Here is a 72,089-nt window from a genome sequence, read left to right as displayed (position 1 = left end):
TCAGGAAGGAAGTGCTACAAGTCTTTGAGTAAAACACTTTCAGGTCAAAAGCCAGGAACATAAGGTTCAATTACAGAAGAGAATTGGCCAATAGACCTCAAAAAGGAGCTAAATTCATTTTGTTTTAACAAAGAGACAAAGGGCACAGAAGTCCCAATTATTACTACCATTTTCTTAAGCACCTGTGAAACCAGAGATTGGAGCAATTCTGACTCAGGTGACTCAAGTCACCATTAAACAGATGCTGTGTCAATGTTACCCAGCATTACTGCATTATTTATCATATTCTTTCCAACGAAATGAGTAATCAATGCCAGTTTCTTATACATTGCCTTGTATGCTGTGAGTGAGATGCCAGTTTTATTTGGCATGAGTTCTGTCCAATTATAACTGGCATGCTTACACTTCTATACCCTTGGTTCATTTCCTTTATTCCACTCTGTATTAATTAATTGGTTTTTGTTTCCTAGCTTGTTGGTTATTTTTACTGAACATCTTCCTATGAGTATCATTCCCATGGCTGTACAGCCTGAGTCTGTGCCTTCATTACTCTTGATTAACATAAAGTATCACAGATTTGCTTACAGATGATTGCGTGATTACTTGCATATTTGTAGAATAGTTTTATTGGCAACTCTCTGTTTCCAGAAACATGGGATCATGTTGTCCATCTGAAAAACAATGGCCTGATGTGCACCTAACAGTCACTCTCATCTAATGAATAGTCAATAGTGAGGAGTGAGCAAGACACCACTAACATTTTTCAGGAGCAAACAAGAAAATTAACTCACATAGTCAGTGTGAGGAGGCAGAGGTATAGACCGACCCATCTCTTTCTGCTATGTTCCTACACTATTTTTAACTCTCTTGTTAATTTTTCAAATTAGATGCTACAGAAGGGGCAGTGTACCAAAACAAAATGTATGACAGAACTATGATTGTGGTCTATTGTCTTAACTGGGTTCTGTACTTACTTTTCACTACTACCAATGTACTTCATGCAAGCCAGCAACAGATGATCATAAAACCAATACTTTTACTCTGAAAATGGTGATTGTCTATTAAATTTTCACAAACTCAGTATGTATATGTATACACATCATGCTGGGAGTCTTTCTTTATTTCCATGTAATGTGGCTAACAGAGAACATTTGCTTAACCCGTGGGTTCCAATATATGAGGGGAAAATCATGTAACTGAATGTAAGAGTTGTAAATAGTTTGGCAACAATAAAAGGTTTCTGGACATGTCATGACAAAAAATAATTCAAAACCAAATGTATAATAAATCTGAGGTGTTTCTGGAGCCTTCATCCATGTTACAGCCTGAGAATTCACTTAAGTCTTGGTGCTGAGCTTATAGTGTACACTTTGTATTTTGAGTGCCATCACACTGTAGCTGCATAATGCCAATGAACACTGGAATATCTTTGTTCAGAGTCAAGACTATGCATATTGTGAGTGGCAGAGACTTCATTGTATGCATAGGGTATTATAGAAACATAATGATTTAATTACAAAGAGCACAGACTTTTTAATAACTTCTTATGGTCATTCCTTAGCATGTAGAAATCAAATCAATGTATCATTGAACTCTACTGTGTTAGAATGCTCAGTTTTGAAAATTGCTCTTTGAATCTTTGACCTGAGTTTCATGAAAATCTTGTATCCAATTTTGGCTTAGGATTGGGATTGAAATGGCTCTAAATATATGTGTCCTGTTTTGTGAGACATGCTTATACAAAGCTACATTCTCAGAGTTGATGGTTATAAAGTAAAAATATTGATCAATTTAGGAAAACAGCAAAAGCACGTTATGCCTTGCAATATCAAATATTTAGCAAAGGTTTAACTCTTTATGTTGAAATACACATAATTAATATACTAGTTTGCTTTCATCTTGAATAAATGGTAAAATTACAAGGATCCAAAGAATTGTTTCTAAATAAATTATCTCATTATTTATTATCAACAAATGTTTGTTTTGTATACTAAATTTATAAGCCTATATATCTAGGGTGGCATAAACATTTCTCAGGCAAAATGCAGTAAGGAGTGGAAAAAGTCCAAGAAGCTGTGTGTTGTAGAAGCAGAGGGAGGATGCAGACTGTGATGTTTTCTTCTCACCTTAAGCTTCATTTATATCCTGACCTCCCTTGCCAGACCCCCTCTCTGTATGTCTGCCCTTTGCTTCTTATTTGCATCTTATTTGGTCCTTAGCACAAGATAACCTGATTTCCTTTATCATTGGCAATGCAAAGGAACAAAGCCCATCCTGTCCTACCTAATGGAAGGTAGTGTGTGCAGCTGGAGCCCACATGTCACAGTATTCATGAGACTCAGTGCTCAGTAAATATCTTCCCCTTTTGATGATGATGACAGTAATGATGACAATAATGCTAGGTGCAACATCAATGGCTCCCTCACCATTATGTCCACAGTTTCCCCTGACATATTCGATTTGGTTGGATAACATCACTAGGGCTATTCATGCTGGGCACACCACACACTCTACAGCTCAGAATTTATGCCTGTAAGAACAAGGGACATAGAATGTTTCTACTTCTGTACAAGTTTTGAACAACAAATAGTACAGAACCATAAAAGGTACAGACAGACTTATTTTTATTTCTACTATGTGGAATTGAGTTATGGTGACTTTCTGGCACATCTTTGCAGAGGTGCAGTTTTTTTCCAGACATGTACACAATATTTGGATCTGTTCAGAGGTTCCTTCCCTGAACTTTGGTCTAGGCTCTGGGCCCTTCGTCTTTTCTCCTATAACTTAGAGCCTATATTTTTCTTTGGGCAAAGAACCATGTGTATGTAACGTAACATCTCAGACTCCTTAACTTCTAGAAGTATTTTCATTGCATGAATGAATAAATGAATGAACAATGAGATAATCAATCTGCTTCTGACAGTCCTTTCTCTTGCTTATAACAGAATGGCTATATCCAGCCTGAAAGAGATCTGTAAAGAAAACACAATTCATTTGATCCAAAGTATTAGCCCCACTTCTGGTAAATGTCTTACCTAGAGTATCTCTGCATTAGTTATTTATCTTCTTACTGTGACAAAAAACCTGACAAAAAGCAATTTAAGGAAAGAAGAGTTTATTTGGTTCGCAGTACACAATGGCAGGGAAGTCTTACCAGCAGGAGTCTGAGGTGGCTTGTCATATTGCATGTATAGTCTGAGGTGGCTGGTCATATTACATGCATAGTCTGAGGTGGCTGGTCATATTGTATGCACAGTCTGAAGTGGCTGGTCATATTGCATGTACAGTTACAAGAAGAGAATGAGAAAAAACGGTATTTGGCTCACTTTCTCATTTTTGTTTAGTCCAGAACCCCAGACCATGGAGTGTATAACCCACATTTAAAGTGAGCACTTCAACCTCAGCCATCACAATATGTACAATGACTCACAAGCATACCTAGGGGCTTGCCTTTTCAGTGACTTTTTTATCCTCTCAAGTTGACAATCAGTGCTTAGCCACCACAGGCTTCAGGAGACTAATCCCTCTTTGGGGGTCTTACATTCTTCCTCCCCCCCCTTTCAACCTTGATAAGAAGGTTATTCGGGAATAGGTAGCTAAAGATCAGAGGAAAATGATCAGGTGGACCCACAGAGCTGTCCCTTTGGCTCTGATTTACAGCGTTAATAAGAATCGTCTCCATCAGGCGATGTCACCTACACGAGCTCTCTCTGCTTCAGCTGTGTATTAATTAAAAGGACTTATCCTCCAGACCAGGAACTCACTTGGGACATGGGAAGAGCACCATGCTTATGGAAGGAGCTACTTAGGGAAATGGAAGCAAAACCTTATTAAAGCAGGTTCTGCTTGTCATTAAAATTTAAATCACCCAGTGTTTTGATGTCATCTAGTCTACACCTAATGCCAACCCTTTTAAATTCCAGATATGGTTCTTCCCCACATGAGGAATAAATCAACTTCTCCCAGATGACTAGTCAAATGTCAACAAATCACAACTGCTGTTTTCACAAACTGCTGCCTTTTCCTGCTTTTCATCTGTAAGTCACTTGATGTCGTTCTTACTGTTAGAACAGAAAAGTCACCCGTTTTCTTCCTTTCTGTCTTTCATTTTCTTTAACCTGGGTCATTTGGATGATTAAGCTGTCATTCCTTATCATATATCCTTTTAATTCAAAGCATTGCAAAGTACATGTGGTCTTTTTCCAGTGAATGGTCACGTGATATTGTGAGTTGTTTGAGCTGGAAAAACAGTTCAATTTCCTTCTTAGATATGCATGTCCCTGGGCAGGTTTGGAAGCTCTGCATCTGCTTATGTGTGATGGAATCTGCTCAGGGGTTTGTTCTATGAATTAAGTGGGAAAACCGGTGTACGGGCACCTGTAGGTTCTCAGGTCATGATACCCGGAGAACATGTCCACCCTCCATCTTCACTTCTTTCTGTGTTCCTTTGGTAATGTTCACATATGCTTCATTCCTTCTGGTGATCCTTTTCTACTCCATCAAACTTTGTGACTGATCACAGGGAATTATCTGCTTAAGGAAATCTCAGCTCATGTGCTGGAGACTGAGGGCCTGAGCTGTATACAACACTATAACTTGAACTACATCAAATGACTATCATAATTGATATGTTTTTGTGAATCAGGAAACATTTTTAAAGAACCTTTTAGATTTGGTACATGAATCCAGAGGTGCTTTGTTGGCTAAACTACCTGCAATCCTCCACATCCCAGCTAGCAACCCTGAAAAATGATGGACTCACTTCAATGCTTGCAACTCACTTCAAAAATACCTGTTTGCTTTCAGTCTCCTATGATATAGATTCTTCTGTTGTACACATACATCATAGAGATGATCTTCACCCCCCTATATGATTCATCAGTCATAGTTTTTATGATCAGCCCACTCCTGCGGTTCTTTTCTTATAGTGGAGGTAGGCATTTATGGCAGAGTAGAACTTAGCTATGATAATTATATCACTAAACACTAGCTGATTTTTAGTGGCAGCCACCCTGTTTGACTGCTTACTTATTGTTCTAGAATTCAGCAGAAAAACATGTATTAAATGTTACCTTTCTGTTGCTAAAACATTATGACCAAATATGACATTAAAAAAAATATTATTTTGGACTATGTTTCCACAGGGACAAGAGGCCATAGTGGAAGGGAAGCATAGCCTTAAGTAGCAAGCATGGTAGCCAGAACAGGGAGTTGAGAGCTCACACCCTCAATTACAATCATAAAGCAGAGATGTGAGCTGGAGGAGGGGTGAGGATTTCACACTTCCTCCAGCAAGGGTGCATCTCCTAAATGGCCCAGACAACATGTGACCAACTGGGCACCAAGTATTCAAATTCTGGAGCCTATAAGGGGCATTTCTAATTTAAACTATTATCACAATTGCCATATTCTGAGTTGCCATTCTGAAAGATAGACTTCTCTGGGGTTGAGGTGTGGAACAAACTTTGGATGACAGATGCCTTTAGGTCCTATAACAAAGGAAAAGGCACCTAGAAGACACCATCATACTTGGGCCTTGCTGAAGCACTGAAAGCAATGGCTACAAAGCAAACACGGAAATGGTTCTTGCTGGGCTCAGGTCACATCTGCACATACACACAAACAGGACAAATGTGGGCTTGGTGAAATTTCCCCTTTGCTTCTAAACTTTTCTTTCTGTGTCCACTACAGCATAGTGCCTTGGTAGCAGCTGCCCTCTCCTTACTGGTTTTATGATTACAGGATAACATTTACAGCAACAAAGACTCACGTGCAAGGGTTTGGGGGATGGGCTCCAGAAAGGCTAGTGCAGGTGTTTAGTAGAAAGATGGATGTCTTAGAAGCAGACAGTTCTGTATTCTAATGCCACTTCCAAAAGCTTCTAACCATAAGAATATACATTTCTAACCAAAAAATATACATTTTTTTTGAAAATGTATTTTCCCTGTGTGTGTGTATGTGGAGACACGTTTGCCTTCTACATTGTTAAGCCATGGTCCCTGCACTTGTGCAGTGTTTTCCAGGCTAGTTGATACACCCAACCCCAAGTTCCTAGGAGATTCTCCTGTTTCTGCCTACCAGCTCATTAATAGGAGTACTGGGATTAAAGATGCCCTCTACCATATCTGGTTATTAACATGCCAGGATCAAAATGCCATAACTGGGCTTGCAAGACTAAATTTACCTGCTGAACCATCTCCCCTGTTTCCGCTAACCCTCCCTTTTTTTGAAGCAAGGTCTTTATGTAGATTAGGCTGAGCTTGAACTCCCTGGCACAACCTCCTAAGGTCTGTAATTGTAGGCATGTACCACTATACTCACTTCTGTGAGAATTTTTGAAGTCACTTTTTCTATGGGAGCTTGAGCCTCCTTCTCCCTGAATTGAAGACTAGGATTCCACCTCTTAGGTTTATATGATGGGATATATGAGATGTCACACTTGATCCTCAAAACCATGAGGCCACTGCATTGAATTTTAAAGCTCAGCATACATTTGATACAAGAAAATACTCTCTTGACAAGAGCACAACACCTAGTGAATAAAAAATTCTCCTTCACTCTCCAGTTCAATCCTAAGTATTGATATCACATAGACAGGGACCTGAGGCTGTTTAGGTATTATACATAATGCCTATAAAACTGAGACCCACAGAAATATTCACTTGGAATACATTGCTTTCTGTTGTTGCACCAGTTTTAGCAGAGATTCTCGTCTCTTTTATTTCCCATGTACCTGAACTATGAGTGTTACTTAATCTTATGTAATAAGACTAATTTTAGTGTCAAAGCTGAGACATAAATGCAGGCTTTTTGGTTCCTTGTTGTGATTGCATTCTATGGAATCCTTTCCGTCACAGCTTCTGTGACCTTGGAAGCATCATGTAAGTCGTATGTGGGAAGTGAATAATCAACATCCATAATGTAAACTCTCACTTTATCTTCTAGAATTTGCAAACACCATGGTTTCTCTTTGTTTTTCATACTCTTATTTCCACATATCTTTGTATATTGGGTAATCCCAAAGACCAGCTACCATGGCCACTATACTACTGATGATGTATACGTGTCAGTGTTGCCTGTGAGCACCAAAGAATTCTTTGCTATGTTAATACATTTTGTCCTTTGTCATAGAACACTAATGGACCTCAAAAAGGATGGATATGCAAATGTTACAGATTTGCTTGAATCTTTTAGCTGGACATATACTATTGTTTTCTTTGCATCTTCAGGTGTTGGAGTATACTTGGAAAGAATAAGGGAAGATGTTGTTACTTCTTAAGTTGCTTTTTCTATTTCAGGGTGATTATGAGCATACACATACACTGAATATAGAATTCAGGGCTTCACACACATTGAGTAAATGCTAGACCCTTTATGTTAAGAGTTTCAGAATCTGCTGCAGAGCCTCTTCTAACCAAACATCTCTGTTGTCAGAACTAACTTCTAAGCCATTGAGGGCTTCCATAAACCAGGGTCACACTGCTTGTGATAGCACAGAGAATAGTCATTATGACTTTCCTTGAGGTTATCTACAGAATGTGGTCTACTGAAAATGTTGTTATGCACCTCACACTTGAAAGGCTCTGAGTCACTGTGTCTTATCTCTGTGTAGGACAGCAGTTTTCTTATTTTACTTAGAGTGCTTACCCCAACATGCATCACTCAAACTGACCCACCATGCTACAAAGCTTCACCATGGTATATTGATTACGCACTTTCATTCATTTCAGACACTGAGCAAACTGGCTTGGGGAGGTAGCTCAATTGGCAGAATGCTCACCTAGAATAAATGAAGCCCTGGGTTGGGTGCAACTGGGCATGGTGGTCCATGCCTGTCACTCAATAGGTAGAGAAAAAAAGGTAAGAGAGAAATTTAGAATCTTCCTCAGTTACAAAAGGAGTCCAAGGCCAGCCTAGGAAACACCAGACCTTGTCTCATAACTTCAATGGCAACAATAACAGATAATGGCAACCTGGATCAGAACCTGAGCAAACAATAAATGGTTTGGGGTGAATTAATTAAGTATTGTTATTTAGCTAAAGTCTAAAAAACATAGGTGAAGATCCTGTCTGCTTGTTTCTGTTCAACAAATTTAAGGGTTATTCCTAATCTCCATGTGTTTCTGTAAATTTGGCTAATATTTATTGAGCTTGTGCCATCAATTCCTAGCAGAGATTACTAACAGTGAGTAGAGGAGATGCTAGGAAGATTTTGCATAGTGGGGGGGGGTAATAAGTCATTTGTAGCATTTCAACAACAAAAGAAATCAGAGCTGAAAGACATAAGACGATAGCATAAAAAATATCATTCTTTTTCAGCAAGCTGTGAGAAAAGCCCCAGAAGTTCATGATTCTTTGTCATTTTATTACAATGACCATATACTCTATTGTTGAGTGGAATTGCATTTTACTCCTTGCCATAACCTGGGAAGATAAGGGTTTTTGATCACACTTTAGACTGAATTCTCTCATATTTGAATAGTCCAATTCTCCTGAATTATATTTCACACTGTAATTCTATAACTCAGATCTTTCCATCGCTGCTATTTCCATGACCTTGCTGAAACGCAGAATACCTGGGGGGGGGTCTCAAAGTGTCTCTCCAAGAGTAAACACTGTTCCTAGACCTGCTTCCCAAGCCAGGGAGTCCAGTCTATAGAGAATGATGGAAGAAAAATATGGTGATTCATTTCATCTCAAACCCTATCCTGTTCTATGAGTCAGAAGAAGGGTACTTGGGTGTGACTATCAAGTGAGCATGCTCATTATTCCTGCTCTGGGAAAATCAGTGAAGCTCTAGCAATGGCAGCTTGATGGGATTCCCCAGGATTTAACCTCCCAGGTATGTGTACAAGAAGACACCACACTCTCCACCTTCCTGAAAAAAGGAAGGACCCTGCTCACAAGGGTAATCAAAATAGAAGGCATGTCTTTCCAAATATTTATTGTTGGGCAATGTTATTCTCATAGGAGGTAGTATGGATGAACAGAGTGATGTGGGAATGTAGAGTTGTGTTCTAATTGGTGTGACACCAGCCACTCTTGACCTATCTATGTTGTTAGTGCAATATGTAAGTATAGAAAAATTCTTTCTTCCTAAAACACTTTTGGGATTATAAGATACATGAACTCAGCAAGTATCAATTCCCTCTTCTTTAATGTACACAGAATATAATTGTTCTAGAAGCAAAAAAAGATTTATTCAGGGAGAAGAATGTTATGGATAGTTGTAACTAGATAGGGGCAAATATTACTGGAAAGTGTCACTTACTGCCCTTCTGTTGCAGGTTCAGTTTAGCGTGTTGTAATTTTGAGCCCAGTGAGTTACAAACACAGAAGTCACACCTCTATTGTGTTAGCTATGCAGATTAATTTATTTCTGGAATAATTTGTATGGGAGGTAGTTCAATATTGGTGCTTGTTGTTTTCACAAATGTTATTTCATCTCATAGTTAATTCAACTCAGGAGCTTTTAGTGTTTCCATTTCCCAGAGAATTTGTGACTTGCTCAAATATTCTCAGGCCCAATCTTTCCTACTGCTCTGCCTGCTTCTGCTAAGACAAGAACAAGCTTGCCTTCCAATGACCTCCAATCAAAAGCAATCAAATCTGCAAAGTTAATTGTAGTATTGCCTAAACACTCAGAGGCCCAATAAATAATGAATGCTTATTAAAACATATTGACATGACAAATATTTTACATGATGTGTTTATAACCCTGCAAGCTGGGGCTTGGAAGTTTCTCCTCATTTGTAGTGTCCCAACTTGCTGTGTTCTTAATGGAGAGAAAAACAAATGAATAAACAAAATCTTGACACAAGGAAGAGGAGGTTGGTGGGAGGATCATATGCAAATTACAGTCTTAAACTCTGTTATTGGTTCACAAGATGTTTATGCTGAAGGACAGTATCAGACTCCAGGGATCCCACAGTCACTCTTAGCTTTCCAGGGACAATAGAAAGCTAGTAGTGATCAGCCTCTTTTTCAAAATACAGAAATCCCTATGTGACTGAGCCAGTGTTTTTGCAGAAAGGCTAAAAATGGAAAGATGAATGTCTAGGGAGTTGCAAAAAATGTTACCTGCACATACATCCACGTTTTCTGTCAGTATTGATTTGACAGGTTTAGGATAAGGGTTCCGAAATAAAAGGCTCAGTCACCTGAAATAGGGAATTTGCATGGATGGGCTGACTTGAAACTCTGTTGTTCTTTCCAGGTAGTCTTCAATTTCTAATAACTTTGTCAATTTTTTATTATTTATTCGTGTGTGTGTGTGTGCGCATACATATGCTATAATGCACATGTGAAGGGCACAGGATAACTTTTGGGAATTGATTCTCAGGAGCTTCAGGGTGTCTTTTCTGTCTATCTTTCATCTCTCTGTAACAGTATCGGGATTACAGATATATTCCACTTCACCTGTGCTTTTATGTGGATCCCAGGGATCTAACTCAAGTGGTTAAGCTTCTGCAGCATGCACTTTTACCTACTGAGCCATCTCCCTGGCCCTCAAATTTATTTATTTATTGTTTAGAATTCCTTTTAACAAAAACACTGTTAAAATTTTATCTACCTACTTCTGAGGAAAATCCCAAAATATCTTATTTAAAATGGCTGGGTTTGAGCTTTTAATTTTATTCTTTAAAACACACAAGAAATCATATGTGGTTCTTTATTTCTGTAATTCCAGCACTTGAGAGCATGAAGATTGTCATGAGTTCAAATTCACTATATTACACTGTGAGTTTTAGGCTAGTTTGGCCTACATAGCAAGACCGTGTGTCAAACTGTCAAACACCCAACTGCTGTGTGTGTGTGTGTGTGATATGAATTCCAGGGGTAATCATGAGCCAAGTAGAAACATTTTATGTCAGGTAAACAGTCCCCCAGATGAGACTTTTGAGTGGATAAATACTTTCACACGGTGCATTCCATGCAAAGCTGGGGAACATGGAGTAGTTGCCATTTTATTGCTCTTGGAGTGAATTTTAAATCAAGAGGCAGAAACCAAGATGACTCAAGAGCTCTTGGTGGGGCGGGGGGGGGGGGGGAGAAAAAACAGTGTCTTAGAGAACTGCATGTTTTTCTATGGCCTGAGTGGAGGGAAAGCTATGATTAAGGATCTGTGAATTTTATTTGCAGACTTTCAGTTCTGCCCTAATTTGGTTGAAACCATGGGTTCCGTCTTTCATTTCCTGTAAGAAGTTTATTGCTGAGATGAGCTTCTGAGCATTTCTATGCAGCTCCAATGACTGAAGGCTGCATCATGAACAGGAGTGTCTTCCAGCAGGGAGATTGCTGGGACAACCAAGTCTTGACAGGGGTCTCCTGATCATTTGGAGGCTCTTCTAGCGGAAGAAATAAGAGGAGATTTTTGTGTTAATGGCATGAGCACTCTCTCCCACAACCTCATGCACAACCAGAGGTCTGAGACCAAATGCAGAAGTCGTGAATGGAAGATGCCACTTGAACTGCACAAGGAGCTGTGGCTGGAACGCAAGCTGACTAAAGAAGGCCCAGGGGAAGTCAAAAGTGGTCAGATGTGAGTAGTTCAGATAGAAAGTTGGAGGGAAATGAAAACAGAGAGAGAGAGAGAGAGAGAGAGAGAGAGAGAGAGAGAGAGAGAGAGAGAGAGGAAGAGAGAGATAGAGAGGGAGAGATGAGAGATGGGAAGAAGGGAGGGAGAGAATAGGAAGAATGAAGGGAAATGGAGATAGGGAAAGGGGAAGGAAGGAGCAAGGAAGGAAAGGCAGAAGGGTGTGTGCTTCTCTGTTTTTTTAGACAGAAGGAATTGGCAGTCACTAGCCTTTGGTGTTCTGCTTAATAATGACCACAGGGTTGGTTCAAGAAACAATACTTCCTTGAGGCCCAAACTTTTTAGTGAAGTGTGATGTTTGCCTAGTATGGAAATCTTGAAAGATACTACACTTCTCTTTGTTTCCTACAGCTTTTGACACCAATTTCCCAGGATCTTTAACAGGCTTAAAAAACCTGCTAAAATCACTCAGAATTGTCTGGAACATATTTGGGGATCAAAATAAAATGCCATTTTAAAATTACTATGATCTCAATTAAATAAGCTTGGAGAGCAACCAAGAATGCAATCTCTCTGATGCTCAGCCCATGTCTTGCTTGTTGTTGGCATATGAAGCGGGTGTGTGGCTGCATCTTGAGTTCCAGGTCTCCTCTCAAGGAAAGTAACTGATCGAAAAACGGAAGAGGCAGGAAGTGTCTGGAAAGATGTTGGTTCTGGCTCTCAGTGGGCTCCAGGGAAGGCCTGTACTCAACTTTGCATATTTTCAGATGATGTGTAGTATGATGTGTACAAACTTCTCAGCTCCAGAAACAGTAGAGAATTTGGACACTATAAATAAGTGTTTCTTTTTCCTTCTAAATCATACTTGTGCCTAACATTTCTGTCAACAGCAGCCAGTTCACGGGCCCTCCAAAAAAAACGTCTTTGACCGTGTTCCTTAAACAGCCTACTACACACTTTCACCACTTTCCCTTTACCCTCTAGCATCTTAGTCCCACCCCCTGTCAAAACTCTCTCCTGCATTCTTCCACATGCAGGCTTGAAATGCAGCCTAAATATTTAGGTTCCCTTTAGAGCATTAGCTACTCCTTTGAAAAAGTACTCTTAACTCTGCCATCAGAGGGTTAAGAGAGAAAGCTTTGGGGGCACGGTTTATATCTGTGGAACAGATATCCAGATGTTGTTTTGTGTTGGGCATTTAACTCAGGAGGTAGAGTGCTGAGTTAGCATACCACAGGCCCAGGGTTTGATTCCCAGTGTCACCTTAAAAATCTAGGTCATTCATGGTGCACAAGTCTGAAGACCCAGGATTAGAGGGGTAAAAGCAAAAGGATAAGGAGTCCCAGGTCACCATAGCCCTCAGCCTTGGCCAGTTTCTGGCAAAGCTGGACTACATGAGACCTTGTCTCTAAATAACATTGGCTTTGCTAAATAAGCTATCTTCTGTATTCCCTTTCTCCTCCTTTATGTTTTTTTCCCCACATCTCCCCTCCCCTCCCCTCTCTCCGTTCTACCTTGTTTCCCTCTCTCTGGTCTTCTTCATTCCTCCCTTTATCCTCCTCCTTCTGTATCAGAAATTGCAGATTGCTGGAACTCTACAACCTATTGTAAGGTGCTATCTGGGCAGAGATGAGGCAGGTTGCTGGTGCTGAGAGGTCTGTTGAGTCATTTTGTTCTCTGGGGTTCTGAGAAATGTAAGCGTGGTTAGAGGGTTGTTAGCACAAAGCTTCTGAGAATCACCCTTTTCCACTAATGATGACAAACCACACTTTCATGAATAATGCTGGAGTAGCCTCTTTATTTCAAAAGCTGATTTGCTGTTGCCATGGCAAAACAAACAAACAAACAAACAAAAATCTGCTCAAACAGCAAAACTGAAACAAAACAAAAAACCCCAAACAAAATAGAAGAGGGGTAGTGACAACAAGAAAATGGTTTCCCTTTGGTGCTGCTTGGAAATCCTGACACATCACTAACAAGACTGTGTGGGGCTGGGAGAGAACTCATTTGGGAAAGTGTTTGCCTTATGAGTGTATGTGTATGTGATGTGTATGTGTGTCAAGGTACATGCATGCACATCCTTGCCACATCCACATGCTCTCTAAGATTGTATTTCTATTGCCTTAAACCTAAAAGTGGGGTTTCCTTTTGACCCTGATGTGGATGATGCACTGCGACCCACTAGGACTCCCCCCCCTTTTTTTCCCCTCAACATCCTTTTTTAATTCGCCTGGTGAAGAACAGTTGTCATCTAGGAGCACAGATGCAGAGGTATGGTCAGGTCAGAGAAGGAGCCTCTAGGAGACTGCTATTTTGTTGCAAAGCTGCAAGCAGATGGCCAAATACAGCCATCATTGAAAGATATTTAATATCTGAAGACATCCCAGTGGCAGAGCAGGAATTGATGCTCATCTCCCACAATAAAACAAAGCCAACTGATGAACCACTTCTACAACACCAGCCCAGGCAGCAGGAGACAAGCAACCTCTCACAGATGTTGCTGCTTTTGTTTCTTCTTCTTCTTTTCTTTCTTTTTTTTTTGGTCTAGAAAACACAATGTTCCCCGTTTTTCATCTCCCTTCACATATTTATTGGATTTTTCACATTATTCCATTTGCTTAAAGTTCCAGAGAATAAACATAATAACACCATTGATTGAAATAATTAAAATAGATAGCTTCAATAACAGTAGAACCAAGCAGCAATGAAGCGGCTGACTTTCCTTTTATTACTCTCTAGGGAGGTTGACTTTTAAAAGCCAGAGTGTTCTGCTGTTGGAAATGGCAATGTCACAATGTAGAAAGCTTCATGGGCAGAGGCAGGGCCTGTCTTGCTCTTGAGAGACCCAGGCACCTGCATAAGCCTCCACTGTGGTCCTTCATTTGTGACAGGAACTGAGTTCCTTCCACGGAGAAGTTCATTTTGTGAGTTTAATTACATCCTAGAGGTGATGGGCACAGCAGCATGCTGCAAACAGTCTCATGTTTGCCTTTTAGTAGATGAGTTAGATTTAGATGTTGATCCAAGGTGAATAATAGAGAATTCTAGTTTCCTTTTAGGGGAAACATCTCTTATAGAGAAAAACTTTTTTTTTTAAAATTACTTAATCAACCAATCAAGAACATTAACACAGTAATGGGAAAACCAAAATAGAGGAATATGTATGCTTTGTTCACCATGGAAAGGGCTTCTTTCTTAGGCAAATGGTAAGCCACAGAGCAGGGGATCCCTAACCAAGAACTTTAAAATAAGGTCCTCTTTAGGTGACTTTGAAAATAGGCAGAGATTTCAGAAAGGTTATTTCTTCATCATGTGTAGAAGGGGAAAACTCAAATTAACCAAAGATCAACTACAGTGTGTCTCTGTAAGTAAGTACCTCTGTGTATGCAGTTGCATTTTGTGTGTGTGTGTGTGTGTGTGTGTGTGTGTGTGTGTGTGTGTGTGTGTGTAAACCAGAGGACACTTGGGCATCATTTTTCAGACACCATTGAGACATGTTTCTTAGAGCTAGAACTTGCCGATTAGGCTAGGCTGGCTGGTCAGGTAGCACACTGTTCATTTCTCTGCATATTCCCAGCTCTGGGATTACAAGTGTGCACTACCATGCCCACCTTGGTGTCTGTTTAATGTGGATTCTAAGGATTTATAACACAAGCTCTTCACAGTCTGAGACATCTGCCCGGTCCCTGGTTGTTACTCTTAAGGGTTTCTCCTCTACTACCTGTGGGCCCCATTGTATTGTACTAGTAGAAAATTTATTCTGGTTGCTCTTTTATCCAACCTTTAACTGTTCCTGTGGCCCCCACTTTTGATGTCTTAAGAAACATTCTTCACTTTCATACTTTCTCCCCCAAAGGCAGTCGTGGCGGTTTAGGATTTCAGCAGCTTAAGAATTGTGACAAGGAACAGAAATGTGGTTGTTTATGAGCCAGATACCCTTCCAGACCTCAAGAGGGTTGGTGATAGCAGCCTTAAGTGGAGGCTCAAACTGTAGCCAAATCAGCTCATCTCATCTCTGGCTGTCTTAAGATCAGGAGCCCCCAGGATAAGGCAGGCAAACAACCTGAAGGACTTTGGTAGCTAGACAGCAGAGGCTCTTCACAAGCTCTTTGAAGTTTGGGTGCTGATAAACCAGCCACGTCTCCAGGTTTGCTGTTTAATTTGTGCTTGCAGCTTAGCCTGGAGACAGGTTATTTCTACCCAAATTAACAATAACCTAAGCATGTAGGGTAGGGATGCTGCTAAAGACAGGAAAAAAATGAAACAAAAATCTACTGGGACAAGGTACTTGTGGATGACCCTCACCTCATTCATCATATATAGGCAATTTTCCATTTGAACAGCCAGAATCACTTCCTTCTGTACCTGTGAGTCGTCTCCTGGTGGCTGGGTATCTGTATGCTCTCTGGGTTTTTTCTGCATAGCTCAGCTGCATGAGTCACAACAGTCCCATCTCAGACAGACAGTGATTAGGAGGTCTATGACTCAAATAGCATAATGCATTCCTTTTTGTCTGCACAGGATTGTACTACCTGATACCAGGACTAACAGCTCAACCTGCAGAGTTTTGTAAAGTTCTTGAATGAATCTTGTCAGAGAATGGCAAGTAAAAAAAAAAATTTTTTTTTTTTTAGTATTCAACTCTGTTAGGAGAACTGTTAAGCAAAGAACTCATGTCTTAGTTGTCTAAGACTTCTTGGGAGCATTTTAGAAGTGATTAAGTTTGAAGGATGATGTCATAATATAAGCTCTTCCGTACTAGATAGTAAATAGGGGTATGGCGGTGACTCAACAGGAACCAGACTGTTTGTCCCACAGAGTTCAAAGTCTGCTATCCTGTGAAGTGAGCCCTTGTCCTGGAGAGAACTTGTGCTCTATACCTTCAGGTCAGGGCTCCCTTACCAAATGCCACCTTGGCTCCTTTTACCATCTGTGGAGAGTAGGCACAAAACTCCAAGAACCCTGAGAATTTCCTTTCACTTTTGTTCAACTCCAAAGATCCCGTGTTAAGACATTATTTTCGTTGGGGAATCTGGGTTTCAATCATTGACAAGGGTGACTCAGTTATGAGGCTCAAATCTTCAGAAACTATAGCAACGATCTAATTAAGGCTGATTATGAGTAACACAGCAAGATGTGTTGAAGTTATTTCTCACTGCTGGTGGCACCTGATGTAGATGTGATTGGCACTGATAGACGAGGAAACTGAGGATGAGGCAGTATCTGGGCTTACATAGGGTTACACATTACTGTATTGCACTTGCAAACCAAGAGGTTAATGTTTATCAATGGGTGCACTGTTTTCCACTCTCATGGAAACAGAACCAGCTGTCCAAAAAAAAAAAAAAAAAAAAAAAAAAAATGTGCTTTGTAAGAGCTGACTAGAGCAATTGCTAGAACTAATTGAAAGGCCTCAAATTATATTATACATATAGAAACATTTCCTGTATACATTGCATACTTTTATGTAATTTATAATTTATTAGTTTCTTTTTTCTCCTTCCCTCTCTTCCTTTGTCTTACCATCATTTCTTCTTTTTACCCTCTTTCATCCTTTCCTTTTTCCTTCCTTGCCTCTGTCTTCCTTTTTGACAGGGTTTCATGTATCCCAGGCAGCCCTCTCAATTCACTATATAGCCAAGGATGACCTTAAACTTCTCATCCTTCTTCTACTTCTGCAGTACTGGGATTTTGAAAATTGCTATCACATTAGGTTTTGTGTGTGTGTGTGTGTGTGTGTGTGTGTGTGTGTGTGTGTGTGTGTGTACTGGGAATGGAGTTTAGGATTTCTCTACCAACTGAGCCAATTTTCCAGCCCCTCTTGACTTTTGCCTTATTCCATTTATATTGTGATAATAATTGGGGGGGGGGAACTAAACAAAACCAGTGATTTCTCAGCATTCATAAGTGGGGACTCCAAGATCAAGAATGGCAGCTGCAATGGCTAGTTGGGAGCTTGGTTTCTGATTCTTATTCTTGTACTTTCCTTCAGCTCTGGGAATAATGGGCTTGTGAATACTAGGCACGTACAGACAAGTCCTCTGCTGCTGAGTCGTCCCACTTCCAGCTCATCTCCTATTTCCATCTCTTGGTTCTTCGATGGTGACTGTGTCTTTGACATGATGGAAGGATTTAGAGATGGATACCTGGCCATTATTCTGGACTCCATTGTGGGAAGATTCCCCATAGGACCCAATAAGCATTCAAAAGCCCCGCTTTTTTTTTTTAAAATCATCATTTTGCAGGTTAGGATTTCAACATATGACTATTGAGGCAATAACAAATATTCTGTCCAAAACATCTTCTATACCTGATATTATGGGTCAGAGAGTTTGTTTTGTCATTGAAAACTATCTAGTGTACTGTAGGTTGTTAAAAGATATCTCTGGTCTCCATGTTCAAGAGGTCAGAGACTCTTGCTTTAGTATAAAAAATCCAAATTATTTCTAGATGTTTCCAAGTATCTCCTGCCTAAGTGGAATGAGGAGCCAAATTCTTCCAGATGAGAACCATTGCACATGCCTTAGTGCAGTCATAACCCTGACAGTATGCATCTCAGCTTAAATATCAAATGGGTTGGTGGTCAATATATCAAGAGCTGCTTGCTGGTCACTGGGGGATGCATCCTTTATTTCTTTACTCTCTACCATTCTGTAGCCTGAGCAACCCCCTCAGGTTTCATTATGATTAGCGTTTATTTATTTCCCTCTTTTGTAAACTGTAAAAGGCTTTTAAACCCTGTGATGAAGCCTGACACCTGTATAATAAAACTGTGGTCCTAAACAATATCTCATAGGATTCAGTGACATTTGGGGTCACACCAAAAGAACTCTTTCTGGTTAAATTTCCTTTTCTCAGGTTAAAAAATACCTGGATCTATAGTCACTCCTGGAATGAACTCATACATCTTCTTTTGAAGTATCTAGAAAAATATTCTTATAGGAACTTGTCATCAATAGAGTTAAGATTTTCTCTAGTTTTCAAAATGGCTTTACTGAAGAAACCACATGGTGATGAGATCAACGGAATTCATGATGTAGTCAGTATAATATAAAAAACATGTTAGGGCATTTAATCATGGAGCTTGTGATTCATTGCAAAGGCCTTGTACATGGTGACCATGAGAATATAGCACGAATCTGACCCCCTCCGATCCTTCCAAAGGCCATGGAGTTTGGGCAGGAGTGCCTTTCAAGCACCTGTTTTCCTTGTACTACAGTATCTCTTTCACCTCCTGCTGTTATCTCTGTACAGTGCAGATCTATCATGCAGAGATTTCTCCACAGGATTCTGGCTTTTAATGTATAACTTTATGGGATGATTTCTTACTCTTTCCAGCTGGAAGTTCATCAGGGGCCGTGCAGATCCATCCTTGAGACAGATGCTATGAGTGGAAGACTCATGTATTTTATATTTGAACTTAGTCTACATTGAGGTTTTGTATTGTTGTTCTTCAATTTTTGTTAGAATGAGTATATTATATGCAGGCTTACAATGAAAATCAACCACTATAATGTTTTTCAAGCTATAACACTCAAACGTACTCTAAACATGATATAAATCTGCACATACATTTTTTCTTAACCAATTATATGATTTTTGCATCAGGGAAATATATTATTCATAGTCATCATAATTGACAGGTTCAGTGTTAAACTCTTGGAGGACAGCCTTATAAAATCAAGCAACTTGGTAGCATTTTCTCAGCTCTAACACAGTTTGATACACAAGCTTGCTTTGCTTTCTCATTTTTCTCTTTTTGAATTAAAGTAAACAGAAATAATTGGAATAGCCCCAGAATTCATGAATTTCCCATTTGAAAGCTCTTATAGCACATCTTGTACAAACAATCTCAGAGTCTGAGAGAAACCTACTTGCAATAACTAGACTTCACTGGACCCAGCAAAAACATATAGCATAAGCCAATGTCTTCACCCTTGAAAGGATATGATGCAGAAGGGAGCCAGGCAGTCTGAAGTCCATGCAGGATGCAGAGGCCTTCCTTTATTTCTGAACTGTGGATGGACACACACACACACACACACACACACACACACACACACACAGAGAGAGAGAGAGAGAGAGAGAGAGAGAGAGAGAGAGAGAGAGAGAGGTTTTCTTACTCACAAATCTTTTCATATGTTCAAATAGGCTCCATATTTATCTACATTCTCAATTTAGTTTGATACAGAGAAAAAATAGAAGCAAAGAAAACATTGTCACTGATGCTTATATGGAAGTTGTGCACTTTTGTCAACTGTATCAACCATGTTCACTCTCACTCCATCTCCTCTCTTCCTTTTTAGTATCTTGCTAAAGGCATCAACTATTCACTGTATTAGTGTGTATTTAGAGGAAATACTTGTTTTTATGTCATAGTCAATATAATGTCATATGTCAATATAAATGGAAATGTGAAATAAGAAATACACTAGAGAACTTGATAGTTCTTTCCCATTCCAAGAAAAAAAAAATAGAACATTTAGATGATTGATAGGTTGATGATAAGTAGATAAATAGGTAGGTGGATGGCAGATAGAAATTTAGATAGGTACTTGATAGATATTAAGTAGATTAAATATACAATAAGTAGTAAGTGGGTAGATGATATGTGGATAGGTGATAGATTACAGATAATATACATACATGATAGCTAGCTGATAAGTTGATATTTGATTAAAAGATAACCGATAAATAGCTGGTAAATACATAGACGGATGATAAGTAAATAGGTACATAGATAGATAGATAGATAGAGAGATAGATAGATAGTGATAGATTAGGTAGATAAACAGATAGAGAATAACATAGTATTGTAAGTGAAAATGATCAAAGGAAAGCCATACAAAGAAGTGGCAAAAATAAAAGAAAGATGGTGAATTTTTCTCTAGTTCAATAAGCTATTCTAGTACTTAAATAATCCTAGGAAGTGCTGTCCATATGTATGTTAATCAAATGGTTCTTAAAAAGTCAAACTTCAGCTCACAAAGAAATTTCAATGCTTTTGATAAATACATGTCAACTATCAAAAAAAATTTCTCAGACATGAAACTGTTTCTAGTCCTGAGAGTGGGCTGAATGATGGGTGGTCTGCTCTGGGGAGGGAGAATGGATGGCCTCTTTGTCTCCTTTAGAGCTAATTTGATTTGTGAAAAGCGCTCAGTGTCAGAGCCCTGGGAGAAGCCTCCTGTGCAGACTGCTGATGGCTGAGCTGCCCCCTTCCCTGGTGGCCAGGAGCCCTGACCCCACCTATGTGCTTGCCAGCTGAGCAGAGGGTCAGCTGTCAGGCATAAGTGAGCCATTTGTTTGGATGTCTCCCTGATGCTGTAAAACAGCCCCCGAAGAAGCATGGAATACAATTTTAGACTCAGCCTTAAACCCTAAGGATTATGTCAGGGTCCCTATCACTTTATTTTTCTCCTTAAAACATCTTTATAAACTTAATTAATGGGAAATCAGCTGTCAAACTTGTCCTTTCAGAATCAAATCTTGAGTGGCTGGATTCAATTTTATTCTAAATTTCTCAATGCCTCTGATTTTATTAGATGAAGTCTTCCCACTGTCCCAGCACTGTTCCCTGATCGCCATCCGAAAGCTCAGAACAACTATTTTTAGATCCAGGCAAGCCCCAGAGTGTCAGTCGGTAAATTATTAGCTGTGATTTTAAAAATAGTCCTGGAGACACATTGGGAACATCTGATTTCTCCCTAGCATATGGGCTTGAATTTACATCTCACCTTTACAATGCAGATCTCCATAAATAGAATGCCATGCTGCATGGAATGCTGCCCACACCTGATGCTTCTGGGTTGAGTGGAAGCTTGGAAAGTTCTTGTTGAATAACACTTGTGTTTCACAGTGCCTGGGTAAAGAAATGATCACAGTCAAGAAACATCACCCTGTCCTCTTGCTCTCACATGGCCAAGTAGAGTTTTTATCTGGGAGTGGGAGGGAGGGAGGCAGAAACAGAGAGAAGGAGGCAGAATGAGAGGGATAGAGGGAGAGAAAGAAACACACATACAAAGACACACACAGATACACACATGCACACACACACACACACTATTTCAGAAACATTCTTGTTCTATATGTTCTATTTGTGCCCACGTGTGTGACTATCCATGCTTGTGTGGTTGTGCACTCCTGTGCATATGATATCTTGGGTATGTGTGTGATGATCAGAGGTCAACATCATCATCTTCCTTGATTTCCGTTTACCTTAATTTTTGAGTCAGGGCCTCTCATAGAGCCTGGAGCTCATTGGGTTACACTGACTGACTGATAATTTCCAGGGATATTCTTATCCAATTCCAGTACTGGTTTTTCAAAAGTTCTGCATGGCACCTAACATTTGGCTTCAGTGTTAGGGATCCAAACAGGTCTTCAGGCTTGCATGATAAGCACTTTGCTAATGAATCTACTTTCTCAACTGTGTGTGTGTGGTTTTTACCCCCATATTGGAAACAAAATAATGACATTAAGTGGTGACATTTAACATGTTAATCTCAGATAAAACCTGGATGATTTACATGATCAAGGTACACAAAAGCAAACTCTCGCCAGTGACTATACATAGGTTGATAATTCATAAACCAGAGACTGTCAGTCATGTACCATTCCAACCTCCCTCGTTTTAAAATAAGGAAGCTAAGGCCCTGAGAATGTCAAAGACTTTCAGCAAGCTGGTGACAAAACAATGAAATCATCTTTGGTTTCTAGTCTCCCCAAGTAATTCATTTTGGACAATGTACTGTTCTGCTTGCTTGCCTGCAGCAGAGAGCCATTAAATATGGTTCAGAACAACTTAAAAAACAGAGATGGGAAAGTAGAAGAGATAGTGAAGAAAATGTTGGAAATTCCTGTTTGTGTGTTTGACTTTTAGTATGTATGCACCTGCATACATAGATGGGGCCAGAGGTTGACACTGAGTGTCTTCCTCTATTGCTTTCCATTTTATGTTTTGAGACATGGACTCCCACTGAAGCTGGAGTCTCCCAGGTTGGCTGGATTTGATAGCTCATAAGCCCCAAGGATCTACCCGTCCTTACCATCCCAGTACTGGAGTGACAGGCATGTGCTGCCCTGGCCAGTTTTGTATATAGGTGTTGAGATAAAGTCTGGTCCTCAGATAACAAACACTTACTTCACTGATGGAGTCAGCTCCCAGCTCCTAAATGGTAGTTTCTCCTGATGGCTCTGCATAGTTGCCCGAGGCATGAATCTTATTCTCCAGATTTGGGGGTAAGGAGGGGAGGGGAATCATTACAAACCAAGATCTGGGCATTCGGAAAAGAACTAGCTCCCAGCTGACCTTAAAAGTTTGTTATAAGGGAAAGGAAAAAGAAATCAGCAGCTTCAGGTTTGGCACAACTGAGACTAGGTTAGAGGAAACAGTCATCCACACCAGATCTAAAGAGGAAGGTGTTTCCAAAGAAACAGATGCAAATGCTACCACCATTGTTTGTTCAGCTTCAGGCAAGTTAGAGGTCAGCCTGCTGTTGTTGACAGGGAGAGGTTTAGTGAGCAAAATACCTCTATCTCTCAGTATTATCTTATAAAAATATTTACTAGGGTGCAAGGATAGAACATTGTGCTACTAACAAGACTAATTCATTTTGAAACTCTAGTCCTGTTCCAGAAAACAATACTCAGGAAAAGACCTTATTGTTATCATACCATGGTGTGCAAGTTTTGTTTTGTTTGTCCAAGTGTTTGGTGATTAGCTCTGTACCCTGTTTTAAACCTCTTATTTCAAGAATTATTATAGTTTTGGGTCATACATCTTGCTATTCTGTTAACTTTTCAGATTTAGTTGTAAATGATATCGTAAAATAAACACTTCTGAAAATCAAATTTGCCTAAAATCTGATCTTTCACTTAGGAACATAAACTCCCCTCTATTTTTTATGCTCTGCCACCTTCTTTCTTATATGAGATTTAGGGAGGAGTAGGAGGTTCAGTCACCCAAGAAGTCCATTGTCAGGAAGCAATGCTAATTCTCATTCTGCAAAAGCATTATTATCCAGAGTTTCTCCTAGTGAGAAACTACACTAAAAAAGAGATGTGTGGACGAAAAATAAGCCATGCTTTTCTTCCTTGTAAGTTCTAGAATCTTGATTTTTGAGCATCCTGAATCTTATGCACTCTGCATGCTCCCTAGTGTTAAGCTCCAGAGTTCATGGTATACAAGTGCACAAGGTCTGGTCCTGAGGACCATGATGGACCTGCAGAAAGCCAGAAACAGAACTCCAGTAGCAATGTCCTCCCTCTTTTACTCGAGTCCTGAAACATAAATAGAAGTGGAAATGAAATCCATTTCCACCTCGCAGAGCATGTGGTCTCTCTTGGTATTATAGCCTCATTCACACTGGATTACTGCACCAGCCTTTTGGCTGAGTCTTCAGCCAATATTCTCTGTATTTGGTTCCCATCCTGCACACCAATGCCAGGCACAGCTTCCCCAGATGCCATTTGTAACCTGCCATCTTTCTGCTTGACAATCAAAGGATGTACCTCTGGACTGCTTAATTATACTACAATCTGTCTACTTTTAAGGTGCTTCTCAGACTGCTGGTCTCCACATGTGCAAACTGGTCTCTAGATCTGCTCTGCTCCCATACTACTAAATTTACATCCTTGTCTTTGTATCTCAAATAGTTCTGTCTATAGATTTCTAAGCCTGGCCAGAAGTTCCTTTTGGATGCCCTTGAGAGTGTCTATATTCTTCTACCTATGCAGATATTCACTGGATCAAAACATCTGGCCAACATGCTTTCACAGACTAGAAGAGAAAGCTGGTTCAATATTTTTACTACTAATACTATAACTAGTTGATAGATAGTTCTATACCCAGTTTTCTCAAAGTATCTTAGTTTTCCACATCCAAATTAAGAATGAACATGTGTTTGAAGTGAGGTTCACTAAAGAGTTGGGAGCTCCATCCCACCAACATCTTAAGGCTGGTGATTCAGTCTCAGGGCTGTAGGGTGTAATATTTTGGCCAATAAGAGTGAGAGAACTGCATAGGTTGTTTCGAGTGCTCTGTCAGGAAAATACTGTTTTTGCAGTTGTGCTGGCTAAGAACAGCTGCTATGGCATCAAAAATAAGGTCAGTATGTATAGTTATAAGTGTTATAGGGCTTTAAAAACTCATTAATGGATAATAACATATAATATCACATATGTGTAATAATGTCATAAGGAAGACAATTGCTTTGTATGCTAACCTAAAACTTCAATTTAAAAAATTCCTTCAATCACATTTTATAGTTATACATCTGAGAAGATTTGTGATTGGAAAAGTGCTTGCCTTACATGCACTTGGACTTGACTTTGCTCTCCAGAATTCACATCAAAAAGATGCCTGGCATGCTAGGCCACATTTTAAATTAGAGAACTGGAGTGGGGAATGAACACAAGTGGATTCCCGAGGCTCCTAACTAGCTAGCCAACTTGGCAAGATCCAGGCTGGTGTGATCTGAGCAAAGATATCTGGGGCTGTCCCCTGGCCACTGCATGAATGCAAACCTTCCAGCACGTGCACTCGCATGAACATGCAAGCATGTAGTACACACTTACAGTTTTTCTTATACCAGTACAGTTTCCTGAGTTTAAGATCAGAGAAACTGGCCCAGATGGTAACAGGCTTTTGTTTTTTGTTTTTTTGTTGTTTTTTTTTTCCAAAATGTCCTGACTACAGAACTGTAGTCTTCTACAAACCATCATCTAGTTGTGCCAGTACCATTTGTTGAAGATTCTTTCCTCCTTCCATTGTATAATGGAATTTATAGACTCTCCACTCAAACCTGTGCTGGCAGACTCTGATGCCTCTGAAATACCATATAGAAGTTATATATTATAAAAATATTTTAGCCTGGGGGCAGTGAATGGAGAAAGAATTAGGAGAAAGAGAGGGGGAAGGAGAGGAAAACATGTGTGACTAGGAAGATTGAGCCAGGGTAGTAATAGAAGACAGGAAAGAGAGAGAGAGAGAGAGAGAGAGAGAGAGAGAGAGAGAGAGAGAGAGAGAGAGAGAGAGAGGAGAACATAAAAGAGGGAGCCAATATTGGTTTGAAGAGAAAACTGAATCCAAAGAAAGGTCTAGAGAACTACAAGACTCATGCCAACTAACAATTTGAGCATCCATGGAAAGGCTATCATAAATGCCCTTCCCAGACAGTGAGATCAACAACTAACTTATCCATGGAGCCCTCACCTAATACCTGTTGGAAACAGAAGCAAACACCCATAAATAAACACTGAGTCAAACTAGAACTCAGATGCAGATGGAGAGGACAAGACCAGGTTGCAGAAACACATAGAGACAGCTTACCTGAACAAGGAGGAGCTAACGGGCCCCCAGACTGATAGCTGGGAATCCAGCATGGGACTGACTCAGGACCCCCTGTATATGGGTCTCAGCTAGAAGGACTGAGCAGTCTAAGGGACCTCAGACAGTGGAGCCAGGATGTATCCCTGGTGCACAAAAGGACACATCCCCCATGGAGGGATACTGCCTTAACCTAGTGACAGGAGAGAAGTCCTAGTCCCTATTTAAAATGACCTGTCAGAGCTACATGACACCACCTGGATGGCATTGTCCTACAGGTGGAATTGGGGTGGGGGTTGGGATGGGAGGGTGGTTAGGGTGCATGTGAGGGGGTAGAGAGGGTAAGAGGGAAGGAGGGAGGGGGAGGAAACTGGGATAGACATGTAAAATAATAAATTAAATAAAAATATTTTAACCTAATTGTAAGATATATGTTAGCTATAATTACTAGAAATGAATAAAGGGAAAAATCAGAAAACAATTTAATGTACATCATTAACTCAGTTTGTCGACCCAACCAAGTTCTGTCCTCTTCCTGTTTTGCTTAAGGTTTATGATATGACCCTCCTTTCCATACTACTGATCTTTCTTCTAAATTCAATGAATATCCTCTCAAATCGATTAATACTGTTCTACATAACCACTTTTCGGGTGGACAAGATATTCGACTGATGGATTTAATCTAATTTACTTGATCCTTCCCATGTCGATGGCATTAGGCTGGTTCTCAATACCATTAGGCTTTTAAGGAGGCTGTTTTTCTCATCAATTTTAGATTTGTGTTTCCTTCACATGACAATGATTTCCAGAGACTCTTTAAAATTATGTTCCCTCTGAGAGTGGTCTTGGTGTTGGAGCATGGGCTAACTTTTGGTTCTAATGCTCTTCTGAGGAAAAGGGTGGTTGCTAAGGGGTACAACACTTAAGTTTGATATTGAGGTCTTGGTCTGTGGAGGTTTGTGTTTATTGAGTGTTAATCTTTAGTTCAGCATTTCTGCAGTGCATTGCAGAGATCGAAAAAAGGAGCAGTGATTTTAAGAAGTGACACAGGGAAGTCTTTTTTCCTCCCCCCTTTCATGTTTATCACCTGTTCCAGGATGAAATTAGATGCAAAATATACAATAAAAGAGATGAGTGACAAACTTGCTAGGATGCAATAAGGTTATTTTTTTTTTTTGATGAAAAAGATGGTAAACCTTGGGCTCTTAGTTAGGAACCCTGACTTTATTTTACTTGTATGTGTTTGTTTACATGTATACATGTTTTTTACAGGTATACATGCAAAACATGTGTACATGCTTAGAGAGGCCAGATATTGACAGCAGGTGCCTTCAGCTTGTTTCTTTTTCTTTCTTTCTTTCTTTCATTCTTTCCTTCCTTCCTTCCTTCATTCATTCTTTCTTTTTTTTTTTTTGAGATAGTATCTCTCACTGAACCAGAGGGTTGCTTATTTGTCTAGAATGGGTATTCCCCAAGGTCAGTAATTTTCATGCCTATACCTCTCCAGCACTGGAATTTTAAGTACAGATTTTTTTACATGGATTTTGAGAATCTGAATTTAGGTCCTTATGTTTGCTCACTAAGCACTTTGAAGACTGCACCAACTCCTCAGCCCCTGAGTAACGATTTTAGTGAGTTGCTAAATATTGGGTAATGATAAAATACAAGTATATTACTTTGAATGAAGGTGGAAGAAAGAACACATATTCCTGTCTAGACTGGCAATATTCAAGGGGATGATTGTTGGTGATAACAAATAAAGTTTTCCTGAAGATCAGAGGGTAAAGCTAGCAACTAGCTACCCATAGAGGTCTGAAGGTCTAGACAGATTGGAAGTGTGAAGGCTGGGCTGAGAGAGGAATATAGGTGGAAGCAGACAGGAGCTCGTTCTCTTTTTGGCTGGAAAGTTGAGAAGGTAAGTTGTGGCTGTGGTTTGTTCCTTTATCTCTCTAATCTTTCAGCATTGAAACCAATATCTGACTCCAAGCTTTTATTATTAAGACCTATTAGAACTCATGCTATATATAATGAAATGAATAGTAAGATTTTTAGAAACAAGTCCTGATATTTTTGCATCATTCACTGCCTAGAATGTCTTGAAAATGACAAAGAGTGGTGGCATAAAATAAAGGTTAAACTTCCAAGTTTTGAGGTCAGGGACAAAGTCTTATTCATCCATCAACAGCACATAGCAGAGAGATGATGAGATCCTAGTAAAGGTTGTTTGATGCTCTCTGAATGGCATAGCAATCATTTCTCTATTCAAGGAAACTATTGCTGTACTTACTACATAGTTAATCCAATCAGCATTATTGACAAAGCTATTATGAAAGGTATTGTCTTTATTCTAACCTTGTTTCTACTCCTATAAATTATACTTTTGATATTGATTGGCAAACTTCAAAATGTCAGGTACTCACATGTATTCATCTGGAACTTAATTAAGAAAAATACAAAGACAGAGAAAATAATAGGAGAAAGCAAAATGCACAGATAACCATTCTAGAAAAGCCCCAAAGAAAATCAGCACAAAAGAAAACAGAATAGGAAAATAGGATCTTAGAAAATAAAAGCTGAGAAAATAGACAATCACAGAAAAAAAAATACAAGTATATTTCACAAAGCTAAAAGAACATAAGCATTCAGAGTAGAAGTCTCCAAAATAGTACAAGATTCAAATTTTAAAAGGTCTACATTTAGATATTTGCCTGAATATTTTATCCATGCAAAATAAGAGGTAATAAAATGTTCAACTGAAAAATATAAATAATGAAAATTACATTAGCAATATTTAATGGAAAAATAAAGCAAAAAATTCAAATTCATATTAGAAAATTATTGTAAAATATTCTTTGGTGGACTTACTCTAATTTTATACTGGCCTACATTAAGGAAGAAATTATTTTATTCATGTTGCATTTGCCCACTTATGTATGTTTCTATAAGATGAGGAGGGAGATCATATTTAGTAGTTTGGACTGTAAGTACATTCATCACTATTTTTTGTGTGTGTGATATGAGGATGGTTTCTGACATTGAAACTACTTTAATCAGAAGAGTGAATGACCTTGGTGCTGCCTATTTCCAGATTTTTCTTCTCTAGGGAGGTGAAGAAGCTTTTCCATATCCATTATTTGTTTAATTGTCCTGACCTCATCTTATTATACAAACCCTCTTTAAGGACACATTAAGACAGGGGATGGTACTTTAACCCCCACTGTGCCATCCCCACATTAAAGAACGGTCAATATATTTGCTTTAATATAATATCTTACTTAGTCTTTGAGAATTTTATACATGTATTTGGTCATATTTACTTCTCCTTGTAAATCCTCCCAGGTTTCCCATTTTTGCATCCTTCCTTCCTTTCTTTCTTTCTTTCTTTCTTTCTTTCTTTCTTTCTTTAATTCTTTCTTTCTTCCTTCCTTCCTTCTTTTTTTTTTTTTAAATAAGCAGAGTTCATGTGCTTCTTTTAGTCCTGGGTATGGGGTATGGCACCACCAATTAAAGAATGATTGAATAAACATGGGTCCACATTCTTAAAGAAAACTGTCTCTCTCCTCAAGAAGCCATTTGCTATCCTCAGTTAGGAGTAGGGGATTGTCAACCCCTTACCCTTCCTAAATAGAACTTTGTCTTGGTATTGTGTGCATCTTGTCTAGGCAATAACAACTTATGTGAGTTAATGAGTTCATGTCATGGTAAGAAAGCAGTATTTAGCTCGAGTTGTCCATGACCTCAGCCCTTAAAATCTTTCTGCTCTTTCTCTTCTAGGGGTAGGGTAACTCCCTTTGGGTTGTTGAAAAAGGTACCCTGGAGACTCCCAAAACAATAGAGGCCATTGCCATTTTTCCTGGTTGCTCAATTTGATAATAAGACTCTTGCTGAAGATAACATATAGATTAGTCACAGGACATTGAAAAACCAAAAACACACTGACAAGTTTCTTCTTTATTGGTTAATTTTCATAATACAAGGAGGCACTATGTAGGTTGTGTGGGGGAAAAGTCATCAGCAGTATTACCCAACTTCTGAACTATGTTAATGACTAGAAATGCAAGAAATGGCTGTGGGTGCAATAGTGGTACAACCATTATGAAGGTGACACACTCTTTTCTGATTGGACTTAAGGAGGAAACACAAGTCTGATGTTGTAAATCTGGCCAAGAACCCACAATATGGACACTCATAGGGCTTCCTACTATTATTCTGGACTTTGTTACAAACTTCTCTCTGAGTCCATATATCTATACTCATAATTTAGTGCAGCTCTCATATCTCATCAGAGAAGTTTCTGTGTGTAGTAGATGATGATTAATTGAGAAATGCACAAATGGCCATAGTACAGATAGTATCAGTGGACTGCTCATTTGCATACGTGACATCAATATCAACCTTCCTCCCCCACAGGGCTCAGTGACCATCATGGAGAAAGGAATAGACAGACTCTAATATTCTAATATGTCTATCCCATTTATCTTCTTTCCATAGTTCATTGCCTTTATATCTCCCCTCTTCCCTCTCTTCTTCCCTCCTGATACTTAACTTCAGTGTATATGTCCCAACCCACTTTATTGAACTCATATTCTAATGATAGATTAAATTTGTGAGACATTTTGGTCTTGCTCTTTCAGTCTGTTGGGTTCATCAGGTGTTTCTGGAGCTTTGCCTCATTCCTCTAGAGCTGCATGAAAGAAGAATTAGAACATTTCACCCATGAAGGAAGGAGATGCTTTCTGAGGCAAGTATGATTTATATGTTAGCTCCTTCAATAGTGCTCTAATGACATCCTGGAACACACTTGTGAAAGAGATATTCTCTGCTGCTTATTGAAGAGTCATTTTACTTATGATGCTTTGTGGAAAGTAGAGTCTCAAGAAGGGACAAGATCCTTCCACAGGCTGTCTGTGGTTGCACTGGATACCATTCATCCCCCACTTGTACCTTTAACATAGTAAAGGGGGCAGCCTACTGGTCTACCCGTATGTATCTTATTTGAGCTTTGAAAGGCCACACAAGGGTTATCTACTTTTGTTGGATATCATTGGACAGTTGTTCCCATATTGCTATCCAGCCATGAGTATCTTTTTCTGATAGGAATATGTGGTCATATGTTATTTATTATTATTACTACACTTTGTGTCTCTAACCATTCCACCGTCTCTTTCTACATTTCACACAGAGTATGCATCACTCCCTCTAGGAGTTTTAGTTGCATTTGGTAGGCAAAAGATGGCTCTAAACTACCTTGTCCTAGCTACACCTGGGATTTATCAATATTTTTTCTTTCAACCAGGGCTGCCATAATGCATCGAAGACATGTATATACTTCTCTGGGTTAGTTGGAAAAAAACCAAGTAATGCTATGTGTGTGCTAGCTTCACATATATCTGGGATAGAAGTTTCAGACACCACCTTTTTTCTCTGCTATTTCCAGGAAAAAGAAACCATAATTTGAAGAGCTATAGTGGAATGTTCTTAACTCATTAGAAGAGTTTGCACTCTACCCTTTATGCACCATATTATTCTTTGTGTTCCTTCTTGTTATTTTTTTCACATTAGTTCCCATGCTTTCACATGCCTGGGTATATGTTCAATAGACCAAGGATAAAACTCATGGCTGATTTAACTCACTTGGTCTTGGCCCAGATATGCAGGATTTTTATGTTGTCCATGTAGTTTAGTTCTGTTTATAGACATATGAGTTTGATTAGAGTTATGTTGGACTATGGCCTGAATTGTCTACTCTGTATAGCAATGTGAATGGGTGACAGTAAAGACTCAGAATCTGGGATACTACAATGAATGAACTCTAGTGAGTGGTTTTTAGCTTCTCTCATATAATTATTACATTGTTAAAGGTTCTTGGGCCATTGTTGAGCAAATAGAATAAAAGACTGCCTCAGGAAGAGCTTGAAGGGTCAGGGCTTAAACTGATGGTGTTTAAGCAAGCTGAGAAGCCAAAATTGGCAAACTTAGTGTACTTAAAGAAATGTTTATAGTCCTTAAAGCACCCTCTCTCTTTCTCTCTTTCTATATACATATTTATACCTATATAAATTTATATGTATGTTTATAAAACCTTACATATCAAAGCCATGTATTATACATCTATAAATGAAATTGTTACATATATAAATTATATACACACACATAATAAATGTGCATGTGTGTGTGTTCCCTCTTCTTAAAATACCTTCAAAGATACACTAAGGAATATTACTTTACCAACTATCTGGGCATCTTTCAACCCAGTCAGCACATAAAACTAACCATAATTTAAATTTTCATAAAAATTTAATTAGAAAATATTATGTAATCAATCAAGTAAAATAGTATACCATTATAAAAAATTTTATAATTGTAATGATCAGAAGGCTATAGTAGAAAGTTTATTAGTTCAAGAACAGCCTTGACTATAATGAGACCTTGTCATAATAAGTAAATAGAAAAATACAATGTATTAGATTTGATATTTTCTGAATATTTTTAGATTACTCAATTTATTTTTTTGTTTCTACTTATTTTTAAATGTCCTTTTTTGTGCAAATGTGTGTGATAAATATGAATAGTATATAATTGTGAGTTGTGTGTGTACCTGTCTGTGTGTGTGTGCATGTGTGCATGTGTGTGTGTGTGTGTGTGTGTGTGTAAGACAGAGAGAGAGAGAGAGAGAGAGAGAGAGAGAGAGAGAGAGAGAAGAGCAGGAGGCCCATGTATGTGTACAGAGCTCAGTGAAGGATATCAGGTACCCTTCCTTATTACTCTCTTCCTTATGACTTTGAGACAAAGTCTCTAAGTAAATCTGGAGTAAGGTTGATATCAATAAACTCCAGAGACCCTTCTACTTCTTCTCCTTACAACACGGGGGTTACAGGCTAACCAACACTCAGCAAAAACAATCATTTCATGTGGGTCACTGTCAATTCAGAATCTCATGCTTGTATAGCAAGAAATCCTATTTATTGCACTTTCTCCTCAGCCAGTTGCCCAAATTTTAGTAAGTATAATGACTTTTGTATGTATTGGTGATATAACAAGAACTTTGTAATAAGGATAATTAAAATTTGAACTGGTGAAGGCAAGAATTTACCTACTTTTTACAGCTGTATCTGAAGCACTAGTCCAACATCCTTGCTTCAGTCTACATAGGTGGCTGGCGGTTCATAAATGGGTGGGTTGACTCACTTATGACTAGACTATTCCACATAACTTTCATCTGAAACAAAAGACATCCTGTGTTGATGGGGTTGATGGGGAAGAAGAAGCATCAAGGGCTCACATAGTTTGTCTGAGATTGTCTAGTTAGTGTGTGATAAACCCAGCATGTGAACCTTACTCTAATGTCTCACATTATGACCAACCAGGTATGCAGCTACAGATATTCACATCTACTGAACATGAATACATTGGTTCCTTGTACAATTCATCATTTCCCGTGGGTTCTTAATGTGTGATGTGATTCAGCTTTCATGGACTCTTTTGGCATCTTTTGAAGTGTTATGTAATAGATCTCTCTGTTTTACATAGGCCTGTGATGTCAGTACCATTTTAAATCTTTCAAAAGGAAATACCTGGACAACTTGGAGACAGTACATTAGACAGTACCTTGGAAACAGGGTAGGAGGGATTTTGAGAAATGCCAAGGGTCAACTCCCAGTTTAGTTAGGATTCCTCTCTTACCAACTTAGTTGTTATGGGTGGAACAAAAAAATCTTGTTTTAATACCCTGATCTTTATTTTATTTCAGATATGACTGTGCTCATATTTATATAGGGAGGCACCCTTAAACAAAGACATTTGTCAAATATGTCACTGCTGGGACAAAATATATTGACATTCATGTCCAAGTCCAGTGATAAATTAAATATCTCTTTCTACAGAATTTTCAAACTATGGTCAATTTATTGATTATTCTAATACCAGGAAGCCTCAAAAAAGCATATCAGCTATAACCATAACCTACTTTTGGAACTTTTAAATCCTTGATGTAAGTTATGTTTACTGAATATAAAATAGCATAGTTCCACTGTAATATACCTGAGAAACATGGAAAGGCATAACATAAAAACAACAAAATCAATGACAACTTGCCATGTATTTGTGGCTTTGATAAATTCTTTATCTGTGCCCATTACTCTAGGATACATTTTAAGTGGTGAGTCTTTTCCCTGTAACTGTGAGATCATAGATATGGAGCAATTCTATTTTATCTTTTGTTGAAGTCTATTTACTGTAGTTGCATAATGTTAGGAATTATGTCTGAATCATTCTCTGTTCTTATTTTGTTACTTAATAGAGAAGTATTCTTTATTCTGTGCTTCAGTTCCTTTATGTGCTCATCATCACCATCATCACCATTATCACCTCCATCATCATCACCACAACAAACATCATCCCTGTCAGCACAATGACAGCAGTAACTCACAGTTCGTTAAGAAGGTTGAATGAAGGTCTACATGTTAAAACTTCTGACAAATGGATGGCTTAAACTAAATACTTACAGGTAGCCATTTAAAGATACATAAAAATAATTTCTATAGCCATATTTTACTTCAACAGCTTCCCCAAATCCATCAGTTTGGAAAAGAATAATAATATCACGTATTAAGCTTCTGGTTATATCTTCAGGATGGCTCAAAAGGAATGGAAACATTATGGAAAATAGAGTTATCATTTAGAGATAGTCATGGCTATTTGAAAATGGTTTTTCAGAAACTCTCTAGCTTATTATTGTTGCATCAGGATGCCTCCTAGATCTAAACCACAAGGTGCCAATTAAAACATGTTTTCATAGAAAGCAATCAGCATCCTTATAAGGAAATTAGATAGTGAAGATAAGATCCAGAAGAAAATAAACATCTCTCATGATCCATAATTGCACACAAAATCTATTATGTTTTGTTTATGTGGTTCATGATCCTTTCGATGTACATATGAGCATTTTATCATTTTTTAAATGTCAAGATATCATGAATATCTAAGTCAAATAATTATTCTTTTTTGGCTTTTAAAAATATATTTTTAATTTTTTTTTATTTTACATTTTGATCCCAGTTCCCTCTCCCTCCCTCTCTCCCATGCCCTCTCCCATCCCATCCCCCCACTCCATTCCACAGGGAGAGTGATATCTTCTAGGAGGGATAATCAAAATCTTGTCAAATCATTTGGTGTAGGGTATAGGCCCTAGGCCCTCCCTCCTGCCTCTAGGCTAAGGGAGGATATTACCAAATAATTATTCTTAAAAGTATTTATCTATGTGTGTGTGTGTGTGTGTGTGTGTGTGTGTGTGTGTGTGTGTGTGTGTGTGTGTGTAGGTCAGAAGACAGTCTATAGGTGTTGGTTCTTTCTTTCCACCATATGACTTATGAGGATCAGGCTTGATGACAAGCTCTCTAATCGACTGAGGCATCTTGATGCCTACTATTTACTTTTAATAACAAAAGAATAATAACTACATTTTATATTTAATAAAAAATTTGTAATAGCAAAACACAACAAATAGTGAAAATATAGCTAATTTAGGTTACAAGAGAGGAAAATTTCAAGTAATTTAAAACTCTGCCACCCTGAAATAACCTCTTTGTTTTATGTACTGTCAGATATTATTCAAATACTGGTTCAGTTATTAAAAATGTACAAGGGCATTTTCGGATATTTTTGCTTCCAACCTGGTGTAGATCATTGCATCATAAAAGGCCTATGCTAACCCTAGGCAGTCTTCTAATAGTTACCCTCTTTTGGTTATCAACTCTAAGCTGTGCAGGCAAATGCAACATCTTGTCAAGAATGAATCACGAATTATTAAGTTTTGGGCTCCTTAGTGCATCCCAGTTCGTTGGATATTTCTTGCTTTTGAATCAGCAGTCATAGAGTCTTCTTTGTACTCCTTGGCACCAACAGGTGAACATGGGCAGGAGGTGAAAATTGACTTCCAAAATGACCTTGAGGAAGGTAGATGGCTGTACCAAGGTTCTCTCAACATAGGGAACAACAGCACATGCTTTAGAAACAAGAAGTGGAAAAATCCATTTCTTAGGCCCTCACTCTTCCACAAATTGAGGATCCTGCTTCCTGTGTCTCATTCGCCACAAGAGTCCAAGGGCAAGAGGAAAGGACAGAGACCTGTCTCATAATGGAACAAATGGTAGTAAGTTTCTTTTTAAGCTCTTGTTTTAGTTAGGGTTGCTATTGCTATGATGAAAAACCATGACAAAAATGAAATTGGGGAGGAAAGGATTTGCTTGGTTTGCACTTTCATATTGCTATTCTTCATAGAACAAATTCAGGACAGGAACTCAAACAGGGAAGGAACTTGGAAGTGACTATGGAGGGGTGCTGCTTGCTGGCCTGATCACAATGTCTTGCCCAGTCTGCTTTATTTTTAGAACCCAGGACCACCAGCTCAGGGAATTAACCACTCAAAATGTCTGGGTCATACCTCCTCAATCACTATTGAAGAAAATGTCTCTAGGCTTGGCTATAGTCCTATCTTTGGAGGCACTTTCTTAATCGAGGTTATCTTGTCTTAAATGATTTTAGTTTGTGTCAAATTGACATAAAAATATCCAGCACTGGTGTGAACTACGTACAGAGATTCAGACCAGCCAGGTCTACATAATTATCTCAAAAATTAAAAAAAAAAAAAAAAACACACACAGAAGAATAGAAGACTTAGTGTGACGTCACCCACATGTAGTCCCAGCACTAGGGAGACAAAGAAAGGGAGATTCATGGGATAACTAGCTGCTGTACTTGATGAGTTCTACTCACAAAATAACAGTAAAATAACATAGTTGGTGGCTCCTGAAGAATGAAAGCCAAAGTGTTGTCTTTTAGTCTCTACACATATGTGCACATACTCTCTCTCTCATATAAGAGAGATAGTGAGATAGAGACACAGAGAGAGAACTCTTTAAATGACAAACCTGTAACTAAACCTGTAACTCTCTAGGTATTTACTCCCCTTGTCTAGTTGAATGGACTTTGGTTTAATGGATGTAATAAGGACTTAAAGAGCAGAGCTTCTGAATATTGAACAAAATCTCCAGTAATTTAATATATTTTATATATGATTCTGCATATTTTTAGAGGATATATCTAGTTAATTTCTAGATACCCACTTGCCTTAAACGTTCTTTCTCTCATTCAATCCAGGTGCAACAAGGAAGAGATCCAATGGCTCTTTAGTTCATGAAAGGTTAAAATAAACAAAAGCTGTCTTATTCACGAGAGGTGGTTCCCTCGGTGCTTTAGTTTCTGTTAAGAGGATTCTCTAAAGTCATTTTTCTGTAACTATCTCTATGAAGGAATGTAACATACAAAATATTCCTAGGAATCCATTGTTGATCTTACTATTGAGATTCAGCTTCAAATAAAGTTTCATAGGCAGTTATCTTATCTCATCTAGTAATTATCATGTTTTGTTTGTTGACTGTGTTGTGATAATGTCTGGTCTGTGAAATTTATGAAACCTTCTGCCCTAACGTCTGTCGAATAATGAGATAATTTACATGCCTGAAATATTCCTTTAGAAATGATTCCAGTATTGGGGAAAGTAATCATATTGGTGTAAGTGGTATAGAGTACAAATCCTCACTTTGTACTCCAAGTTTGTAGTACTTCCATGACGTTTTATAACTTACCAAATGTAAGTGAACTACATGGAGGAAATGTAGATGGAGAGGGGAATTTCCACAGAGAAAATAGGATGGCAAACAAATGACTGTATCAAGAGCAGTTATGAAAAAGACACAATTTCCTTTTGTATTAGTTACAAGTATAATATAACTACATTCAAAATCAAAAGATATTTCTCCTGAAACTTTCATAAATGTATTTAAAAAATACATTAAAGGGAAATGGGCCAGATTAGCTAAGCAAATCTATGGATTTTGGAAAAGGAGAGTAATGAAGGAGGATTTAAGGGGTGCACACATATACACGTGAAGTGCAGGAGTAGGGCACACATGTGGGTGTATGTTTTCTTATAAGACTAAGTAAAAGGACAACCATTGCAACATATATTAACAGAATACATAGCCTCCAATCAGGCCTGTTCCATGGCCAAATCTGAAACCCTTGTCCCTTAGAAATGTTTTTAAAAAATATCATATCCAAATCTCCTTTTTCAGAAGTAGGTCTCATACTGATCAAGTGTACTCTGATGCTAAAATATGAAAATCCAATTGTACAGGGGGATTTGGTCTAAAAGCTCATGGATTTCATTGCTTGAGTAATTAGCACTGTCTAGATGTCATCTTGAGGATCTTAACCTAGCAATACAGTGCTTTAAAAATTATTGCTAACTTTCCTCTTAGTAAAATGAGCCAGTGAGCAAGAATTTTTCTTTCTACCAAGTGTGATAAATTAGGTCCTAACTTTGTAATAGATAGCAAGACATATTTGTAATATTCTTGAGCTTTAAAGTTCTCTGGTTTCCATAAAATTATTGGAGGGTATACATATATAGCAATCATAATATGCAGCTATAATAAAATCATTACTTAAAATGTATCTTATTTTGACATATGAAGTTGTTTGCTACAAATTTCTTGACCTAAGTCTCTAAAGCAAAATCCTGGGAAGGTGGAGTTCACACTGAACTATATTTTAATGTCAAATTAGACCCTTTAAAGCCCAAGAAGATATTAAAAGGTGTAGAGTCTAATGCAACAGTCCACTAATTGGCTACTCTGATGGTCTGCGAGCACACCCCAAAATGCTTAATATGCTCTTGGGAAGGGATTTGAAAACAGGAAATATTTGCTTCATTATGTGTGGTACCTATCTCAAATCATTTGAGTCATCTTTATTGTATCATTTAAAGGGGCTAATGCTTTCTAAATACTATATTAAGAACACTATAGATAGTACTTCCAAATACAGGACCAATAGATACATCATTGGACCTTTAATTGAACTAAAGGAAGGAAAACAGAGAATATAATGTTAACCCAGTTGTATCAATAATGGATGATTTATTCATCATGTACTCATTCATTTATTAGAAAATAACTTCTAAAAGTCAAATATCCCTGTATCTCCTGGTATCTATCTATCTATCTATCTATCTATCTATCTATCTATCTACTTATAACTGTATCTATTTGTGTATATCTATCACCTATCTACATATACATTAATTCCAGCTCAATGCTGAGGGTATATCTCTGGTTTCTCATGGTGCTCATGCACAGAAATGAGCCAAGCAATAACAAAATGGATAGCCCAGTTAAATTGGCTGAGAGTGACTAAAAGTGGTGTGAAGTATGATCTAGGAAGGAGACTAGACTATAATACCAAGTCTGGGGAAATGTTGGGAACTGAATTGCTCATCTAAAGTGGGCAGAGAGTTCATAGCAGGGTGCTGACACTAGAAGGCCTATGTCTATGAGATGTCCATGCCTTGTTCCTCTCTCATATGTTACTTATTCCCCAAACTCCACTTAATTCACCCATCCTCTTAACACAGTGTATCCACCCATCCTCCTTAGAATCTTTAGGGACTTTAGCTGGAGTAACACTTTCCTGATAAAAATAAAGTGCACATAGAGGTGCAATGATATATTATTTTTCTCTCCAGAAATCTACCATTCAGACTAAATTATAGTTTTACTTGCCATCATAAAAGTAAATCAAATACCTGCTAGTCCAGAATTCAACATTCATTGAAAATAAACTATAAATGAATATGGTTTCATAAAAATATATAAGCTAAGGAAGTTGGCTGTTGCTCCATCTTTTTTTTCTTTGATAACTTTTAAAATTTATTTTGAAACAAACTTGTTTTACATGTCAATCCCAGTTCCAGCACCCTCCCTTCCTCCCTTGTCACCCCCACCAACACTCATCCCATCCCATTTCTATTCCCCAGGGAAGGTGATTCCTTCCAGGGGAGTCTTCAAAGTCTGTCATATCATTTGAAGAAAGGCCTAGGTCATTCTCTCATGTGTCTAGACTGAGACAGTATCCTTCTATGTGAGATGGGCAACCAAAGTGCAATTATATACTAGGGATAAATACTGATGCACTACCAGAGGCCCCATAGACTGCTCAGTCCTCCTAAATAACACCTACATTCATGGGGTCTGGGTCGGGCCTATGATGGTTTTCCAGCTATCAGACTGGCGTCCATGAGCTCCCCTTTGATCAGGTCAGCACTTTGTGTGGATTTCTTTAGCCTTGTCTTGACCCCTTTGCTCATCACTCCTCCTTTTTGCAACTGGATTCTAGGAGTTCTGATCAGTGTTTAGCTGTGGGTATCTGCTTCTATCAGCTACTAAATGAAGGCTCTAGGATGGCATACAAGGTAGTCATCAATCTCATTATTGGGGGGAGAACATTTAAGGTAGCCTCTCCTGTATTGCTTAGATTGTTAGTTGGGGTCATCTTTGTAGATCAGTGGATTTCCCTAGTGCTGGATTTCTCTTAAAATATAAATAGCTCCATCTATTATGGTATCTCTTTACTTGCTCTCCTCTATTCTTTCCCTGACTCAATCTTCCTGCTCTGTCATGCCCACCTCTCATCTCTTCCTACTAAACCCCTCTTCCTTCTTTATTGCGAGAAATGCTGAATAAATTTGTTCAAACTGAAGACAAGTATGACCAGGAATATATCGGATTTACAGGCAAAGGTAAAGGCATCAGGTATGGAGAATTTAGGGGCAAGTGAAAAGGGGTTTGTCTATTTACTAAATTGTTTGACTACTTAAGGAAAATATATACTTGATTTTAGGTAAAAGGTGGAGAGACTGTGTGTGTGTGTTGATGAGTATGTAGGAGTTAGGGGGCTTCCAGGCAACTCCCTCAATTGCTCTCCACATTGACTGATTGATATTAGTGTCTCTCACTGAACTGGGAACTTACTGATTTTGTTTGGTTGACTGACCAAGAGTTTCAAGGGACCCAGCCATCCCCACCACTCCCAGCTCTGAGGTTTTAGTAGTGAGGTGGTCATGACAGTCATCTGACCTCAGGTCTTCCTACTATGCAACAGTCACTTTTGCTGACAGAGCCATTCCAGCTTTGGAGGAAATTTTAAAAAGCTTTGTGTTTTTGTTTTTTGTTTTAAGATAGGTTCTCATTTAGGCCAGGTTAGCCCTAAACTTGCTAGGTAGTCAACGATCACCTTGAACTCTAGATCCCCTTATAGTCTTCAAGTGCAGCAATTCAGATTGTGCTACCACCCCCAGTGCACAATATAGAAATAATGAAAGGTTTGACTGAATGCAACCACATCAACAGTTACATTAAATGACATTGAAATCAGCTTTCCAGCTGAAAAGCACATATATCAGGATGATAAAAAACAGGAAACCCAGCCATCTAATATTCATAATTGGCAATATACTTTAAGAATATTCAATAGCTCTAAAGTTAGAGGATGGGCAAAATATACTATCCAAACTATCAACAGAAAATAACTGCAGTTCCCATGTTAATAGTAAACATAGTCAAAGTTTTTATCAAAGAACCTACACTGAAAGGTTAGTTTATCATAAAGTTATTAAAAACATACATTATCTACCAAGGCAGGGAGATTGTAATATTCCAAAAGGAATATAGGACTGGACAGAGGGTTCACTGGTTAAGAGCATTTGCTGCTCTTACCCTGGACTTAGGCTTAGTTCCTAGCACCTATATTAGGTGGCTCACAGTCACTTAAAACTCAAGCTTCTCTGAGGGTACCTACATCAATATGCATACCCTTCCCCTACATACCCACAATTAAAAATAAAACAATACATTTTTAAAGAGAGAAATACACAGAGTAGAGAACTTAAAAATCTTTCTTTTAGCAACTTATAAAAAAATAGTAATGGATAGAGTATGCAAATGACTCCATTATCTCTCTTGATCTAGGAATTCTCTAGGAATAGGAAACTCAGATTACCTGTAGGGCATGTCCTTGATTTGGGTGGATGGTCCTGGGTTGTGAGATGTACTAAAGCAGAATTAAAGAACTTTATAGATTGAAATGTTCCTATTAGAGTAATTGCAAACCTGAGATTATTGACCTAGATTCTACCACAAGTTCGTAAGAAAACAGATCAGGAGTGTTCAGTGTCTCAGCCCTAGCATGCACAATCTCCCTAGTTCAGTTTCCAACAATACACACATACATTACATACACACACACAGAAACACACACACATAGAATTGTATAAAAGAATCTCATAACCCTTGAGGAAATTTGAAACATGATGTGATATACCCTAACCTATGAGCCAAAACAAACCCTTCCAGGGCCTGCCAGAGTGTGTACAAATGTATATCTCTATATTATTCAAAATAAAAGGGGACAAATCAAATGTATTTAAGCAAACCAAATGGCTTAAATAGTCTCTGGTTTATTTAACCATTAAGCATATAAATAGTGAAACTGTTTAAATACAGTGTATTAACATGGATGAGTCTCAGAAGCACACTATCAAATGAAAAAGTGCAAGCCTTTTCAATTTAGTACTACATGAAACAGTATATTGTTTAGGGATACATGAGATGCATAACAAAACAGTATATGAACAGGTACTGCAATGGGAAACACCAGATTAGCTGTGTATGGGATGTGAAGGATGTAATGCAAAAAAAAAAAAAAAAAAAAAAAAAAAAAAATGTCTGGCACTGTTGGGCTTGGTGCACAGACCTTTAATCCTAGCACTAAGGAGGCAGAGGTAGGGGGATATCTTTGAGATCTTTGAGTTAGAGGCCAGACTGTTTTACACAGAAGAGCTTCCAGATAGCCAAGGCTACATAGGGAAAAGAAGTCTCAAAAAAACAAATGAATGAATGAATGAATGAATAAATAAATAAATGCATCTTTTCCTTGGTGACTCAGGGTGTTAGGCTTGCAAATCCTTTTATTCTTAGTATTTAAATCAGACATACTATAGGGAATAATTTTGTTTTTGCTCATGGAAAAACATACACAAATTAATTGAAATGAAGCTGACCTATTTCAAAACAATTGTACTGTGTTCAACAATAACAAAATATGAGAAATATGACACTTGGAAACAAGTGGAGTGATTAAAGCCTATGTCAATTTAATTATGTATTTAGAATACCCCAGAGAAGGAAGCAGGGCCTGTAAGAGATTTTTTTTTTAATTTGTAATTATCCAAGGTTATATACCTAACAAAAATTATGGTTATTATATATCCATTTAGATTGAATTTAATAGAAATTGGCTTACAAATTTGAGGAGATACAAAGGCAAATAATATACTATCTATTGTTAGTCTACTAATATTCACAAATGTTAAAAATTATATTAAGAGATGCATGCTGTTACAGAGCACAACATAAAAAGTGCCAACTTTAGAGGAAGTGGAAGTAAATTCAAAGCAATCATAAGAGACAAAGGAAAACCAATATTTTGGAAGAATGTATTAGAGGCATAATGACTATGAGCAACTGTAGCCTAATATCTAGGAAACTACAGTTTATAAAATTTTAGGAGAAAAGAAAATATTTACATTTATTCATATATTTATTGTGTGTGTGCATGCACATGCCATAGCAAGTATCTTGAAGTCAGAGTTGACTTTCCTCTTCTACTATATAGATTCCAGGAAGTGAACTCAGATCATCAGGCTTGGCAGCAAACACTTTACTTTTAGGAACTTCTCACTGGTCTATAGCTATATTTTATTAAGAAATTAACTTTAACCATTGGCAACATTTCTAGTAAAGCATATAAAAATACAACAGGCAACAACTGAACTCTGTAAAGCAATTTCTTGTAGATATCTGTACAGATATATATGTATATATATGTACATATATTTTGGGGTTACATATAAATTATGTTAAGAAATAGAAATTCACTCATCTCCAGCTCATCTGGAATATTCCCAAACAGGACTCTAGGACTATTATAGGCTGCTTTAGTATCTTCTAGCTACTAAATAAAACGCTATATGTTTTATAGTTTATAAACAATAGGGATTGCTTTCTCATAGTCTGTGGACCCATGAAGTTCAAGATCAAGATACCAGCATTTATGTTTGCTGAATACTCACCTGGTTTACACGTAAACATCTCATTTATCCTTCCACGACAAAGATTCATAGAGACACCTTCTAGCATCTTCCCCTGGGCATTAACACCAGTGATTAAGATTCTGACTGATCCCCTCTCAAAGAGAATCCCACTGTAACATAAAAATAATAAAACCAGAGACTACAAAGGGGTTTAAACTTCAAGCTGAATATCAGAAAAGCAAAGCAGCTGCCAACTAGCTGTCATCTCTAGCTCAGGGTGAAAGGGCTGATCCATGCATGAGCTCTTCACCAAATCTCAAACTTCTGTCACTCCTCAGTGTGGCTAGAGAAGGAATCCTCTACTAAGACCCTGCTTCTGTCTTATATAGTTCCCTAATGTTGGGATTAAAGGTATGAGCTATAATTATCTTTTAGACTGATTCACTCTTGTATAGATCTGGGTGGCCTTGGACTCACAGAGATCTATCTGTCTATTTCTTAATCCTGAGTCCTAGGATTAAAGGTGTGTACCACCACCTTCTAGATTCTGTCTGCTGAGATTAAAGGTATGTGCCTGGCATCTAAGGCTTGTGGCTGACTTTGGTTTCTGAATCCTCAGACAAACTTTACTAAATCACAAATAATATGTCACTACATTCCATGACCCAGTGCCTCTACTATGGGAGCTAGTATTTAGCAGACAAATTTGGAGGAGAAATAAATATTAAGCTCCCTGCAGTTTTTCTTTTTTTCTTAGTATAATTAATGGAGAAAAGTTTCTGAAAAATTCAAGTTTACAAGGAATACTATCATATTAGAACTCATTAACAAAAGAATCTTAAAAGCTATTTGTTTCTAAAAAATAAATTCAATCACATTATCCTAACACCTTTATTATTAAAAGGGAGGTCATACTAAAAACTAAAAGACACCAAAATTGTTTCATGGTAAAACTGTCTGCTAAATCAGGCTGAAAAATTACACACTGAAGTATAAGTACAAAGAAGACTGAAAACCTGTAAGCCCAGTGCACTCCCAAGGCAAAGAAAGCAGAGGATCATTAGAGTCAAATCAAACAGAAGGAATGGAAATAAGAGAAGAAATCAATACAAGGAAGAAGAACCAAGTAGCTGCTGTCATAGCAACACCCAGCTGCCACAAAAACCAGAGTGATCCAAAACTCCAAAAGCCAAGGCTTTGGAACCATTAGTAATAATTAAATTTGCAACAAGACTGATAAACTATGTGGTTGGAGAAGGAGAGAGAAGTTGGGGGATAAGGAGGAGGGAAGGAGGCAAGAAGGAAGGGGGGGGGAGCCCAGAGTGAATAAAATAAAATTATAGTCACAACAGGTAAATGGCTTAGTTTTTGAAGAATATGGCAAGTAAGCTTGAAGACCTGAGTTAGTCTCAAGCATCTATATAAAAAGTCATGCACTGAGAGAGTATTCCTCTGTAGGGAATGGGCTCCCCAAACCCATCTATGCACTAGGGATAAATACTGGTTTCATTGACAGAGGCCCCATAGATTGCCCAGGCCTCCCAACTGACACCCACATTCAGGGGGGCTTGGTCTGGTCCTATGTTGGTTCCCCAGCTCTCAGACTGGTGTCAATGTGTTCAGGTCAGCTGTTTCTGTGGGTTTCCACAGCATGGTCTTGACCCCTTTGCTTATTACTCCTCCTTCTCTATAACTAGGATCCCATTCCCTATGAAGGGATATTCTCTCAGCCTAGACACTTTGGGGGAGGGCCTAGGCCCTTTTCCAAATGATGTGACAGACTTTGATGATCCCCTATGGGAGGCTCACCCTCCCTGGGCAGTGGATGGAGGTGGGATGAGGGTTTGGTGGGGGGCATGAGAAGATGGAAGGGATTAGTATGTAAAATAAGATTGTTTTTTATTTAAAGAAAAAAAGAAAAAAATCATGCACAATAGTGTTCACCTGTCTCCACTTTCATGACTATGAAGGACACTAACCCTTAATCTCAACACCATTATACCATTATACCCATATACAGAAGTACACACACACACACACACACACACACACACACACACACACACAAAAGCTATTAAATTTATTCATTGTCTCACTATATGCTGAGTGCCACAAGATCTCCACAGATGAAGAAACTATATTGAAATTCATAACTGTTTATCAATTCACAAACTCCTTAGAAAACTAGTAGAGAATGTTCTGAATTCACTCATTCAGTGATTTTAAGTTTCTCTTACATTCTAGCCTTCTTTGTGCTGAAACAGAACTTTGGATTTAATTCATTTTCTTTTCATGTCTTGCTGATATTCTCATAGAAGAACATAAACATCCCAGAGAACATGATTTAACCATTCAAAACCATTTATTTAAGCATCTTATGAATGGCAAATTACATCACTCTTTTTCCCAGCTCAGAAACTTTTAGCATCCCTAGACATTATAATTTTACTTTTTTTTGTCCTTGTGAAACTCAGCAAATATCAGCATATCTATTTATTGGATGTTATTTTCAAGAGCTAAGTTAAGACCTAAGGTTATCAAGGCTACAGAATGAAGACCAGGGCCACTAGAATTCAATGTGTGTTGGTTTTGCTTGTGTGTATTTTGTACATATCCACCCTATGTTATCCAAGTTCTGCTTTAAATTTGATTGTTATCTTCCTTGAAGAAGTGCACAGGAGGTATTTCTGTATGGCCACCTATATATCCTGGATTTATAAGTCGCTCAACTGGCTTTTAGAACCCATTCCCTATGGTGGGATGCTTTGCTCAACCTTGACTGGGGGCTTGGTCCCTCCTCAATGTGATATACTAGGATTTGTTGACTCCCCATGGGAGGCTTTACCCTTTCTGAGGAGTGGATGGAGTATGTGTGTGGGGGTGGGGAGGGAAGGGAGTGGAAGGAAGGCAGGGTGGTGGAATTGTGGTTGGTATGTAAAATTTATAAGAAGTATATTAAAAAAAAACAAAAACAAAAAGTAGAAATCTAAGTCTCTCTCTCTCTCTCTCTCTCTCTCTCTCTCTCTCTCTCTCTGTGTGTGTGTGTGTGTGTGTGTGTGTTTCAGGTGCTAAATAAAATCAAGAGAAATCTAAACAGATGGTCACAACCCATTCTCATCTCAGCCTGATTAAAATGGTCATTCTTCCAAAACTTGCAGGTCTTATGCAAATGTATCAAATATTTTCCAAAACTATATGTTCTATATTTTAACTTGAACATGAGTAAATTTATCAAAAATTAATATTGACATTTAACCTAATAATGCACTCTCAGGATTCTGGAGGAATTTTGTTGGGGTGTTTGGTTCGGAACATATTGAAAAAGTAGAGAATTCAATACAGACATTTAAATCATTCAGACAATAGATTATAAAAACAGAAGGAAATCTATCCCTTAGAGTATGCATCCTAGTTAGAGTTACTGTTGCTGTGATGAAGCACTAAGACCAAAAGAAACATGGGGAGGAAAAGGTTTATTCCACTCAGTTCCATATCACAATTCATTATCAAAAATAGTGAGGGCAGGAACTCACAAAGTGCAGGAACATGGAGGCAGTTGCTGATGCAGAGGTCATAGAGGAACATTGCTTACTGGCTTGCTACTCATGACTTTCTCAATCTGCTTTCTTATATCACCTAGGGCTACCAGCCCAGGGGTGCCATCACCCATAATCCCATAATGGGCTGAGCCCTCCAACATTGATCACTAACAAAAAAAAAAAAAATGCCTTACTCTGGCTCTTACGGAGTTATTTTCTCAGTTGAAGCTTCCTCCTCTCTGTTGACTCTAGTTTATATCAAATTGACACAAAACTATCAAGTACAGTAGTACATAATCACAGGCTTGACAAAAATAAAATGTTTTGCTTATGATAGAATAGCACTATGGTCTCAAGGAAAAGTAAAAAAAAAGAAGATTTGTAGCTTAAAATAATTATATTTCTTTTCCTTTATTTAATATGAATTTAGTCAAACCCTACTTTTTTTTCCTGGAACTGTGTCTGCCCAGCATGTTAGGGTTTTGAATAGATAAGTTGGCAGATTAAAATTTCTGTCTTGGTGACTGAAGCGCTTTAAAAGAATTGTACTGACTAGTTTTTCTAGTCCAATGTAGACTCAATAATCAAGATATGATTAACATAGGTCCCTATGTGATTAACATGTATATGCAGTGAAAAGAATACCACAACCAGACTCTTAGTTCAATAAGATTAGCTTGTCCTTAAAAAATACATAATTTAAAATATATAGTGTGTAAGGATTTGAATGATGACGACCAACATAGGCTCATGTGTTTAAATACTTGGTTCTCAACTGATGGAATTGTTTGGGAAGGAGTAGGAGGTATGGCCCCGCTGAAAGAAATGTGTAACTGGGGACAGGCTTTATGGTTTCAAAAACTTGACTCATCTCCATTTTTCCTCTCTATGCTTAACAATATATTGATCAAGATGTAAGCTCTCAGCTTTGGCCTCTAATGGGATGTCCTTCTGTATGCTGTGGATATATGTTTCTCTTAATGGTTGATGAATAAAGCTGTTTTGGACAATGGACAGGCAGGATGCATCCAGGCAGAAAGTATAGGTGGGGATACCAGACTAGGAGAAGTCTGGGAAGAGGAACTCAGAAAATGAGTCTAGAGAGAGATGCCATGTAGCTACTAGAAAGACAGGATACCCGAGCATTCTCTGGTAAGATAAAGCCATGTGAAGATACACAGATTAATAGTTATGGGTTAATAATTTAGAGAGAGCTAGGCATTAAGAAGCCTGAGCCATAGGGTAAACCGTTTATAATTAATATAAACATCTGTGTGTTTATTTGGGTCTAAATGGCTGTGGGAACAGGTGGAATAGAAAATTCCATCTACAGGCATCACCATCATAGACTAACAATTTTAAACCATCATCTCCAAATTAAATGTTTTATTTTATAATTTTCATTGGTCATGATGTTTTATCAATGAAATAGAAAAGTAACTGAGACAAAGAATGCCAAGGGGATGCTGAAAGCTCTGACGGGGTTTTGTTTAGTGATTGGAGCAAAAATTCACTAGAATTTATACTGTTATTGCCATAAAAATTAAAATCCCACCTGGTAAATATATCTTAAGCTAGCTTAGGATATTTCTTGTGTGAAATGCAGTTGAAATGTATATATATATATATATATATATATATATACATATATATATGTATGTATGTATATACATGTATATACATATACATATATATATATATTGTTTTGCTTTTGTTCTGTATTATTTTAAAAGGAACCAGATTCATATATTCCATCTAAATCATAGCCCATAGAAGGTCGACAAACTACAGGAATTTGCCATTTCTATCTCTTTTTTCTACTTGTTTACATCTATCTATTGTTTCTCTATTACCTTGTAATTATTTATCTCTATCTATCATCAATCTATCTACCTATCTATCTTCCATTCATTTAATCTTTCTGTATTATGCATGTATCTATCATCTTTCTCTACATCACATTATTATTTATCTATCATCTCTACTCTGTATCAGCTATTATCTATCTGTGCAATCTCCTACCAATATCTAGTTATATATCTATGTATCTTTCTAAATACCTCTAACATCTGTCCTACTCAAGTATCCACTGCTTACTTGTCTGCCAGCCAATTTGGGGGACTATCTCTCTAATCAAAGATATATTATCATCCATAATATATTAGAAAGACAGGAGGTAAGGAAACCCATCCACTTCCTGCTTGGGATAACTGTACATGAATCATATATTTTTTTTTGACTTAGTTCTCTAAGGACTTACTTCCTACAGGAAGGCCCAGGAGGCTCCTGAACATCATCCTGCCCTATCAACCTGAAAAATTCTTGTATGTGTTTCTTCCAGTAGGCACTTCATTTTCTTAGGACTTCTTTGTACCCTACCCCATCAGAACACCCTCCTTAACCAGTTTTCCAGAAATTATCTTTTCAGAAGGCCAATGGAAGAAGTCAGGTCCCTGGTTTCAGGGTTTAAAGGGAATCCTGTGCCAGCATTTATTTTAAACAAATACTTAAGCACTTTGAGATTTAAGTTCTGTGTATTAAGATTAGTATATAGTACTGTAGAAAGAGAATTAGAGCATTAAACTCAATGACTTATGTGCAGACATTCAATGAATTCCTCCACCATAAAGAGATAATAATAACTGGGCAACCATTTGTTAAGAATTGACAATGTATATAGAAGAGTAAAAAGTAAGATACATTCCTAGGAGGGAATAATGTTAACAATTTTGTCAGTGCAAATTTCTTTAGACTTTTCCATCATTTCCATCCATGTAAGTGTCTACATTTAGAAAATTCTTAGGGGAAATCTATGTTGTATGGAGATTCTTGATTATCAGGTTAATTGAGACTGCCAAATATTCTCTTAATTGGTCTGAAATTAAGTTAGCATGAGTTCTAAGGCAATGAATATTGTACTTAGTCACAAGAACAAAGGTCATTGATGTAGTTCTATCCTGTTCCCCTGGCTCATGTCTCTTATTAGAGGAAATTATATATACATGCTCCTACTTTATGCCTCAGGGCCAATAGTGTGTGATTAAAAAATTTAATTTTTAAAACAAAACTACATTAAACCAATATTTCTTCATAGTGATTTTTAACATGTTTTGCAAAATGCACTACTTACATTAGACACATGGACTATATACTTTTATTAACTAATCACCAATTTATGTTTGGTATCATATAATTGTTTATAATCATTCTACAAAGCATGAGATTCAGGTATGCCTTACAAGAGAAAATAATAAAGGTAGGCTAAAATAAAACTGAAAAATTATGCTGGGCTCAGTGATTAAGAATTCCAGAGGACCCAAGTCATTTTCCTAAACACCCATACGTGGTGGCCCACAACCATCTCGGGCTCCAGCCCTAATGGATCTTATATCCTTTTCCAGCTTCTGTGGGTATATGCACATGTGACATGTAAATACACACATAAATACAAGCCTAAAAATAAGTATTTTTAAAAGGCCAAAATAAAATACTAGGGTTTCTGGTTCACTCATTTTACTTTCTATCTCCTATGGAGGAGTAAAGTTTTGCAATAAAATTTCAAAATACATGTTAATTTTTACCTGTATTATAGAAAGACCTTATGTTATTTGTGCTTCTTTGTTTTCACTTTTTTTTAAAAAAATATAATTTTGTGTTTTCTTTTTCTTGCAAGTATGTCTGTTCATCACATAGGTACAGTGTTTGCAGAGGCCAGAAAACTTTCAGAGCCTCTGAAAATGGTGCTATAAATGGTTGTGAACAGCTATGTGGGAGCTGGGAACCAAATCCAGTTTCCCCAGAAAAGAAGCTATTACTCTTAACTTATGAGCCATCTCTCCAGTCCTCTTTGAGTTTATATGTCCACTTAACATAATCTATAATCAACAGAAAAATGTCTCAGTGAGGGATTGTCTATATCAGATTGGTCTTTGGGCATGTGTATGGGAGTGAAGGCTTGTTTGATTGTGTTAACTGAGGTGAGAAGGTCAAGCCAACATGGGTGGCCCATCTTTAGTCAATAGACCTTGAACTGTATAAAAAGAGAAGAAAGTGAGCTATATACTGGCATGTATGCATCTGTTTTCTCTCTGGTCTTGACTGTGGATGTGACTGGCTACTTTAAGCTTCTGACACCTATATATACTTTCTGCAATGGTGGACTACAGTCTGGAACTGTGAGCTAAATACATCCTTCCTTTCTTGAAGTTGCTCTCATAAAAATATCTCATTACAGCAGAAGGAAATGAAAGTAAGACATTAATTAAAATTTTTAATAGACTTTTCTGCGAGGCTCCTATATTCTGATGGCTCCTTTTAAACACACATTATCATCTTGTAACAAAAGCATGCCACAGAATTAGCCTATTGTTTTTAGAGTTTTCAAGAGATGGATTACCTTTGTAACTACAGTGGTCAGATATTTGGTTATATTGTCAAGCTACTTCCCTTTCCTTTACACAATCACAATTAGTAAGAAGACATTTTTTTTTGACATTGAAATTCCCTCACTTATTAAAATAAAATGAACATAAATTTAAAACATCCCACCACCATGCTACATGGAAGAAACACATTTTTTTTTTTTTTTTTTTTTTTTTTATGTACCAAGTGTCCATATTGGGGATTCTAGGATCTGATGGTCTTCTACATAGTGTCAATGTGGTACTGAAATGAATGCATTTCATTATAATAACATTTTTTTCAGGAAATAGAGGTTCTCATTAGACACTTGAAGGGCATTCAAATGATAATTAGACTCATCTTTACTTTGATTTCTGTCTAATGGAGGTTCATGCTATATTCTTTTTGTGTTTTTTTTGTGTGTATTTCTGTCTAATGGAGGTTTGTGCTTTTTTCTTTTTATCTTTCGTGTGTCTTTATGTGTTCATGAGCATGTGTATTGTGGGGGCCAGAGGCCAATGTTGCATGTGTGCCTCTTTGCTCTCTATCTTACTTTTTGAAATATCTCACTGAACGTGAAGCTCACCAATTGACCAGAGGGATTGGTGAATGAGCCCTAAAACTCCTCTCCTTTCCAACTCCAAGCTCTGTGATTATAGGAATATGCATTATATGGAGTTTTTTTGTTTGTTTGTTTTTAACGTGGATGATGGGGATTTGAACTCAGGTCTTTGCATTTGTACCTCAAGAATGTTACTCACAGAGCCATCTCCCTAACTTACTATTACTTAATTTTTAATAAATCAGAGCATCTTTCTTCAGTGCACAAATGATGGATGTACACACATTCATATACCATATAACTGTTTTCCTTCCCTGTCCAGTGCCTTGATTCCATATAAGTTCCATAATCTTTGCAGCATAATATTGACTCAATCATGGAGCACTCCCAAGTCTTATCACATGGTAAAAAACAAACCAAAACAACAAAAAATACACCCTACCTCCTTCCCAGCTCAGTCCCAACCCCAAACTTAACTATTACCCTTAGTAGTCATTCTTGTGGAATTGTATTATCTCATAGGACACAAAGACATCTATACACATGATGGGATTTAGGCCAACTTCTCTAAATCCATAAGGATATCCATATGTTTTTGCAGCTTTCATGTGAATTATTTAGAAAGCCCTGGGTATGTAAGCTGGAAAGGCCAACTATATATTTGGACTGCTCAAACTGGCAAGTGTCTGTCTTATGAAACTTTTCTTGCTTCCTGTAATAGAACTCAATGTTTCTTCTGGAACTTATGCAGAATGACTTACATAAGTAATGGGCATTTGAAGAGTTGGCTGCTGGCATTTTTAACTTGCCTTTGGTAACTAAATGGTAATATGACTCAAATATTTTGCAAGCTAGTAACTTCTGATGGTAAGTCACATTAATAATGCTTATTGGTTTTCTGTATCTTATGACTAAGAAATAGCCCTGAGAAACTTGACTATAATAGCAGATTGTTGTGAAACAAACAAATAAATACAGTTTCTAAGGAGGCTTGTAGAAATGAGAATCTGCCATTTCTAACAGTGCTTAGAAAGTAGTCTAAATGCAGTAGACCTTTTTGTAGGAACTCACTTTCTAATTGTGTTCACTATACTGAACCAATCACAAGCTATTACAGTGTTTTTATCTTTTAAATCACATTAAGAATAGTAAAATGTTAGAGGGGGGAATGAAAAGTTACTTTATCATTGTGCTTTTAAGTTAAATATCAGTATATTAATGTCTAAAACCATGAATTCCAAACTACAAACTTGTTTCTTATAAGTGTACATGTGGTCTGCTAATTATATGCCTTGACTTGGAGACTGTTCCAGACTAAGTCTATGAACATTTTGGTACAAACATCTGCCTATGTATCTGACTATTGGCCTTAAGACCTACCAACTTATTATTATTATATTATTATTATTATCATTCTTCCTCTACTCTTTCATGTATCTGCTCAGACCTTATTAGAAGGCTTCCTAAGGATGTCCATAGCCTTGCTTTCCTATTGTAGGAATGCACGGCAATAGGCATACACCTTGCTTTCCTGTTAAGGTATGTATGCATGATCACAAGGTATGAGCAACATCTCTTTATCAATCCCAGTATCCCTGTACCACCTCGGAAAGAAAAGGTATGAAACAAATTCATGATGGAGTTAATCTGAGTAAATCTGGATTACCCAGGTCTTTATAAGGAAGTGTCTATAGAAGTTGTTCACAGCTTTGAGGATTAGCCTGTCTATGCCAGGGCTTGGCCACTTCTCTGTGGTCCCTTGATTTTGTAATATTTCTAGGTGGTGTTTCATACTCCCACAGACCCAGAAGGACCTGTCTTTTGAACAGAGAAGAATAATGGCTCAAGTTTCCATTATCTTTATGCCCATCTTTATGCCATCCTTGTACAATAATGACTTGCTTTGCCCAACCAGGTCCTTATCTTGTCATCAATATGATACTGAGAACCTCATGGGAACTGACTCACATTTTCTGTTCTCACCATTATGAGAGAATAGACTTCCCACTTAGATCCATGAGCCCCTCCAACTGGACTCCTTGCTTGATTTGATGCTATCAAAGAAGTCACTGATAATCTCTGCTTTTAGCTTACTATATTCCTTTTTAATATCATCATTAGGAGTCAAAGGATTGTAGCAAAAAATGCACATGATTTAGAAGAAGTTAGACAAGACTCAAATTCTCAGCTTGATCCCAGTGTGTTCATGACTTGCATAATATTTGCATATTTTTCCTCCTTACCTCTAGGTAGACCTAGTAATAACCATATAAGGCCCTGTTGGTAATCACTGAATGAGTGCTACAGTTACACAATGCACATACATAAAGGCCTTCAGGCATTAATCAGTGGTCCATTTTTTTTTCCTCCTAATTGTACTCCCTTTGCTGACTTGCATTTCAGATTCTTATGCCTGCATAAATTTGGCTCCCAAATTTCTGCTTTATTCGTGGCCCTTTCTATGAATTATCTCATTTCATCCTTGGAACATCCCTTTGTATTTCTGTAGGTAGATGAGGACATGAGGCTTAGAGAATCAGAACCACAAAGTCACTGTGTGGGCAAGTAAAGATTTCCATAAGGTTGATATAACCGACATTTTTAGTTATAGAATGTCAGCCAAGGGTTCCAAAAAGAGGAAAGTAAGGAGCCCTGCTGAACCAGCAGTCAGAAATTAAAGTCCACTGAGGGGGTATGAGAAAGTAAAAGAAATGTTGCAGAAAACTCGTGAAAATGACAAATCAGCTTTCTGAATGTGTTCTGACTGTTCATTACTCTAAATGTCTTCTGCCAGATGTAGATGGCATTTCATTCTTGAATTCCCTCTCTACTCTTTTCCCCAAGTATGTCCTTCTCTTCCTAAAGTATTCAGTTAGACTCTGTGCGCTATGAAAGAAAATATAATACAAAAATGTACTGGGGAGGCAGCTCTTGAACAGTAGTGGTGACTGAATTTCCTTTGTTCTGTGTTCAGGGTTTTTCTCAGAGAAGTTGGAGACATCAGTTCTGCAATAATATCCATGGCTGAGGCCTCCTAGGAATATGCTTACACACTTCACCCACCCCTTCTTTGTGAGCTATATCTTTAGCCTTATAAAGCTTGGGTTGATGCCATGGCAGTTGGGCAAACACAAAGCAAACTTGATGGTGGCTTCCCTTCAAGGATTGCTCATAAGCTCATGAGTATCAAGTGAGTTGGGAAACATTTGTAGACTATTTTTGCTGACCCAAGGTCTGGGTTCTGCTGCAGTCCCATGGAAGACATAGGTCAGCTGATCAGGGATAAATATACAAGAAAGGCCTCCTTTTTTGCTTTCTAAATTAAAGACCTCTAAGAAGTTCTAAGAGCTTGCCTGTGGATCTGTGTAGTCATGTTTCCTACCTCCTGCCTTTCTGGTGAGGTAGAAATGCTTCTTAAAGCTTAGCCTGTTATTCCATGTATTCCCCTACCATTCAAGGTAGACTTCCTAATAATGCACCCTCATTAACTTTTCCCGGTTTTCAAATTCTCTCTCTAAATATTTTCCTTTCATCAGTATTCAAGCCAGTATAAACAGTTGTCTCATCAGAAGTTCTCCCTCCTCACTTCAGCTTATCCCCCTGCCTCAGCAGTATTCCTTGAAAGAGTGCTGTGTCCTCTTCTTCACTCACTTTTCCTGTACTAATGCATTCTGTTTTATTTATATTTCTCTCTGTTTCTTGATATTTGTCTCTGCTATGAGACTCTGTGTTGTCAGAATTCAATCTATTGAGTCACTTGTTTTAAAGATCTCTCCTTTGCTTCAATTACACAGCACTTTCCTGTTGCCATCACACAGCTTGTTCTGTTATGATCTCTTACACTGCTGTACATTTCTCTGCCTCACTTTTAAATGGGTGAAAACTCTTTTCCTTTGGTGTTCAGATGCTACTTGGTACCTCAAAGATCAACAGGACACTAGGAACTTACAGAGTTAAGTCTCAATGCCCAGACCTTATTATGGAGATTACAAAAGTTTGTGTAGTTTTGAAGCTTACCATTCTACATGAAAGTAAGACAGGCACTTCATCCCCAGCATGTCTAGAACAAAGCCTGGCTTTATCCTTTGAAGTACTCATTACATGCCAGAGATGATACCTATACAACCATGGAAACCCAAAATTTGAAGTGCACCTGAGTATTCAACCCTTCTCCATCCTGTTCATTTAACCACTAATCTCCCACATTCTCTCAATATTATCCTTTATATTCTTCTGTCTCTTTTGTTCTTATAGCCTATGTTGAGTCACCTCTTGTCTCCTATCTTTTTTTTCTTTTACCCCCTTTTTTAATTTAAATTCGAACAAGTTTTTTTTTTTTCTTGTCAATCTCAGTTCCCTCACCCTTACATCCTTCCCTATGACCCAGTTCATTCCCTTTCTGCTCCCCAGGAAGGGTATGGCATTCCATGGAGAGTCTGAAAAGTCTGTCATATCATCTGGGGCAGGGCCTAGGCCCTCCCCAATGTGTCTAGGGTGAGAAAGTATCCCCCTATCTGGGATGAGCTCCCAAAGTCCATTCATAAACTAGGGATAAATACTGATCCATTACTAGAGGCTCCATAGACTATCCAGTCCTCTTAACTAACACCCACATTCATGGAGTCCTGTGCTGGTTGCCCAGCTATCAGACTTGTGTTCATGAGCTCCCCTTTGTTCAGGTCAGCTGAATCTTGTATAATATATTGTGAGCATATTTACTATTCATTACCCCCTCGTTCCCTTCCCAATCCTATAGATCTCCTCCTTACCAACTTTCTAAGAAAGTGTCCTTTCTACTTTCATATCTAATATTTTTGTTCAGGTCATGGGGATAGCCATAATGCTGTCTGGTTTTGGGTACATTGGTGGTATCTTATCCAGGAGACACAGTTTTGGAATAATCAGCCCCAACCTCCAGCACTTATAATCTTTCCATTCTCTTTTTCATCATGTTTATGATCAGAGGGGTTGATAGAGATGTTGTTTTTAGGGTTGAACATGCAACTATCCTTTATTCTCTGCATTTTGACTAGTTTTGCATTTGTTTTCTAACCATTACACATGACAAAAGGAAACTTCCTCTGGCCAACCTTGATACCACCACTTAGTTCAGCTGCTGAGTTTCTGGGAGTTCAAGTGGGGTACCTCAGGAGTTAGGGAATGGAAGGGATCTACTTTTGGATCTTTGTGACCCCATTAAGGTGCCAGGCTACTGAGAGTTTGCTAAGGTTCTCATCATGAGATAGGGTTTGGAGGCTCTTGTGTATTTCAGCAATTCTTTAATGAAGGACATTATCCCTCTCATGGCTGATAAGACCCCCCCCCTCAGCACAGTTCTCAACTTCTTTCACCTCTCCTCTCGTCTTGGGTTCCCTTACAGCCTCGGGAGCTTTCTTCCACTCAGTCTCTTGTTTTCTTTAGACCCAAGCCACTTGAAGAGTGATGATTTCTCTTGAAGGTTTTTTTTTTCAGTGAATGTTAGTCCCTTTCATCTTTTCCCACCCAGAACCCATGGAACAGTGATTCCACAGCAAGTTATGTTGCAACTTGGATGCCTTGACCACAGTCTGCAGTATGTTAGTATGTGATAGGGTAAAGACAGGAGTTGCCATTTGCCCTTGGAGGAAGCACTTTATAGCTGATTTAGTAGGGTGCTCACTTCTGTGTCCTCTATGGTAAATATGTTTTCATAGCTGGTAATTGGCACCAAGCCCCTGGTATCTGTTCTACTAGTACTTCTTCACTACATGAACATGTTAATAAACAAATAAATATGAAAAAAGTGAAGGCAAATACTTACTGTTATATTAAGACCATGATTCATAGCTCAGATGAATAGTATTTGATACGACTTTATAGGAAATGTTTATGGAATATAAACTTAATGACATGTATGTTTGCTTTGTGTTTTATTAAAAATTTACCATGTCGTCCCAGTTTGGCTTCAGACCTGTGATTCCCCTGCTCAGCTTTTTTCCAAAATATGCCCCTTTCTTAGATGGGCATGATAGCATAAACATATAGTCTCAGCTAATCATGAGGCTGAGGTTAGATTACTTGAGCACAGGAGTTCAAGGCCAACATGGGTAATATGATTGAGATCCTATGAAAAACAATAAGGAAACAAAACAACAACAAAAACAACTTAACTTTCAATCCTGAAACCTTAAAATCTTGGTGATTGATTTTTTTTTTTTTTTGAGGGTTGCTGACATAGAGTCTTATGCTAGTTGTCTTAAAGTTCCCAGTTGTCCTGTGTATTCCCACCTTAGCAAGACCTATGCTCTACATGGGGAAATGAAAAAGAATAATGGAGACTGTAACATGTGGACTACAGGACAGAGCCACTTCTGTTGAAACCCTTTCTCTAGGAGCAATATTTATATTAGACAAGGCTCATCGTTGGAACAGAGGTGAATGCTGGTGTTCTGTAGATCTACTCAGAGGAAAGACATCTTTCTTCCTTCATCTTTGTCTCCTTTGTGTCTCTGAACACTGCCACCTAAATTCTTCTCTGAGGTGAATTTGAGTGCAAAGGAGGAATTCCAGGCCAGGACAGATTGTTCTGAGAACTGGCAGTGTGAAGGAGTTTGGTGTAGGTTTGGAAGATTATCTCTGGAAAAGTGTGTTGGCACAGGTCCAGAGTCTGCTGGCTGGCTTTCTACAGTCAAAGTTTGTCCACAGCTTAACAACAACAGATTTGTCACTTTTTCAACTATTTATCAGTTCCTAGGGGGAAAACCAATGCTTCATGTTTCACACACTGCTTCTTTAAGAATCCTGGAACTCTGTGTTGCTTGGTTTTGATTAAGAAGTGACATTGTGTAAGTCTTCCTCAATCAACAGTCAGTTTGAAAAAGTGTTAACCAGATTTAGGGAATTAGAAGCATAGACATACACCTATGCAAAAGTGAACAAGTATACACACACATACAAACATCCACAAGAACACATGTATAAACAGAAAATCATGTATATAAACACAGACTCACATATGAAACACATACACTAATACACACAAACATACACAAGTATATAAACACACCTAGACACACACATACCTACACATACCTGTTCAGGTTCATATATAAGTACACATACATATATACATCATATACAAAGACACCCATAGACATGCTGCAGTAGTTTGAATACGAATTGTGTCCCATAGGGTCTAGTATTCTAACACTTGGCTCCAGTTGTTGGTGTTGTTTGAGGGAGGTTATAGAACCTTTAGGAGGTGAAGCCTTGCTGGGGGAAGTATGAAACAGGGAGTGGTCTTTGAAAGTTTATAGTCTCATTCTACTGCCAGTTCACTCTGCTTTGTGTTTATGACTGAAGATGTAATCTCTCAACTTCCTGCTCCAGCATCTGCTGCTCTCTCTCTGTCTCTCTCTTTTTCTGTCTCTCTGTCTCTATCAGTCAGTCTGTCTGTCTCTCCTTTTGAAACCACAAGCCTAAATAAACTCTTTTTTTCTCTAAGTTGCCTTGGTCATAATGTTTAATGACAGCAAGAGAAAATTAAATAATACACATGCATATACATATAGTACACAGCCTCACATTCATGAAACAAACATGCATGCTCATGCACATATGTATACACATAATATACACATGTAAAAAGCACACATACATACATCTACATACATATATACACAAACATGTGAACATGGGTAAGAAAGAGGTCCAGTAGGAGGAGGTGGAGGAGGGGGATGAAAGAAAAAGGAATATGGTTATGAACAAAGATACACTGATAGAGGGAAACTTGAATACCTCTTATACATAGAGTTCATTTCCCATGTTCTTAAAAGTAGGAAACTATTTAAATCTTCATCTAAGTGATCAAAATTTCTTCACTCAATTTTGGTCAAGGCTTATTCTGTTTATGTTTACTTTCCCCCTTACCTGTTGATGGATAAAAATGCATATCCCAGGAATATTTTGAACTGAAAAGTGAAAAATAAAAACAGTGCACATTAGAAAATGAACACTATGGGAAGTTCTTTTCTTGCGATGGGACCTAACAGATATTCCCATCCTCATGCCCCCTTTAGACATCTATGGTTGAGCATGCTTGGGTTTACTGATGTATCAGAAGCCTACAACAAAAGAGACCTGGACTTCCTTTTCTACCCTGAAGCTCCATCTATGATCTATACAATTTGAGATGAATGGTCCTTAAGTGATCATTGCATGTACCTCTCCATCTATTCATTGTGTGAATTAAGTATCTTTCAGATACTAACTTAGTCACTCAAGAATATGCATTCTTTAGATTTCTCAGCATGTACCATATTTTAATTTTGATACCTTAATATCAAAATATCCATTTGCTCTAATACTAGTACTATATGTAGCACTACTACTATATAAAGTATAATACCTATACTGAAAATATACTATTTCAGTATCTGAATAAAGATATAGGTGCTAAATATTATTAGAGAAGAGAGAATAATGCAAGTTCATCCTTTCTATGTATTTATTTTTCTTTATCATAGATGAAAAGAACTATATATTCAGTATATTGAGCTCCATTATGTGGCATATTTGTATTTCCTTTCTTGAAAATATTATAAATTTTTAGTACACAGATGTGGTAAGATTCATTCTCTTGCATGGCCAGTAAACATGATAATTCACTGGTGTAAACAATGTATCATTATTTTATTAGCATGAAGACTAATAGCAGTTGTTTTGATTACTGGGGTTTGCGGAACTGAAGATACACTGTTGTCAGAGCATGATATACAGAGGTATGGATCTTTCATATGTAAGATACACAGTCAGTCAGCAAGAATCACTATGTCTGGCACAGCAACTCAGGACTAGAATCTTGTGATTCCATCTCTCTGTGATTTTTGACATCACTGCCTCTTGCAGAGCAGTCCTCTATCTGCTTCAGAGAAATCCTGCCAAATGATGTTGCCAGCTGGTGAATCTGAAGCCAGTGAAAGAATCCTCTAGGATCATGAGTATTCTCTCCCCACTCCAAAAATAGCCATGATACATCTAGACTACAGAATCATCAAGACTACAAAACATCATTTTGTGTGTGTGTGTGTGTGTGTGTGTATATATAAGATGTGAAAGACATAAGAAAACTGACATTTCAAAGGAAATGGAAACTCTCAAAAAAAAAAAAAATGTGCACTCTATATTTGCTCCCGACTCCTAAATGCAGCAGTTCCTCCACCGTGTGCTAAGAGTGGAACTTTTTTAAAGTTAAAATTTATTCTTTGTCATTGTCTCAAATATGTGGTAAACTGGAAATTAACTCCTAAGTCAATTTTCCCCCACCACCTCCTTCCCAACACCAATATTTCCCCAAACCATAAATTTAACATGACTCATATCCATTCCATCGTCTCCAATGTTTTTTTTTCCTTTTTATCATCTCCAGTAAAGCAACAACAAAACATGTAACCTTGTAAAAGAACTTAAACCAGAGATAAGAGGAGAAAGTTAAACAAAGGTAAGAGGTTTGGCTACAGACTGGTAACTTTATAGGAAGCCAAGGTGGGTCCAATGAGTGATTTGGAGCTTGTTAAATAAAGGAGGAGCAAGGGAGAGTTCCTGAGATCATCAGAGGGTTGGGGAGATGGTCTCCATAAAGAAGCAGATTGAACAATAATGGGTGTGGGTTAGAGTTGCTGAGAGTTTCACTTTTGCCTTTCAGAATAGACAAAACGTGTTAGTGTCAGAGGCACACTTTAGCTGTGAGGTAAAGCAGCCTACTGATGACCTGGTCTGCCACAGACTTAGAACAAGTCTACAATGATTGAGATGATCCTCAACGACTGAACTGCATGCTGGAATGAAGGGCAATGCTCTTTAAAGCTGTGACATGAAAGTCAACTCTTGATAATGGAAACTTCACAATGTCTAGTTTCTAATCAAAATTCCCTATGCGTGGAAAGCTTAAGGAAAACACCAAGTGTATTAGGAGAGAAAGAGTTGATAAAATGAGTTATAGATAGGAAAGGAAAACTCAAAGCAATCTTATTAATCTTTAAAGCATGCTCTCAACTATAATGGAAAACAAGACTTGTGAGAGGAGTGGCAGGCATAGAAAGAGCATAGCAAGAGAGTTGAGTCTTCTATGTATGGTGTGACATTTGAAAGCAGTTTCAGGAGCTAAAGGATGCTATTCTTTATTTATTAGAATAAATAACTGAAAAATTGAAAACATCATATTTGTATCCAGTGCTCTGTAAATACATTCACCTCAGCCATGCTCTCATCTGTCTCCCAGTCCTGCCAGCTCAGCGCTTTGACTACTTACTATCTTCGACTCTTACTTCCTGTCAAGAGAGGTTTCTCTGGTTTAAACTGAGAGCTGCTGTAGTGGAGAGATAAAAACATGTATCATTTGAAAGCATCAGGGTAGAATCCCCCTAGGGATTGCGACCCCTTACCCACAGCCATTGGTTTTTGACCAGTTCTATGACACTGGGCATATATTCTGTTCCAAGGAGCAGACCTCAAATCTATTTTGGTTACTTCTAGAAAATTCATGCTACTACTGCCTTTAAAGGTATCAGAAGATAATACCTCTTCAACTTTGAAATTTTAAACGCAAAGATCCTAATATAGCAAGAAAATGTAAACTGATTCAAATTGGTGCTAACATTGCTGCCTAGCAAGGAATAACCTTTGGCATTTTTCAAACTTTTGTCTTTTTTTCTAGAAAACTTTCAGAGCTCTAGTACTATCTTTTCCAGCTAGGAGGGTCAAGCCTCGCTAGCATTGTTGTGTTAATCATTTAATGTTACCTTTTTAGGAATAACACACGTATAAATCACACTAGACAGAACAGTCCCTCTCATTTCCCATTCTTGAAATTCAATAATAACTAATTTGGTGACAATTTTCTTCTCACTCATTCTTCTCTAAACATTTATTTTTATATCTTGAATATGAAAAACCCACCTCTGTTCCCTCTTCCATGTGTGCACATGTCTGTATATGTCATGTGTACTCACAAGTATTGCATGCATACTGTATAAAATACATCCTATGTGCATGTATACACTCATGTGGTTAAGGGCTGAGACAGGCAAGTTGTACATATTGCCCACATAAATTGTATGTGCTGATATGCATACGGTATTGTACATGTGCATGACTAAAACATCTTTATACATTGCATTGCACATGTATATTCATGTATAAGTACATTACTGTGTTCATGTGTACATAGACTTTTGTGTGTACATAGATATATTTCTTGCTGTGTTCATGTTTATGTTTGTACGCACTTGCCTGTATATCTATTGATGTGCTACACATTGAACATGTATGTACTGGGTATGTGTGCATATACAGATGTCCTTTCTGCATGCATGTGATATGCATACACAGTAAACTGACCCTGTTGGTCCTGAAGTGTGCTCTACAGATCTCAGTTCTATCATCACATTTTCACTATATCTAGATCTAGGGTTTCAATGCAAGTCAAACTAGTACTACTCCCTGATTCTCATTGCAGAACTTGCTGTCTGTCTTTGCTGTCTGTCTTTCATCCTGAATCCTTGTTTATTGTTTGTGTCACATAAAGATCTTTCTTTACAGGAAGAATCTTGTATCTCTATATTCTCAGGATTTGTTGCCTACATGAAATACAAACTGACATTTGTTTTACTCACAGTCATCAAGGACGGTGAGAAATAATTTGATTTTGAATATAGAACCACAAACCTTGAACAGACATTGAGCAATGTGAACAACCACTTCCATGCTGATAGACAATATGATAAAAACAGCAGTAGCACGTACAACATACCTTTCCCTACTTGATCAGTAAAGAATGTTCTACAGCATGCAAAATAATAGTTTATTTTTTTAAGTAATGTTTTAAAACTGAATCAGATTCCTTTAAGGGGTGCTTGTGATCCAACCTATATTTTCTAATAAAAATAATAGTTTATTTCATCATGGACCCAGATGAAAGCTTTATTTTCATAAGGTATTTTTAATCTCTTTAAAAATATATATGCAATCAATGTATAATACTGTGTTTGATGTTATATTTTAAGTGAGCTTATTAATCTTCTTGAAAAAATACTGACGTGACTTTAACATTTAGGTGACTTTTTTTTGCTATTGCCAACTCTACACTGTTTTTACCCTCACAAAGTCTTTTACACAGGTATCTCATGGAAGACTATTGCTGGAGGCTCAGAGCAAGGTATCATTCCCAACGGAAAACACCAGAAAAAAAAATCATTTATCACTTCATCCCTTTCCTTATCAAGAGTTTCTTCTCAAAGAATAAGGCTTATCCCTGAGGCTGTTTGGAAATTGACAATTCAGGAAGAATCAATGGAGAGGTGCATTTTTGATGGATGAACCATTAGAAAATTCTATGGCATTCTTCCCATGACCTTTTCTAGAGACAGATGAATAGCCTTCCAAAGGTTGCATTTTATTTTATGTTCAAAAAAAAAAAAAAAAAAAAAAAAAAAAAAAAAGACAAAATCAACCAACCACAGTGTATTAGAAACAACAGAATCACATTAGGATCTTTTCAGGACTGAAAAACATAAATGAAAATTAGAGGAAAAGGAGGAATGATTTGCAGACAGAATTGACCTTAATATAGAATTCTGAACTCAAGGAAGTTCTCAGTCTCCTAGAAGAAAAATTTTAAAGCAATACCCCACTCAGTTAAATATTTTCACAAGTAATACATCTAATTTACATATTGTTTTTTCTATGTACAACTAACTCTATAGATACGGTCTGATTTTCATGACCTATGCACAATTAGCACACATACACAAAATTAAACATGTTAACAACATATCAATGAAATGATGCTTCATTTCTAGAAATAGCAAGACTCTGTTTATCTAAGCACTGAACAAATGTGAGGGATGGCTGTGGCATGAGTCAAGAATTTATGGTGTTTCTTAAGAGATTTGAGTGTGAAAATTGAAAAAACATCCATCTCAAAAGAATATAAATAATAGAGACAAATGATGTAGTTTAGTGGTAGAATACTTACTAAATATTTGTGAGATCCTGGATTCCATTACCAGCATTGCAAGATAGATAGACAGACAGATAGATATTAACTACATAAAGGTAATTAAAAAGGTAGAATGAACCAGGTATGGATGTACACCCTCATATTCCCAGAACTCAGGAGGATGGAGAAGAAATATTGTGTAACTTAACGCATCCTGGACTACTGTATTAGCTCTTTTGTTTACTGTGGTAAGACAGCATGATCAAGGCAACTTAGAAGAAAGTTTAATGATGTTTATGGTTCCACTGAGTTGGAGTTTATGATTGTAGAGTGAAGGCATTATAATAGGTGAGTGGAATAGCATCTGAGAGCTTACATATTGATCCACAAGCAAGAAGCACAAAGGCTCTGGAGTCTTTTGAAACCTTAAAGTTCTTCCTCAGTTATATACCTCCTCCAAGAAAGGTAGACCTCCTAATCCTTCCCAAACAGTTTCATCAGTTTGGGACCAAGTTTTCTGACATATGATTCTATAAAGGCCATTCTATTTAAACCACCTCAGCTACACAGTAACTTATGGCTATACTGGGCTACACTGTAAAATCCTATCTTAATAATACAAGACATTAGAATGAGTAAAATCAAAGAGTGTGGGCAGTAATAGACTCAGGACCTGGGAAAGGAAGGTGGTAACAGGGATATCTCATAATTATGGAGAAATGAGGTTGACAAAGACATTCAGTGTTTTTCTTTTTCTACTCAGGATATTAACAACTCAAGTAGAATTAGTTTGTCATAAAATATTCAAAGTATGAATCTATTTAATAAAATCTGACTTTTTGTTTTGATTTCATTTTGTCTGATGTTGTAGATGTTAATGAACGAAGAAAAATAAAACTTATCATTTTTATTACAATATTTCTCAATGATATTTTGTGTACAGCTTCAGCCCAATTCCCCAAATTCCATCCATAAATCCCATTTCTTGAGTTATTACTGCACCATTACCCACTTCTGAGGTCACAGCCTTATTTATTTTCTCAACTGTCTTAGGAAAAATGGAGTATTCTGCCCACTTAATAACCATAAACAGTAATGATTATAAGACTAAAAAGGGATTTAAGAAAATCTTCAGGAATTCTTCCTATGCTGAGGTGTTTTTATGGATATATTTTGCATCACTTGCTATTGCCTTGATTACTTGCTCCCAACAAATTATGTATTAAGTGGAAGGTAAAGCAATATTATTTAGAAAAGTCATAGGGTTTTGTTGTTAAAAATAGTCCTCATGGAAACAATTTGCAAGGGAGCAGGAGCGCCAACAAAACCCAGACACTGTTACACTAGAGATTTTGGCTGAGTCTGAGAAATTCTAAAGTGCTCAGTTGAAAGTCAAAACAACGAGCTCTCTGAAAATGACATAACTCCCAAAGTCAACTAAAAATGGTGAGAAAAACGTTGCTATGGCTTGCAGAGAACTTCACTGCACTTATGCATGAACTGGCAAATAGTGTAAATTGAGGGGAATTTCTACTCTAAATATTAATTTTTTAATGATGTTCTTTCCAACCCATTTCTTAGTATTTTAGAGTGCAAATTGTAAATGTTCAATCATTTTTATCCATCACTAGTCTCTTGAAATCCCCAGTGCGTGATAGCTATCTATCAGGCACAATGAAAGAAAGAGACTGGACATTATGGTGAACAAACTCACATTTAATTTAAAAGGTAAGTTTAAAATGGATAGTGGCTGTGCACACATAGTTTATTGGCAGTGTTTTTTTTTTAAATGCTTTTATCAGGAAAGACAGATGATCACAAGTAGATAGTGCCAACATAATGAAATTTTCATATACTTAGACTTTACCAGATATGATTTTATTCTTCCTTTATAAATATGATTCATTATGATTCCAGACAAGGTGTTAATTATTTAAAGTTTAAAGCATTGATGAAAGTAAGAACACCTGAAAAGAATGGTCCTCCCTTCCAGAGAGGTGTAGTAGGTAAGAGGAAAGCACAGATGCATAAAAAAACTCAGAGGAAAACACCTTATAACCTCATATTAAAATACAGTTAAAGGTTCTGTAGGAAAAGAGCAAACCCTTCTACTCTTTAGAGCGATTATATGTCACATTTAAACTCACCTTAGGGAGACAAGATGGCTCAGTTTGTTTTTAAGTATGAGAACATGAGTTCAAAACTCCAGCACCCACATAAGAAGCTGTTTGTGGCTATGGGTGCTTCCATGGGGGACAGAGAAAGTATTGCTGGTGCTTGCCGGGAGAGATTCTATCTCAAGTGAGTAAGGCTGAGAACGATACAGGAAAACACCTGGTCCCTATAATTGAGCTCCTATCCAAATATGTAAATCACACACAGCAGTTACACACACACACACACACACACACACACACACAGAGAGAGAGAGAGAGAGAGAGAGAGAGAGAGAGAGAGAGAGATCATAAGGGAATGTCAAAAGAAAAGGAAAGTGTTAAAGAGACCTGATTTAACCTTGAACACAGAGACCAATTAGACCAGGGCTATGGATAGGTGATTTAAGTAGCTCAGATTAGTGTCATCATGGATTAGGTACTCATATTCTTTGCTACTCTGGAAGTTCAGACAAAAGCAAAAAAAAAAAAAAAAAAAAAAAAAAAAAAGGAATGGTTTTCAAATCCATCTTGAGCAATTTAGGAAGACTCTGCCTAGCAAACAGAACAGCAGCATTGCAAAGGCACTTACACATGTGTTGGTTGTTGCACTCTCCACAATGGCTGAGTGATGCACCCCATCCAGGTGTCATAAACAGATGAAGGGGTAAAGAAAATACAGTACATGGTACAGTGTAACTTCACCCAGCTGGTAAATAGCAATGAACTTATACCACTTGCAGGAAAATGGACACAATTGGAGATAATCACACTGAGCAATTCAAGTCTAATGATATGGGAGAGGAGATAAAAAAGGGGAAGGCATGGTGTTCAGAGGTACATAATTTGAGAATATTAGCCACTACTCTGAAATATCCTTATATGCTAATAATTTATTTTAAAATTTGCTTAAAAAGGACTGGTAATGTAGCTCAGCATGTATGAAGACCTATATTAAACCCATATATATAGGTTTAGAGAGAAACAGATACAGAGAAAGAGAGACAGACAGAGAGACAGAATATCTAAAGAAACATCCTTAATCAGTTAAGGAACAACCAGAGTGGGATCTCCTGGGGCAAAAGTTAAGCCAGGTGTCAGGCCTTGGTCTTCACATACTGAGACATAGAGTCCCATTAAAATTCATTTCACTCCAACTTCATACAATATGAGTGACAGCCTGGCTCCTTTGAGTAATCTGTTTGGGGAAGATGATGTAAATTGAGGTAACTTCCAGTTAGAGAGAATAGTGCCTTTCCTTGCAGTTTCAGAAGGCCTCTACACGTTTTGAATTCCAGGTGCTATTTCATGAAGGATGACTAATCCTTATGTGTCACCAGGGAACAAAATATAGTTTTGTCCCTCTTGTGGTCTCATTTGCTTTGGAATTATAGGACACACCAGGAGATTTCAGGGTGGACTTAGAATTAAGGGAACCCATTAGCTCTTTGAGAACATGGGATAGGCATCCTATAATTCACTTAAGTACTACCCAGAAGTCATGTAATTATCCTGTGAAGTAGCTCTGCCAGTGGAATTGGAACATTAGAATATTTGTGTGTTTTTCAAGGGTGAATATTTACTATGCAGTGATCTGTACTCACCATGGCACGATCTCTTTCCTAACCACAGAGCCTCTGAGGCCAAAGAAGTTAGAAGTCTTTATTACACCATTCTTCAGTCATCTCCTAGCAAGGAGATATTACTGATCCCTTTACTGAATGCCTTTAGGTACACCCTCTCCTTTCTTTCTTATGATGGCTCCATGAAGAACAGCGCTGTTATCACAGCAGTCTCACACATATAAACTTCAAAACATCGCAGTGCTGGTGGTATCAGACTGGGCCTTTTATTTTGCTGGTGGTCTATGACTACTTTCTAGTCTTCTGAGAAATACGCTCTATGCTCTTGCCTATCAGCATTATGCACAAAATGTCTCCCAAGCCAAACGTTAGAATATGGTAAAATTTAGCAATTGCTACTTTATTTAATGGTTATATCTAATATTATTAAGAAAACACAGCTTAAATAATTTGGAAAATCACTCAAACTAAATAAAAAAGAACAAAGAAGATTACTATATCATGAACAGTTATAGAAAGTGGGTTTTTTTGTAAACTTTTTATAAAATAATCTTCAGTTTAGGCTGCAAAAGAGATCAATAAAGTGTTTAATAGGCTGACACAAGAGAAGGCAGTAGAGTGGAGTGAAAATAAAGAAAAATTATTTATTCCTATTTATGCACCATTTCCTCAGTAGACTGGTCTCAGACTGATCTCAACATTCAATAATCTCTATTATATCTGTTAATTTAGATGTAATATGCAAAGAATAGTTCATATTTAAATAATAATATATATTAGCTTTTGTTAATTTTTAACTTCTAATCTGGAATTGCTAAGGCAGTGAAATGAAATTGTTGTACGAGTTATTTTTTTTTAACAATTTAGTTTTTTTGTTGTTTCCTGGAATTTTTGGCATGAAATTCTGTTAAATATTTCCATTGAAAATTTTAGATGAAAAATTTCCATTGGTTTGAAGACAGCAATATAGCACAGTGGCTAAGAGCTGAGCCATGATGTGGTACCTGGTTTGTATTCTTGATGGGATCCATATCAGCTGTCTTTTGTTTTTAGTGCCAAAGGGTTGAATGAAGGGCATTACAAATATCAGGCAAACATTCTACCATGGTGTCACATTCCCAGGCCATTGTCTATCTGTGGGTCAAAGTCTTGCCATCCTTAAGGTCAGAATGGGAACCAGACAACACCAGCAACTACTTCATAGGTCTCTGAATATAAGCATGCCTGTGAGTTGTGGCCTGTTCAGTGATTTGTCCCCATGAGTTTACCAATCCTAGGTGTGACTAACATTGCATGATTTCAAGACTTTGCTAATTTAGAAGGTTTGCCATAATTGGACTCCTTTCTTTGTAATAATTTTTACGATTGTACAAATTGAATCAAATGCATAGATTTTTAAACATAGTTTTATCCTTAGTCATTTGTGCTTTTTTTTTGTAGATTGTCAGATTATTAAAATACTTTTTAACAATTGTCATGCAAGCAATGACTACTAAGTCCTTTTCAATTGTCTACATTCCTTCTCTGAATTGGAGTAGTTATTAACACTTTATCATTTCTCACCTTCTCTCCTCTCTACCATAGTAATAGCTCCTTTACTATGTTGTTAAGCAATTGCCACTCTCACAGAGCTATCTTCTTTCTGTGTGTTGCTTTGTTTAGATTTTTTTTTTTGTCTGACACCTCCATGCTCACCTTGAGAAAGCATTTTAGGCAGTTAGCCAATTATATGTTGTTTGTGTCAATATTTATGTTGCTGTTTTCCTGGGTCTACTCATTCTTTAGAACTAATTATTATGTTCTTAAAGGGAAACGTGAGTTTGAAAGGTTTATATTTATACAAAAATGGGCAGACTTTTAAAGTAAGAAAACAGTATATAAACATTTTCAAGAATATCAAAGATGTTCTAGTTAAAATAAGAAAATATGCCTGTAGACTTGGGCCTCTTCCAGTCCTAGCCAGAACTCTTTTTGGAGTGGGCAGCCATCAATAGAGATTACATAACTAGTCATAGTGCTAAGAATAAGAGACCCAGAGCTCAACCATAAACAAGACATCTACAGCAGGCCACCCTCCTCATTGAGGCTCAGGGAACACTTTAGAAGACAAAGTAGAAAGGTTGTAAAAGTTGGCCACTGGAATCAGAAACTCACAAAAGCTTTGATTGTCACCTAAGACTTGCATAGTATCAAACCAGCCGCAGTGATAGCAGAGATAGAGAGAATCAGGCTTTCTTGATAGGTTTTCTGATACTCATGAACATGTTTACAGTCCTAAACCTAGACTTAATCAGTTATTAAAAATATTAAATGTGGAGATGGGAAGGTTGAGGGGGCTAAGAGTGATCTCACACTTAGTGTCTTTATGTAATATTCAGGGTCAGCCAATTCCTGAAGATGCTATATATCATGGTCAATGATTTCCACTGAGTTGTGATATGTCAATTTCCCTGATTGACAAATGACCCTTTTCTAATGTTGATGTTTAGATTTCAGCATTGTGATGATGAGGTTCAAATGAGAGATTTTTTTTTATGTTGGCACTTAGTGTAATATATGTTGGCAATGATTCTTTATATCATTATTGTTCTAATCTTTAATAACTACCAATATTTGTCCCTGTGTTTACAAAGCATGATGTTAGACAAGATTGGAAGTATAGCCTGATGAATCACTCATGGTTTTGAGTGTGCTTTACACAGGGAATCATAATATGAGATCTTTCTATCTAATTTATAATTCACTATCCTATCTCTCATAGCTGAATACTTTTCAGACTTCTGTCTTCCACATGGAAATACCTTTCCATTTCCCTCTTGAGCTGCATCTAAATAAAAGTCAACATCTTGATGAATTTCTCTTCCTATATTGGCTCTGCCTTAGTCACTAACTGATCTACATGGTACCAGTCAAAACAGGCAAATCAACTGAAGTTAATATCATGTGTGGATTCTCATCAAATGGGAATAATTTAGATTTTCAGAGAAACTAAACCACTTCTGTGATGAATAGGAAATATGG

The sequence above is a fragment of the Phodopus roborovskii genome, unplaced genomic scaffold (assembly GCF_943737965.1).
Source record: "Phodopus roborovskii unplaced genomic scaffold, PHOROB, whole genome shotgun sequence".
NCBI lineage: Eukaryota > Metazoa > Chordata > Mammalia > Rodentia > Cricetidae > Phodopus > Phodopus roborovskii.
Note: the sequence above shows the minus strand (reverse complement) of the source record.